Genomic DNA, 65,213 nt, shown 5'->3' with positions numbered 1-65,213 from the left:
CTGACTCTTCCTACCCCCTCAAAATGACAAGTTGGTATCCTTAGTACGTAAAGAGCTCTTACAAATCAATAAGAAAACAAATGCTCACCTGCTCCAACAGGGAGAGGGGAGCATACACAAAGGGCGTGATAGGCAATTTCCAAAGAAAGTCAACAACATGAAACTTACTAGAAATCAAGGAAGTGCTCATGAAGATAATGAAAAGATGGTATTTTTTCACCTATTAGATTGGCAAGATCAAAACAATGATATTACCCAGTGTTGGCAAGTATGTGGTAAAACAGGTACACACACCTGCTGGTGGGTGTGTCCATTAATACAGCCTTCCTGAAAGGCTGTTCAGCAATACGTGGCTAAACATCTGTGCATATGTTTCACTCAGCCGTTCCCCTTGAAGGATTTCTGCAAAGAGAATAATTTGCCATTTGGAAAGGAATATACATAGGAAAATGTTCCTCACTGCCCCGTCTTTCTATAATAGCGATACACTAGGAGCAAATAAAATCAGCCTCAATGTCTATCAGTAGCCGAGTGGCACTACCCCCTCCTATGCCTACTCCTATACTCCTTGCAACAATTGCTTAATGAGCACCTACCGTGTCCCAGGCATTGACCTAGAGCATGAGAATTACACAAGACAACAAGGTCTCTGCTCTCACAGATCCCCTGACACTGACCGAAAAGTTAGTTCATCCTTCCATGTTTCTGGACAGACTGTCTGCAACTTTACCAGGCTGAAACCTTTAAGAACATCCAAGCGTTCCTTTATTAACCAGCAATATGGGGGGCAGGGGGAGCAGGCTGATTCTCTTTTTTCAAGTTTATATACTAATGTGTATATTTTTAGAGTGAAAAAACACTAATATTCTGGGCAGAGTCTCTAAGGCAGAGTGGTGGGTGATTGTATTGTTTTCACTTTTTGTTTATCCACATTTTCTCATTGTTCTTGGATGATGGCTTTTTCCTTGTGAAGCTACCCATGAGAAGGTGGAAGGCAGTGTTTAAGAGCACAGGTGCAGTGAACCAACAAGTGTTCATTAATGAATAAATGAATGCAGAAACAAAATGTGGTATAGCCATGCAGTGGAATACTATTCAGCCTTGAAAATGACACCTGCTACAACATGGGTGGCCCCAGAGAGAGTCATTCTCAGTGAAATAAGCCAGTCACTAAAGGACAAGTGTTGTATGATTCCACTCAAAGCAGGTCCCTAGAGGAGACAAATTCATGGGGACATAAAGTAGAATGGTGGGTGCCAGGGACTGGGGGAGATGGGAAATGGGGAGTTGTCAGTTAATGGGAGCAGTATTTCACTTTTGCAAGATGAAGAAAAGAGTTCCGGAGATGGATGGGGGTGATGGTGGCAAAGCAATGTGAGTGTGCTTAATGCCAAAGAAATGGTTAAAAATAGCTAAGAAGGTAAATTTCACATTATGTGTATTTTACCACAATTAAAAAGAAAAAGAACACAAGCCCTGTGTTCATTTGCTGGATCTTTGAACCTTAAATAAATCGTTCCTTCTCAGAGCTTTTTTCTCCTGTTTTGTAAACTGGGCTTTAGGGCAGGGTTTTCAGCGAAAGACCAGAGAGTAAATAATTTCGGCCTCGTGGGCCATACAGTCCCTGTTGCGACATTTCTGCCATTACAGCAGGAAAGCAGCCACAGACGAAATGACAAGCAAACAAATGAGCGTAGCTGTGTTCCAAAAAAAACTTTCTTTGTAAAAACAAGCAGTGGGCCATAGTTTGCTGGCTCCTTGTAGAGCTTGGAAGGATGACACAAAGTAATTCCCGTGGCCCAAACACACAGGAAGTGCCAAAATACTGCTGGTTGTTAATGTTGTATTCAAAGGACATGCATACTAATTCCTTTCCCTAAGGATCTCCCACTTGGTTCCCAGATCCCCTCGAGGTGTTTAGACTCTCTTTTTGGACTCCAGGTAGGCTATGAACCCGTTTATCATTGTTGATGTTGATAAATTCCCCATCAGTGCTGGCTGCTGTCCCAGGTGCTGAGAGAATTCTCCCACCATATGCCCTAGGCTTCCCCATCAGAAGGCTTACAGCACCTGATTCATTCTGTCTCTCACTATCTCTACATATCTGCTGCTTTTAGGAAATATATTTAAAGTTTCTAGGGGTAAAGGGATATCAGATGAGCAAGTGACTCAAACAGTTCAGGAAAAAAATGTGTGCATGAGGGAGAGACAGAGAGAAGGCAGGAAGGATAAAGCCAGAGCATTAATCTTCACTGTTAACCTCTATGGGACAGGGTGTGGTGTATGGGAATTCTTTGCATGCTTTTGCAACATTTCTGTAAATCTTCAGTTATTCCAACATTTGATCAAAACAACATGTACAAACCTCAAAAACACTATGAGGTCACATAGCATATACGGAATGTCAAGAACAGGTAGATCCATACAGACAGAGTCAGGGGCTGGGGGTCAGGAGGAATGGGGAGTGGCTGCTAATAGGCAGGGGGCTTTGTTTTGGGGTGATGAGAACTTTTTGGAACTAGACAGAAGTAATGGTTGCACAACATTTTGAAGGTTCCAAATGCCACTGAGTTCTTCACTTTCAAATGGCTAGTTTTACATGAACTTTTTAAAAAACTTGATTAAAACCCTTTTGCAGCCCCCCCTGTCTTTCTGATCCTCACAGTGGCCCTGAGAACCCATACCTACCCTACGACCTCTCTGACTCGGTGCCTCCACACCAGCCCTCCTCGCCGCAGCCAAGGGAGCCTTGCTGTGGGAACACACCAGACGCGCTCCCTCCTCAGGACCTTTGCACTGGCCACTGCTGCTGCCTAGAAATCCTTCGCAGGATAGCCCCACACCTCACTCCCTCCAGGTCTTCGCTTAAATATCACCTTCTCCGGGAGGCCTTCCTCAGCCACACTAACTTTTCAGTAAAACTCCCAGACACCTGCCGGGCCCTCCATGGGCCCCTGCACTGCTTTGATCTCCTCCACCACATCATCGCCATCCTACATTCTACAGTTTATTTCATTTTGTTTTCTGCCAGAATGTGAATTTCCGGAGGCCCTTGGGGCTTGTGAGATCCCTGGTACTTAGAACAGTAGGTGCTTAGCAAACGTTTGGTGAATGAATGAATGTCCTGAATAAATGGTCATTGGAAGCTTGGAGCTGGGGACCCGAGGCAGCCCATCGCTGAGGCGTCAGAGCAGCCACGGTAACACCTGGCTGGCTGGCTGCAGGGCCGTCCCTTGTCACCACATGTCACCCTAGTCATTTAGTTGTTGGTTCATTGCTTTGCCTATTTGTCACCAAGCCGCTGAGCACTGCGCCCTGTTCTGGGACTTCTCGTGGCTTCTTGCACCAGCCTTACACAGGTCCTGAGACCTTTGCTCATTCTACAGACAATAAGAGTCTCTTGTTCCAACTCAGGATCCGAACTCAAGTCTGAGTCCTTTCCAGGCAGAGCCCCGGAGCCCAGCTCCAGCCTCGGAGCCAGGCTCCTCTGTCCCAAGAAAGGGCTGCCCACACCACCCCGCTCCCTCCCAGGGAACAAACAGCCCCGCCTCCCGCCTCCTCCCTCCTCTCGCCAGGCCGGTTCCCAGACCCACCCTGCGGCCGGCGCCGCCCCCACCCCTCCCGGGGTTGCGTGCCCCAGAGGAGCTCCAGGGGACACCTGCCCTGACCGCACAGCCCAGGGGTGCGGGGAGGGGACCTCGAGGCTGCCACGCCACCCGAACCACCTCCACTGTCACACTTGTGGAGCGCCTCCCTGAGCCAGCTGGGAGCTTCCTGAGGTTCAGGCTTGGGGCAAAACCACTCGCGTTGGAGTCTGGCCGCGCTCTCATTTGCCAACCAACATCAGTGGCCAGCCTTAGGGCTCTGTCTCCAGTCCCCCCTCCTCCAGCCAGCCACACCCCAACAGGCTGTAATCACCAGCCTCCCCCAGGTGTTATTCAGGTCGGAGCTCAGATGCCTCCTCCTCACAAAGGCCATCCCTGCACCTCACCTGAAGCGGTCACACCAGCCTGTACCCCCCGCCCCCACTGTCACTCCATCACTTCCCCTTTATTTCCTCCATTGTATTTACCACAACCTGGAAGTCTCATTCATCCAAGTGCCTGCTTGTTTATCTTCTGCCTCCCCACCACACCCACCAGGATGGCAGTGACACAAGGGCAGGAGTTTCATCAGTCCAGCACTTAGAACATGCTTGTCACACAGTAGGTTGTTCAGTATTTGCAAGTACCTGACTTCAGGAGTTTGCATATGTCACTCCCCATGCTTAGAATGTCATTCCCTGATGCACCTTCCTTGGCAAACTCCTATTCATCCTTCAGAACCCTATCCAGTTATCACTTAATCAGGGAAGGCTACTTTGACTGCCTCACACAGCCACCAAAAAGCTGGAATAAGGGCCCCTTCGGGGACACTCAATGCCCTCTGCCACCTCCATTAGTGCATATGTCACTGTGAATCTTAACTGGGCTGCCAGCAGGGTCTACTTCCCAATTAGACTCTTACTGAGGGCAAAGGGTGAGGCACAAATTGGATCTGGGAGCCATTTACGGAATGAATAAAATAATTTAATTTAAAAGTAAATATGTCTCCCTGAGACCCAGATCCCACCTTATCTATATCCTCAAAGACCTGCCGTACCTTCCTCCCTTCTTGCCCTGGGAATTGAACAGCAAATCCTACAGTCGGTGGATGGGGTGTCGGGGGGTGGGGTATGCATTAGGAGAGGGGGACTGGGGAGAGATTGGGGTGGTTTCAGACCAGCACATGGGGGATCCTATCTTACCAAGCCTGGGTGTACAGTTCTATTTGGTTCCCGGGACCCCCCAACACGAGAATAAATAGTCTGGTTGTCAATGACAAAGCCATGCCATTTTGGAGACAGGAGCAAAGTCAGAACCTAACACCCACTCCCTGAAAGTCACAGTCAGACAGAGTAGGAGGCCGTGGGCTGGAAAGGGTGTCCACGTGGGACGGACTGAGCCAGGTGTGCACGTGGGAGCCTCCCCTGGAATCTGGAGCTGGATGGTTTAGAGGGAGGGAGGGGCCTCCTCCTTTGTGGCCAGGGAAGGAGGAAAGAGGCGCCTGGCCCAGACCTAGGGCGGAGGCTCCAGTTTCGGCCTCACCAGCTGAGCCAGACCGCGGAGCCTGAGGGCGGGCCTGGGGCACCGGCACAGAGCCCCACCCTCCTCCCTCAGACCCGGGACCCAGGCCCCCGGCCCCGCCCTCAGACCAGGAGTCCAGCCGCCAGCCCCCCTCCCTCAGGCCCCGGCTCCTGCCTCCCACCTTCATGAGTAAGGTCTTCTCCACCTGCACATGAAGGGCCTGGGTCAGCCAGATCTGCATTTGTGTCACGGCCCAGGGCCACGGCGACCTTCAGCTAATGGCCTCCCCGCTCTGAGCCTCTGCCTCCTCCTCTGTCAATAGGGTAGCAATTTCGGCCATAACTGCCTCACAGAGGATAAGGGGTTTATTCCTTCCCTGAGACCCCAACCCAGATAGGGCCAAGCTCAGAAAGCATTTGTGGCATGGACGTGACAGGGACAGAGTGACAGAAGCTGGTGGAGACAGAGACGCACAGGACCCCCAGCCTCCTCCTGCGGCACGGTCGAGAACCACCCACCCAGCACACAGCGTGCTCACCACACTGGCCTGTCCGCCTTTCTGCAGCTCAGGGAGCTCCATGCCTGGAACACTCAGCCCTCATCCTCTAGGTCCCCTTGGGCTGCCAAATTTGCCCGTCAGATTTAGCTCCGGCAGCCCCTCCTCCTCCAGGAAGCCTGCCTGGGTTCCCACCTGAACTTTGTGTCCTCCACTGGAATAAGGTGGCAGGGAAGCCCCACCTCCCCATTGCTGCTGATGCTGCCCTAGTGCTTCCTCTTTACCAGGTCCTGTGCTAAGACCCTCTGAGACCTCATTTACCCCTCCCAACACTGTGACCCCCATCTTACAGACGGGGTGCTGAGGCACAGAGACAAGTCTTTTCCCTCATGATGTTTACATGCTAACGGGGGAGACATAAGATAAACAAATGAACAGGCAATCCAGTGCATTAGAAGATGCTAAATGCTGTGGAGAAAATTAAATAGGTCCATGGGAGAGACTAGGAAGCAGTGGAGGGTAAGAGGAGCTGCAACTTTAAATGCAGTTGCCAGCCAGGCCTCTGAGAAGGTAACATTCGAAAAAAGACCCAAAGAGAGGAAGGGACAACAGGTGAGGACATCTGCGGGAAGAGCATTCCATGCAGAGGGAACAGCAAGTGCAGAGGTCCTGAGGCAGAACGCGGCTGCACACTCAAGCAGCAGCAAGGAGTCCAGTGTGCAGAAGGAGAGGGACGGAGAGAGAGAGGAGAGCGGGTTAGGGGATGTCCCTTAGGGCCTTGCAGACCTCAGCTTTTATCTGGACTAACAGGAGCCATGGAAGAATCTTGAGCAGAGGAGAGACACAGCTGACAGGTTTCTGTGGAGTCCCTGCCCGAGGCTGGACAGAGGAGGGGGGGAGCAGGGAGCACTCGGGGAGCTGCTGGAGGTCCGGGTGGGTGGTGATGATGGCTGGAGCCAGGTGAGGCTCTCTGGCAAGGGAAAGGCTGGGTGGGCATGCCCACCCCTCCTCCTGCTGGCTGAGGGCTGAGCTTTGGCGTCTGACATCTTCGTCCACCTCTGATAAGTGCCACCCTGGGCAAGTCACTTAAGCCTCATGGGCTGCAGAATCCTCACCGTGAAATGGAGACCCCCCAACACTCACTCACCAGGTTTGGGGGAGAAACGCTGAGTATAACTTGGTTGGCAAGGACCCTGGCACAGTGGAAGCTCTCTGAAGGACATTTCCTGCTGGTGCCTGTGATGCGCTTGGAGCTGTGCTGGCACAGAGTGGGGTCTCCCCACATCAGCAGGGTTTACTGTGGGAAATTCCCAAGGGGAGAGACGGGGAGGGCTGGGGCCGGGCAGGAGCCACGGGCAGGAGCTGTGCATGAGGCAGGGACAGACACTGGCCCTGGAGCTAGAAGGAGCCCTAGGTTCAAACCCCACCCTTCCCCACCACCTACCCCTCACTTGGACCACAGACAAGTGAACAAGTGGATGTCCACCCGGAGACGGTAGGAGAATTGGAAGCAGGTGTGTGAGACAGAGCTTTTGATTCTGATGTGTGAACAAGTGTGACAACAAGTTACAGTTTTTGTTATTGCTCCAGTGTTGTTACGACGGAGCCTATGTGGTTCTGGCTCGGAGGCTGCCCAGCACCCAGGCTGGTCTTCCTGCCAGCCCCACCCAGGGCCGCTCCAGCCGGGCTGTGCCAGGTGAGTGCTCAGGTATGCGGAGGCGGCGCCAGCCCTGGGAGGGGGCAGGTGGGAGGGGCCGCCCCCTGGAAGAAGGGGAGCCAGAGAGTGGGCCTGCTGGTGCGTGCGGACGGAGCCTGACGACAGGTGAGGAGGGGGCCTAGTGAGGAGGGCCGCAGGTGGGAACGCTGGGCTGGGGGAGGAGCAACAGGGGCCCCGCTCCTGGGTCCAGACACAGGAACGGCTGGGGCCCGAAACTCCTGATTCCTGCCCAGGTAAACGGCTACGAGATCTGACAGCTAAAGGCAGAGGACAGGGTCACGGACTGAGGGGTCAGACTGGGCAGTTCTGAGAGGACTTGGGGTCAAAACCCTTTGGCTGTTAGGGGCCGGAGGTGTGAGCCAGGACTCCTGGGCCACTGAGAAGATAAGGCTGGGAGACAGGATCCCTAAGTAGAGGAAGAAAATCGGGTACACATAGATTAGAGATTGGAATGCATGGATTCCTGAGGGTCTTGGGGGCTAGTGTTTTAGGTCTGAGGGAGGAGGGCTGGGGGCCTGGACTCCTGGGCCCCAGGGAGGAGGGGCTGGGGGCTGGACTCCTGGTCTGAGGGAGGAGGGCTGGGGGCTGGACTCCAGGTCTGAGGGAGGAGTCCAGGGCCAGTATCATAGGTCCCTCAGGCCAGGTCAGGAGCTCACCTCTTTGCCGGCTCCCAGGGCACCTCCAGGTGAAAGGAGCTCCCCATTCTCTGCACCATGAGCACCACCACAGGGTAAGCACCCCCCACCCACTAAGCCCCACCCCCTCAACTGCACGGCCATTTGGCATGTCCAGCGGCCAGGCCTGAACACTCAGAAAGATGCCTGAGCTGCCTCCTTCTCTCCCCAGCCTGTGGTTGGAGCTCTGGCTCCAGAGCAGACGGACCTGGGTGCAAATCAAGCCACTAACACTCAGCCTGGCTGAGGGCTGTCACCTCTCTGAGCCTCTGTGACAGATTTGAAAGCTGATGGGATAGTGTCCGTATAAGATTTAGCAGAGAATCTGACCACCAACAGGTGCTCAACTCTTGGGAACTGCTATTGCTCTTGTCTTACTATTGAATATTGACCCTTTGTGAAAAAATCAAGGCTCTTTACAGCAGAGGTTCGGGCGTCCTGGAGTGAGCGGGGAGACAGACGCATGGGAACAGCTGCAACAGTGGGTCTGCGGCGGAGGTAGTCAAACGGTTGGGAGCTGGGGCAGCAGGAGCAGGCCGAGGGGCAGAGGTCGGACCGAGTTTTCAGCCCGCATCCCTGACCCCTCCTGAGCTCAGAGTTCCTGTTATTACTGAATAAGACCCAAGAATTCTTCTTGGAGAAGGTGAGCTTGATGAGGAGGTCAGGGGCAGGAGGAGAGAGAGGACCTGGCTGGGCAGAGCCTGGCCCGCAGGGCTGGGAGGGGAAGAAGAAAACTCTCCCTCTGCTGCAAATACTAACGCTAGTGTAGAATTCCTGCTTATTGAGCAACTACTGTGTGCTAAACACTTCGCATCATCACAAGAACGATAGTAACAGTGGTTGAGGCTGTGAAACTTCTCACTGCATTATCTCATTGAACTCGCCCAGTACCCTACCAGACGAGGGCTATAGGGTAACTGACCCCTACCTTACAAAAAGGGAAACTGAAGCAGGCTAGAGTAAGTCTCCTACCCAGGGTCTTATGACAAGGAAGCAGCTGATAGGGCATTCGAATCCAGGACTGTGTGACAGTGAAGACCACACTCCCCACCCCACCCCGAAAGTACCACCACCGTACCTGTCATATTAGAGTCTATCGCTACCGTGCCCGCCCCGCCTTCCACTGCCCTCACCATGTGGTGCTGCTGCCTTGCTTGGCATTAAAAACCCCGCGATCTGCCTCCAATTCCTACCGCCCCTCTTATCCCTCTTTTCCTCCTGTAGCCCAGAAGCTGCCCCCAAACCGAGTGCCAAGTCTATCTATGGTGAGTTTGGAGACAAGGAAACTGGGTCTGTGTGTGACAAGAACAGGACCCCCAGTCTGAGGGAGGAGGGCTGGGACCTGGACCCCTGGATCCATTCTCCTCCCCCCCACCCATCCCACAGAGCAGAGGAAGCGTTACTCCACCGTGGTGATGGCCGACGTTTCCCAGTATCTTGTCAATGTGAGTTGGGGTCTGCATTGCTAAGGGGAGTGTCGGGAAGGAAAGGTGAGCCCCAGGGAGATGGCACTGTTGAGAGCCACTGGCCTGCAAGCAGGAGGGGCCCGCAGACAGTTTGCTCACCTGCAGAATGGGCTTCCTCCACCTCGACTCAGACGCGGGTGTTCAGTGCAAGGACCCAGGTCCACTTACATCCGCCGACTTCTCCAGACCGGCTCTTGTGCTGGGCAGTCGGGCCACAGGGACAATTCAGTTGCAATCCTGGCTGCGTAGGGATCAGACAAGGTCCAGAGGTGCCAACAAAGTAGGCCAGGTGCTTTAATGGGGGCAGAGGCACTTAGCAGGGACTAGATAGGATGCAGACGGTTCCCTGCCTTCAAGGTGCCTCCGGTCTCACTAGGAAGACAGACCCAGGTGCTAGTAACTCTGTTGAAAGAGCAAAAAGGGCACTGGGAGGAGGCGTCAGTAAGTGGAGCAGGAGGTCCTGGAGGGCTTTCCGGAGGAGACGTGGTTAGTGTCAGGCTGGAAGGCTGACTCCAGGGGATTCTGAGCCCGCCTGCGGTCATCCTGGTACTCATTTCTCCGTGGTGCGTGCCAGCACCTGGTGACGTTCTGCCTGGGTGAGGAGGATGGCGTGCACACGGTGGAGGATGCCTCGCGGAAGCTGGCCGTCATGGACAGCCAGGGCCGGGTCTGGGCCCAGGAGATGCTGCTGCGCGTGTCTCCCGACCACGTCACGCTGCTCGACCCGGTCTCCAAGGTGCGAGGGGCACGCGGATGCAAGGAGCTGGCTGAGGCATAGGGACGTGTGGGACCTGAGTGCGAATCCTGACTCCTGCTGTCCTTCCTCTGGGAACTTTGGGAAGGCACTGTACCCCCGTTTTGAGCCTTAATAGACCCATCTGTTAAATGGGGGTGTCATTCTGAGCCCTTATGAGTTCCTAACCTTGCGAGGTGGCCCTGCGCAGTAGCCGTACCTGCTGGCACTGCTGTAGCCATTTAGGAGTATCGTCGGCTTCGGGCCTCAGTTTACCCGCCGTCCATCCCACAGGAGGAGCTGGAGTCGTACCCGCTGGGCGCCATCGTGCGCTGTGACGCGGTGATGCCGCCCGGCCGGAGCCGCTCGCTGCTGCTGCTCGTGTGCCAGGAGCCGGAGCGCACGCAGCCTGACGTGCACTTCTTCCAGGGCCTGCGCCTCGGGGTGAGCGCGCCGGGGTAGGGCCCACGCCCAGGCCTCTGCTGGGACCGCGGGTGTTCCTGGAGCCGGGCTGGACCTGCGCGGAGTCTGGAGCCGGGCCGGGAAGGGAGCGGGGCCCCGGAATGGGCGCGACCTTGAAAGGAGGCGGGGGCGGGGCCAGCGGAGGGGGCGGGCCTGGAAAGCAACTGTGGAGAGGGGTGGGGTTTGAGGACAGTTTGGACAGAGTCGGGTCAGAAAGTGAAGGCGGAATGGAGGCGGAAGGGCCCGGCAGTGTGTGAACAGAACGTGGGAAAGGGTCTGCGGGGCAGCCAGAACAGGACTAGGGCGAACGCGGTGGAGGGGCGGCGAGGAAACGCGGGAACAGGGCCTCCGGGGTTGGGGGCGTGGCCAGGGTGATGCCGGTTTAGGGCGAGGATGTGAGTCCACGGCGTGTCCGTGTGCGGGCACAGTGCCCACGTGAACGGGCCCGAGACGTGGCCTGGCGTCGTGCCAGGGAATCGATCGGGAGCGTGGCCTGACGGCGTGATTGGCAGGCGGAGCTGATCCGGGAGGACATCCAGGGGGCCCTGCACAACTACCGCTCCGGCCGCGGGGAGCGCAGGGCGGCGGCGCTCAGGTAAGGAGGGCAGCGGGGCAAAAGAGAGGATGGGTGGGGGCTCTGGGCCTCAAGTCTCCCCATCCGAGAAATGGCTGAAGCCACTAGCCTAGAACACGAGTTTTGAATGGAGTCAAGCATAGCCTGTTTCAAATCTTGCCAGTACCTCCCAGACAAGCGCGCTCCCTCTCCCAAGACTGCTTTTCCCGGTTCTGGCCCTCGATTTCTCCTCCCGCTGGCTTCGGTTCCTCTCTAGAGAGGTGCTCTCCCCCCCATGTCTTGGATTTCTTCCTTCCACCCTGAGCCTGACTCCTCTGAACCATAGTGTGAAATTCTGAACCTCGAATTTCATCCTTCCCAGACCCAAGTTGTCCCTTATCGATCCGCAGGGCCACGCAGGAGGAGCTGCTGCGCCGCCCCTCGCCGACCGCCGAGACTCCGCCCCTGCAGCGCCGCCCGTCGGTCCGCGCTGTCATTAGCACCTCTGCGCCGGCCGCGGGCCGCGCGCGACCCCAGGTGGAGCCCATCCCCGAGGCGGAAGAGGCGCGGCGGCCCGGCCTGGCGCACAGCTCTACCGGAGCTGACCCGGCCTCCCCGGACCTGGGCCCCCGCGGCCCAGACTTGGCTGGTCTGCAGGCAGAGCGGGATGTGGTAAACGAGTAGGGGGGGCCAGGGCGTGGGGGCGGGATCAGCTATGGGGTCCTACATCGGAGATGTTTCTCGGGGGTGGTCACGCTTCTTGGGGTGTGGGGGGAATCGGGGTCAGACATCGGAGGCGTGGCCTGGAAGGGTGTCCTGGCGCTCCTGCCTTGAGGGCTTCATCTGGGGTGCTGAGTGTCCGGAACTCAGGGGTCCCACACGTCCCTTCTTTGCTCCCCAGGACATCCTGAACCACGTGTTTGACGACGTGGAAGGCTTCGTATCGAGGCTGCAGAAGTCTGCGGAGGCGGCCCGAGTCCTGGAGCACCGGGAGCGTGGCCGCAGGAACCGGCGCCGGGCGGCGGGGGGTGAGGGCGCGCCGGAGCGGGTTCTGGGCAGCCACGGTCACTCCCCAATGCGCGCCCTCTCCCTAGCACCTCCCCTCGCACCCCCTACCAGGCCTGACTCCCCGTCGCGATCCCACTGGGGGCTTGCCTCTCTGACCCTGCCCGACCTATCCCCGCTCCATCTCCGCACCCGCCTCCCCCACCCACAGAGGGCCTCCTGACGCTGCGGGCGAAGCCGCCCTCCGAGGACGAGTACATCGACGTGCTTCAGAAAATCAAGTACGCCTTCAGCCTGCTGGTGAGGACGCTTCCAGGCAGGGGCACCAGGGCAGGGGGCGCGAGCCTGACCCGTGCCCGCACTAATGCCAGCACCGTCCGCAGGCCCGGCTGCGCAGCAACATCGCCAACCCCTCCTCCCCAGAGCTGCTGCACTTCCTGTTCGGACCTCTGCAGATGGTGAGACACCCCCCCCCACGCCCCGATCCCGGGTCCCCCTGCAGGAGGAGGAATCGAGGTTCGACTTGTAGAGGGAGGGTCTGATGGCGCCTCCACTTCTCCTCTGGCAGATTGTGGACACGTCAGGCGGCCCCCAGTTCGCGAGCAGCGTGCGGCGCCCGCACCTGACATCCGAAGCCGTGGCGCTGCTGCGGGACAACGTCACCCCACGTGAAAACACGCTCTGGACCACGCTGGGGGACTGGTGGACCCGCCCGGGGTGAGGGGCGAGCAGGGAGGCAGGGCGTGGGGTAACAGGCAGAAGGGGCTGGGAGGCGGGGCGTGGTGACTGAGGAGCTGGGCCGGCGGCAGGGCACAAATTAGTGGGCAGGGCTGGGAGGCAGGGCGGGGCATTTTGCGCGGGGTGGTCTAAGGCAAGGCACGGTGATTGGAGGGCGGTGGGGGGCGGGGCATGGCGATTGAGGGGCGGGACGGAAGGGCAGGGGGCGTGGCGAGTTCGAGGTGCCGGTGGAAGGCAGGGGCTTGGTGGTTGGAGGGCGAGGCTGGGAGCGAAGGTTAATTGCGGGATTCAGCTAGAGTGTGTGGCCAAATAAATTTGAAGGGCGATGGGGCCTAGCACATAAGCCAGTAAGTAGCACAGATGCCGGAGTCCGATTGGAGGAAAGGCCAGAAGTTAGTGTGAAGGAGGGGCCTAAAACTGAACCAAAACTCGAGCTGGAACAAAAGGCCGGATTTGAGGGACTTGGACGGGGCTATCCCGAAAGGCGGGGCTTAGCAAGGGCTCGGCCTGTCGGCTGGAAAGGGGGAGGAGCCCGTGCGCTCAGAGGCTGAGAGCTGCAAGGGGGTAGGCGCAGAGCCAGAGGCGGAACTCAGGGAGAGCGGCGGGTTGTGCAGCTAGAACCGGAGCTAGGACTCGGGGGAGATTCCGAGGCTGGGGCGGAGCAATAGAGTGGAACCTGTGTATTTACAAATACAGGTGGTTGTCGTGGGTGGAGCTTAGAGACGGGGCAGGGATTGGCAGAATGGGGTGAGGTTGCAGTCGCTGGGATAGAGTGATGCCTAGAGGAAGGGAAGTTAATGACAGGGCTAAGTCCGGAGCCCGCTCAGGATCCCTGAGCCCTCTGCCCACCCCTGGCCTCAGGCTGGAGCTGCCCCCGGAGGAAGGACCCCCATACAGCCCCGAGTTCTACAGCGGCTGGGAGCCGCCGGCCACTGACCCGCAGGGCCGTGCCTGGGAGGACCCAGTAGAGAAACAGCTACAGCACGAGCGGCGGCGCCGGCAGGTGAGGCTAAGGCTTCCAGGGGAGCAACAAGCTCCCCGTCGCGACACAGCGGGCCGGGGCCTGGAAGTCTGGCCCCGCCTGACAGCTGCTCTCGTCTCCTGCAGCAAAGCGCCCCCCAAGTCGCTGTCAATGGGTGAGTGTCGGCCCCAGGGCGCAGCAGGTGGGGTCGAGGAGGGTGTGTCTTGGGAGTTCCCAATGCTGATCCACCCCCCTTTTTTCTGTCTTTTCCCTTCTGTCTTCCGGCTCTTCGCAGGTGGGTGAGGTGGTGAGGAGGTGGGGTGGGGGCTGGGAGAGGGGGGAAGAACCAGGGAGGGAGGGAGCAGGGCCCCATCTTCTGGGTCCGAGGGAGGAGGGAGCTGGGAGTGGGTAATTGAGAGGTTGGACCCTAGGTCCCCAAAGGGCTAGAATAAGGCAGTTTGGTTGCCCAGAGCCTGGGACGCTCCCTGCCTGGGTCCCTAAGAGGACAGAATCCTGTGTCTTGGAAGGAAGAGGTTGGGGAATTGGACATCGGGGTTCTGAGAAGAGCTCGGCTCTGGTGCTTGAGACCTTGGGGGCCCAGAGAAGCAGGCTTGGGACTTCAGGGGCCAAGAAGCGAGTTTCTGGGAAGGATAGGAAGTGGCAGTATCTCTGGGCCCTTGAGAGAGGTGAAGGCTTGCGGGCTGGACCCTCGCTTTCCCAAGGCTCTAAAACAATTGTTTTAGTCCCTTATGGGCATCAGACTGGGACCGTTTAAGAGCTAAAAGGTCGAGGAAATTAAGGCTTGAGAAATGGACTCCTGGATCTCTGAGGGAGGAAAGAACTGAGGAGTCAAGTTCAGTTCCAACAAACAATGGAGGTGCGGACTTTTGCGTCCTGGGGGATGAAAGGATTATTACGGCAGGACTCCAGGGTCCCTGGTCAAGTCGGAGGGCAGGTGGGAGGGAAGCCACGTGGGAACAGAGAAAAACAGAGCAGCAAGGCTGGAGGAGCAGAAGGGGGTCTGGGTGAGGGCCCGGGCAGAGGATCTCAGCAGGGACGGCATGCTGGGAGCTGCTGGCCCCACACAGGGGGTGCCGCGGCCCTGAAGACCCCCCCTCTCCCTTGCAAAGGTAGGCCTGATCCTGGCTGAGGTCCCTCTTACTCGGGGTCAGAGCCAAAATCCCACTCCCCTTCCCACCAGCTGCCTGGTCTCGCAGACACCCTCCCCCCTGCCTGCTTCTAACTCTTGGGTCTGACACCCAGATTTTAACTCACTTTGTCTGTGCCTCACGTTCTTTGCAGAAAAAAATGGGCCTAGTAATAATCCCTTCCTGGAAGAGTGAGAAGTCTGTGAGGCTGTACAGGCTAGCAGCTAGGAGCTCAGGTTCTCATCCGGCTGCATGCATGGTGGAGCCGCGTGACGCGGGACTCTGGGGCCAGCCTGCCTGGGTCCCAGCCCCTCATGGCTCTTCCTTGCCCTGTGACCTTTTCATCACCCTGTCACTTTACATCACTGTTCCTCTGCTTCCTCCCCTGTAAGATGGAGATAATAGAATCAGGAGTTAGGTGAGGAAGGGACTGGGGGGCCAAATTATGATTCTTTCAAGGGTTGTCTCCAGAATCAAATCAGCTAATATATGTAACTTTGACTTTGGAACATGTAGTAAGTGCTATATAAGTATTTTTATTATTAATATGGGTTAGCATTGTGCATGAGCTCAGTATGTAGTAGATGCTCACTAAATAGCAGCTGTCTATAGCTGTGTAATCTGGGACAAGTGATTTTATCTCTCTGAGCCTGAACGTTCTCATATATAAAATGGAGGTAATGCCAATACCCATGTTATGTGTCAGGTGCATAAAGAACAATACACATTCAAGCTGTTATTCCAATTTCAAATCTCCATTAACAGTATTAATCTGGATCCCTGCCTGAACCCCTGCTTGGCTCTAACCCCAGCTCACACCAACACCCCGTCACCCAGAGCAGTGGAACTGGCTGCCTCCTTATCCTCAACTCTACCCCTTCTCCTCAGTCACCAAAACCAGGAGCCAGAAGCTGAGCCTCAGCCGGAGCCGGAGGGGAAGTGGGTCCTATGTAATTATGACTTTCAGGCCCGAAACAGCAGCGAGCTATCGGTCAAGCAGCAGGATGTGTTGGAGGTCAGAGGGGTCGGGGGCTGTGGGGCTGGAGTGGACCCAGCCTCAGCTGCAGACTCAGGCTCTGAACCCTCCCTTCTTACCTCCCCCAGGTCCTGGATGACAGGCGCAAATGGTGGAAGGTGCGGGACCAGATTGGGCAGGAGGGATACATACCCTTTAATATCCTAACACCTCACCCAGGGCCCCAGCGGAGCCGCAGCCAAAGCCCTGCCCAGAGTCTGGTGAGCCAGGGCGGACTCCTGGGTCTTGAAAGAAATTCTGGAGGCAAGATCCTGGGTCCTGGGAGTCGAAGGCATGGGGATCAGTTGTCAAGGGCAAGGACACTAGCAGAGGAGGTGGCTGGGGATTCAAAAATTTAACCTCCAAGAGGAGGAAGAGGAGCCCGTCTCTGGGGCCTTTCTGACGCAGGCGGCCCTCTCCTTCCCCTCTAGAACAGCACTGCCCCTCCCCGACCCGCGCCGGCCCCTGCCTCGGCCCAGCCCCACTGGGACAGCTGCAGTAGTCTTAACAGCTTGGACCCTAGCCAGAAAGGTGAGTGGTGGGGTACCCTCTCCGGGGAGCCGTCCGTGTCCTCACTCTCCAGGCAGGGAAACCGAGGCTCGGGAAGACAAATGGACTCCTGACCCATCATGAGGACGCTGGAGCTCCCCCAACCCCAGCCCCCACTCTGGCACAGGACCCTTCGTCCTGAGTCCGGTTTCCCGCCTGCAGAGAAATTCTCCCAGATGCTCAGTGTCAACGAGGAGATGCAGGCGCGCCTGGCCCAGGGCCGCTCGGGCCCCAGTCGCGCAGCCCCGGGGCCTCGCGCCCCGGAGCCGCAGCTCAGCCCGCGCTCGGACGCCTCAGAGGTCCGCGCCTGGCTGCAGGCCAAGGGCTTTAGCTCCGGGTGAGTGGCTGCTGCCGGTTCCAGGCCTGAGCTAGGAACGCTAGAAACGGAGCATTCTGATTGGGCCAGAGGGGGGGCGTGGTGGACCGCGGGAAAACGGGATTGGCCCAAAGCTAGAGTCCCGCTGCTTGCAACAATGGATGGCAGACTGCGGTTGTCCTGTTTTCTCAAGCTCCGATTGGAGTGTTTAGAGAAGTTCCGCCTCCCTCCGGCAGTTGTGTGCGGCCTGTAGCCCCGCCTTTCCCCATGGCGAGTTGTGATTGGCGGGTGGGGAGCTGGAGCCATGATTGGCCGGCAGATCTGACAGCGTCCCCATTGGCTCAGGACTCTGGATGCGCTGGGCATGCTGACCGGCGCGCAGCTCTTCTCGCTGCAGAAGGAGGAGCTGCGGGCGGTGAGCCCTGAGCAGGGGACGCGCGTCTACAGTCAGGTCGCCGTGCAGCGTGCGCTGCTGGAGGTGAGCCGGGATGCTTGTCCCCGGCCCGCATAGCGAGGGGCCAAGGGCTCGGACGCCAGTCGTCATGTCCACCGTCCCCCCAGGACAAAGAGAAAGTGTCGGAACTGGAGGCGGTGATGGAGAAACAGAAGAAAAAAGTGGAAGGCAAGATGGAGACGGAGGTCATTTGATCCTTCCCGGCCCTCAGCTGAAAGGTTTGAGGCAACCCTTTGGGAGAACAGACTCTGCAGACTGCCCCCCGCAATGCAAGTAGCCCCGTGGAAGGATCGTCGACCTGGGCTTCCTAGTCCCTGCTGGAGTCTCCCCACGGAGCACCCGTAGCCAGGGGCGGGAGGGGAGCGGGGCGAGGAGACAATTTAAGGAAAGCGCTTGTGCGTGCCCAGGGAGAGAGCACACTCGGGAACCCTGGGCTTTGTGATATGCTGCCAAGTCCATAAACAGCCTCCTTTTAGCAGCTGGTGTCTACTGATTTCGCTTCTCTACCCGGCAACCGGGGGCCCAGAAACCTGCCCCTTACCCCAGGTACAGCCTTGTAGGAGGAAAGGAACCCAGCTATCCGCACCGTCTTTGGTTTCTTTCTGAGTCCTCCTCTTCCTCCCCTGGGCCCCATCCCAGGCTTTCTCCTGACCCCCTAGAGCTCCGAGTTGGTTCTCCAGTTTGCTCCAGAGCGATCTTATGAACACCTAATAGACCAGCCCATCACTTACTCAAAATTCTCCCTGGCACCCCATGGCCCTCTTAGCTCCACAGTCTGGCATTCAAGACCCTGAGTGGTTTGGTCCCTACCCACCTCCCCAACCTCCTCAATGCCCCCACACATTCTGGTCCTGCCCTTCTCCAAACACTCCCAAGCCCCTTCAACCACAGGGCTTTTGCACTTGCTGGTTTCTCCTCCCTTTGGCACCTGCATCCTGGGGGGCAGTCTGCAGCGCTTTTTTGCCTGTGTACTCAGCCTTTCTGGCCTAGCTCAGATAGCAAGTTCCGGGAAGCCTGGCCTCATACCCCAGGTTACTCTTCCAGCACCCACTTCTACCTGAGCCACCACATGACACTCCACAATCAGATGGGAACAGACACAACCGTGGGCAGGCAGGAGCTGACTCTCAGTACCCACTTTGCACCCCTCGGGTCTTGGTTTCCTTCTGCAGCCAGGGCACATCAGCTCTCTAAGACTCCTTTCCACCTCTCTGTCCCCTGCTCACACATTTCCACAGCCTATCAGGTAAAATCCAAGCCCCAGCTCAGCAGCCAAGGGCCCATGGCTGGCCAGGCTCACCAGCTTCTCCAGCACAGCGTTCTGCTTCCCTCTTCCTGCCACCAGGCCTCTGCTTGCTGTTCCCACTACCTGGAACACTCTTGGCCCCAAATATCTTATCAACCAACCTTTTGCCAGGTGTCCCAGCCCTAGTTTCTAACAGAGGAACCAGAGATGCAAGCAGTTCCCCAAACCTGCTTGTTCCAAACAGTTTTCAACAAACCCCCAACAGCTGCCCTCATACAGGCTGCAAATTGGACTGCCTACAGGAGCCAGACAGCTGGCCCACACCAGCAAGCCAGGCCTGAGCCCCATTCCTATCACAGTCCAACCAACAGGCAGCCATACCCTCCAGTGTTCCCAGAATCTGCCCGTTTCTCCCTCTCTCTAGCACTATGACCCAGGTCCAAGCCACTATCACCTCTTGCTGGGATAATGGCAGGAGCCCCTCACTGGGCTCCCTGTTTCTGTCACACGCTGCTATTCCTCCAAACTAATCTCAAGGCAACAGCCAGAGAGACCTGTTAATCTAGGTCCCACCTCATAGCTCAAGTCCTTACCAGGGCCACAGTCCTACATGGCTAGCCAACGGTTACTTCTCCAGCTTTATCCCTACTACCTCCCTCTAGCCACACTGGCTTCTTGTGCCTCAGCAGGTCAGGCACCCTTCTATCCAGGGCCTTTGCACATGCTGTCTCACCATCCAAAAGACTCCTCCCTCAAATACCTACATGGCTTATTTCATGATGCCTTCAAGTACCTGCCTGTGCCAGCTTTCAGTGAGGCTGCCTCTGACCACCCTTTACAGAATACACACGTGCACACTGGCCTGCCCACCCCCTTCCTCTTTTTTTCCATAGCACCACCTGAAATACACCTATGTTATCATTGGATGTCTCATGCCTCTCTTCCTAAAATGTACCAGATCATCAGCTATTTCGTTCACTCCTGTATCACCAACAGGTAGACAGGGCCTGGCAAATACAATATGACCAGGAATGAATGAATGAATGAGTGCCCTATCTGAGATGACTCCCTGCTATCTCCAGCCAGCTGTTCCCATGCCAGATGCAAGAGCTCAGAATATCAGAGTTTCCTATTTTTCAGAGAAGTAGAAATTCCAGACTTATATGTGAATTGCCCCAAATTTTAAATGCTGGGAATGGACCTGAATTTGTTTCAGAAGCACAGGTGGCCAAAGCCGAGCTCCTCAGTCCAATACAGCCCCCCAAGGGCTCACCCAGCCAACTTCCCACCGCACCTCAAGCTACCTTGTGACCATGCCAGCCCTGGTTTGGGGCGTTTGCTTCAAATGGCCACTCTTCCTGAAGCCCATTGCAACCCAGTGAGCACAGCTCCCCAGCCCTCGGCACCCCTCCACCCTCCTTGCACCTCCCAGGCCCTGGCTTTGGTCACTGGCATGCACAGCCTAGAGGCGGCACCCCGGGCCACAGTCACCAAGTGGCGACGTCACGACTTTTATTTGTGGTGCCTGTGCTTTGTCTCGAAAATACCTTCTCCCCCTGCCCCGGACAGTGGGCGGGGAGGGGGCAGCAAAAAATAGAAGACATCCCTCCCTATTGCACATGGACCCTATATACAGGCCCCCCTGACCCAGGCCGGCGGGGCTCTTGGCACATTCTCGGATCCCTGTTTGGGAGCGGGAGGGGTGACTGGGGTGGCATCACACGTGAGGGGGAACCTCCGGGCGGCCACTCTGGTCCTGGCTTCTGGTCCTGGCACTTCCTGGTCCTCCCTCAGCAACATCCCCCTACCTGGCTCAGCCTCCCGCCACCTCCTGGCCTCAGATGGTCCCCCTGGGCTCCTGGGAACCCCGTACTCCCCTCCCAGTCTGGAGGTCCCAAGGGGAGATTATGGCTTCTCAGAGGCTCCCCGCGGAGCCCTGTCACTCGTGGTCACGCAGGGGAAGGGGTGCGCGTGGCAGAAGCAGCTGTATAAATACGGACGTGGGGAAGGGCCTCCGGAGTCACTTAGACAGCTTGCTGATGACGCGGATCAGGGCTGCATTCTCGTCCTTGAGCCGCTGGTTGTCAGCCCGGAGGTCAGACAGGGCCTGCGAGACGGGATGGGTCAGCTGGGCTTCCGGGGCAGGCTGAACCCACTCCCCACCTTTACCCCCTGCCCACAGCGCCCTCTACTGCTCACCTTTAGCTCCTCCTCCAGCTCGGCGGCCTTTCGCTCCAGGGCCCTGCGCTCCTGGGATAAATGGGGGGAAGTGAGGGCAAGGGACTGGGATCCTGGAGGGCCAGAGGTTTAGGAGAGCCGACGAGGGTGGGGAGAGGTCAGAGGCGAGGTGAGATCAGTGGGGCCCTCTTCATCTAGACCCACGTGGGCCTTTAAGGCTGGGAACACATCCGTCCCCACCGCAGCTGCCTTTACTCACAAATCTCTCCAGCTCCAGAAGGGCCGGCCTCTCTGCGAAGCGTTCCTGCCTCTGATGAGCGCAGAGAAAGCACAAGGATCAGATAAACACCCAAACCGCAATGGCCAAGAAAGGGAAACCAGCATGTAATGGGGGAGGGCAGTCCAGGCTCCTGTGGGCCCCCCCACCCTGAGGGCTGCTTACCATCACTAGACCCACCCCTCATTGCACAAGCCCCGTTCCCGAAGGCCCTCTGGTCCCTGCCCACCCCTCCGGGGGCCCAGCCCGGCTTGTGGCCCCTCCCCCGCTGCTCAGCCCCACCTCCCAGGACCCTGGTCCCGCCCCCGCCGCAGCCCTGAGCCCGCGCTGCACCTGCGTGGCGCGCTCCAGCTCCACCTTGAGCTGCGCCAGCCGCAGCGTGGTCTCGGTCAGAGCCTCTCGAAGTCTCTCGTTCTCACTGCGCAGCTCCGCATACAGCTGGGGGCACCGGGAGGGGCGGAGTCAGGCTGGCCTCCCGGACCAGGCAGGGCCCTGAGAGCGACTCCAGGGGCGCGGGGTATGGGGCGGGATTGCGAACCTTCCTGAAGCCTCCGTCTGGCTCTCCTGATTCTGGCTCGGGGTCCCCCAGCCTGCGGGATGAGGGGCCGACCTCGGGAGTGCTGGGGTGGAGGCGGAGTAGGGCGTCAGGGGGCACACCCCGCAACCCTCAGACCAGCCCAAACCCTTCCCTGCCCACCCCATACCTGGACGCTGGGCTGCGGTCGGCCGGCTCCGCCTCCTCCCCCTGCGGGCGGAGGTGGGGTTCAGTCGGAGGCGTAGGGGTTACCCACCCACCGCCCCAGCTCGCCCCGCCTGGGCCCCGCCCCTCACCTCTGCTGGCCCCCTCCTCTCCTTGCCGACTTTGCGGTGCTCCCTGGAGGCCTGTGGTCCCTGACCCTGCCCGTCAGGCGCCTCTGCTGGGGTAGGGGCAGGAATAAGCCCGGGCACCTGTAGAGGGACCCCGCGCTCTGCGGTGCTAGGGTCTCGGGCCTGACCCCCAGCAAGACAGACTGCAGGAGGAGGAATCGGGTGGGCCAGGAGGCCGACCTCCCAGAGCCCAGACCTCACCTCTCTGGGCAGGGCCATCAGAGGCCTCCACCCCAGGGACTCGGGGCCTCCGGGAAGGGTCCTGTGGGAGAGGGACAGGGGTCAGAGGGCAAGGGCACCTTGTACCACCCACAGCCCGGTCACCTGACCCCTCTCACCGGGCTCTGCAGGCAAGGCTTCTCTGGCACTGGGAGCTCCCCTGCAGCCTTTTCTGCTTCCTTCAGGTCTGTCAGAGTCACACCCTGGCAGGGAAGGGGACAGTCAGGGGCCCTGGGGCTCTAGGGCCCAGCCCTTCAGGGCTTAAGTCCGGCCCCCAGCCCCCAGCCCTCCTCCCTTAGAGCCAAGAGTCCAGGCCCCCAGCCCACCCCCACACCTGCGTGGACCTCCGAGACTGGCGCATGAGGCGAGAGCGGGCTTTCCGCTGGGACTCAGACTCCTCATCCCGCACAGGCATCTGGTAAGACCTGGGAGTGAAGGGCCCCAGGCCTCAGGAGGGGTTCCTTCGGGCCCTGTTCCCATCCCACGGATGATGGCCTCTTAGGGGAGGTACATTCTCCCGAAAGACTTCAACTCCTAGAAGACCCTGGGACAGACTCCCCCTTGGGAGCCCTTGCCCCAAGCCCCGGGGCCTCCTGGGAAATGTAGTTTTCTCCCAGCTGGGGCGACAAGCTTCTGCGGGGCCCTGGCCTCTTCACCTCCGGCGGTCCCGAGAGTCCGCTGGGGGTGCTGCAGAGGCTACAGGGACATTTGGCTTCGCTGGGGATTCAGGCTCCGGCATCCTGGAGGGAGGAGTGCAGTTATCCAAGGGAGGAGGCCTGCAGAGCTCACACCTGCGTGAATTCACTCATTCAGCAAACATTCTACTCAAGCTCCAGCTCTGGGGCAGGCGCTGGAGGTACAGCAGTGAGCAGAAGAAACAAATTTTCTCTGCCCCACTGAGTCCAATCTGAGCAGAAAAGACCCAAAATAAATGATCACTAAAAGATTAGTACATCATCTGTCAAGAATAAAGTGCTTTGGAGAAAAACAGAGCAGGGACGGCAGACAGACATGGCTGCAGTGAGGTGGTGCGGTGGGTCTCATGGTGGTGACATTTAAACACAGACCCGAGGGAGGGGGAACAAACTCCGCAGGGGTGAGGGGTGGGGCAGCTGCTAGAGAAGGCCCTGGCCCAGTGCCACTATCAGAAAGGGACTGGGCGGGGGGCCGAGCAGAGGCAGTGGGAGGCCGAATCAGTGCGGCCTTGGAAGCTTAACTGTGAGCTTTTACTTGATGCACCAAAAGGAAAACCAAGGCAAAGAGTGGGGCGAGGAGGCAGGAACCAGACCCCAGACAGCACATGGGCTTGCTCAGCACCATGCTGACAAGGCCGAAGCCAGACCTGCCTCCACCTCCAGAGGGGCCCAGGCCCTCCATACTCACAGGGCAGAGGACTCTGGCACCTTCTGGAAGTGGGTAGGGGTGATTCTGGCAAGACGGGGCTCCTTGGCCTACAGAGACAGAAGAGGAGGGGAGGAGGGATGCCCCTCCCTACACAGGTCCTGGCCCCTGCCCCCCGCTCAGCCCCTCACCTGAGCAGAGGTCCCTTCCAGCTGGGAGGAAGAGGCCGAGCGCTGTGGCCCGATTCCAGGGGCACCCTCAACCCGCCGCCTCTCCGTGGGACCCAGGGCACCAGAGCTCCCCGTCTTCCGGAGGCCAAAGCGCCTGGAGTAAGGGGCCTCTTCGGGGGGCTGGAGAAGAGAAAGACCAGAGCTATGGAGAAAGGGTTCTTCTCAGACACTGCAAGCGTTACCCTCAAAGGACCACAACAAACTACAATTCCCATTAGCCCCTAAGCAGGTGCAGCCAGAAAAGACAGCCCTTCTGGAAGATTTGGGAACTGTAGTCTTCACCTTCCCTTCCCTGAAAAGGGGTTTATAGGACTCAGAACACCCCACCACCCTCCAGGGCACCCAGACTCACTATGGGGCTCTGAGGGCTCAGGGATGAAGGGCAGGAGACTCCATTGAGGGTTCTGGAATCTGCAGGGGGTGGCTCTATGGTATAGGAAGACAGAGATGCAGTGGCCTGAGAACTAGACCCCCTTCCTCAGAACCCAGGCCCCCAGGTCCCCAGCCCCCCATCCCTCAGACTCAGACCCAGGCCCCCAGGCCCCCAGCCCCCTGTCCCTCAGACCCAGGCCCCTAGGCCCCCAGCCCCCTCCCTCAGACCCGGAGCCCAGGCCCTGGCTCCCCACCTGTGGGGCCTTCTTCTCCCTCATCCTCATCACGAATAGGGGGCCCCCCTGGACCCCCAGGCCGGCGCTCCTTAGACAGGTCCTGAAGAGAGATCTTCTCACGGCTGCTCAGACGACACACCGAGCTCCTGGGGGGAAGGGTGGGTGTCGGGGGCCAAGCCCTGGGGCGCTGCAGCCTGCCACCCTGCGGGCGCCTGCACCTACCTGCGGTGTTTGCTGCTGGAGGGCACCTGGGACTCCTGGCTCCTGCTCTGGGAGGCTTCCTTTTGGTTCCGCAGCTGCAAGGGGGGAGGGGGCTGGTAAGGAGGGTCCCACAGCCCCAGCACGGAGGGCCACCACGCACAGCGGAGCTGGTCTAGGTTTGAGGGTGTGATGGGGTGCAAGCTCAGCTCTGGGCAGCACGGGGCTCATGGAAGGCGGCTCCCTGCAGGCGGCTGCACGGCACCTGGAAGAGGCAGTGCCCTGGGTCTCCTGTCCTCATGGCTGCCTCGTTTCCCTGCCCTGGTCTTGTCCCCAGAGGGGTCTACTCCTGGGGCACCCTGCCTCAACACCCCCAGCCCTCAGCCCCAGACACTGTGGGCCGGGCTGCCCTCCCCATGGCGCTCTCAGGCCCGGCCCAGTGACAGGAGTGCTTCCCAGCCTGCTGTGCCCTCACGACGCCGAGCCTGTACACAGTGGCTCCCTGCCAGGAGCGCCGGCCGTCACTGTCCCTCCTGGCAGACCCCACGTGCTGGAGGACTAACCTCCTCCAGAAAGAATTCTTAGGTGCCCCCAAGCCAGGAGATGAGCACCCCAGCTGGTGCCCCTCCCTGAGAGCTGACCCCGCCTCACCCTCTCAAGGTCCCTCACGCTGCTCCTCAGCCAGGCCCACGAGGCCCTTAGGGCCTGCTGCACCCCTCCCCAGGCACCCACCCCTGAACCTCTGCGATGCTGTTCCCTCAACCCTGAGTATACACCTGGCTCTGGGGGGCTGTCCTGAGCCCACCAAGCCAGAACCACAACTTCTCCCCTCGATGTCACCGTGGCCACCCCTTAAACACAGGGATCTGTCTCCAGCCACCTGCCCATCCCCAGAAGCTCCTGGCAGAGAGCCTGGCCCCTAGGAGGCCTTGGGAGATGTTCCTTGGGACCTAATAGCACTGGCTGTACGCCAGGTGGGGCTCTAGAAGCCTTTGTTCAGTAACACGTATCTTCCTCATAGCTCAGCATATACTCGAGACAACAGCATGTGTGATCCTCACCAAGTCAGGGTGTGCAAGCTATCATCTCCATGTCACAGATGAGCAACTGAGGCCCAGAGAGGTTCAGCAGCTGGCCTGAGCTCACACAGCAAAGCCATGGCAGGGCCAGGGTTCAGAGAGCAAATCCACGCCGTGCACACCACCACTCCATGTTTTCCCAGCAACAAAGCCTGTCCTGGTGCTGGCTGGGGGCCTCCCAGGAGTAACGAGGCCAAACCCACACAGAACAGACTCCCCATCTGCACAGCAAGGCCCAGTGGGCCCCAGGCCCCACTTCTGCCAGCTAGGTCCCCAGGGCGGTGGGCACTGGGAGGTGAGGGCACCAGGAGGCCCCCCTCCCAGCCTGCTGATGGGGGTGAGGGAGACCCCGAGACTCACGTCCTCCTGCTTCCGGGCCAGCTCCTCCAACAGGCTCAGCACCTCCTCATCGGCCAAGTCACAGGGACGCTGCCCCTGGGTGGGGGAGGGGAGAAGGGCCACGTGAGGCAGCAGGTGTGGGGGCCCCCCCCCCGCCCCACCGGCCCTCAGTCCCCGAGCGTCTCACCGCATGGGTCAGTGAGTCCATGCCCCCACCGTGCTCGGCCAGCAGGCGGCAGGCATCCTCCACACCCCAGTGGGCCGCGGCATGCAGGGGTGTCCAGCCATCGCCATCCCGGAGCTCTGGGTCATAGCCAGCCTGCAGGAGCAGCCTGGGGGCCAGGGAGGCTCAGGGTCAAGGACCAAGCGAGGAATTTGGGGCCAAGGCTGATGTCAGCCGGCCGTGTCAGTACCACCTGAAGGTACTGAAACAATCCCGGGCCAGGTGGTAAAGAGCCACTGCCCTGAGCCTCTTCCCGCAAGCAACCCCCCTGCCACCAGCTTTGACCCTCCCCTGGCCCAGCAGGTGTCCCCTGGAACCCTGCTCCTTGTACCTGCGAGGGGTCAACTCTGTGAACTGTGGCCCCTGATTGTGGGACAGCCCCAGGGCAGGTGGAGGGAGGGACACCCACAGCCCCCAAGCCTATGAGGAGGAGACCCAGGAAGTGGCGGCCTGGGGCAGCACTGCTCTTGGACCCCGGCCGGCCTAGAGCTGTGGCTCTCGGGCGGTGCGAGGCTGCCCACCGGCAGACATCTGGCAGCGTCTGGAGCCGGTTCTGTTGTCACAGCAGGAGTGGGCGCTAGGAGCACATAGTGGGACGGTGCCAGGGACGCTGCTAAACACCCTACGGGCAGAGGCCGGCCCCCACCACACAGGAGGCTCGGGGCCAAAACACCACTGCTGCCGCGGGGGAGACACCCGGGAGGTAACCTCACCCAATTTGGGGAGGGCAGGGCTGGGGTCCAGGGCGACTGCAGTCAGCTGAGGGCAGGCTCGCCTGCTCTTAGAGAACCCGAGTTAGGTTCTGTGACAGGAGAAAGAGCTACAGCGAGGTGGGCACAGACAGATGCCGTCTTTAATTAAGCAAGTCCTTTGTGGCCCTGCTGACCTCGTCACCCCCCTTCCCGGGCCTGCTCTGCCCCAGCAGGGTGTTCCCCCAGGGCCCTGCCCCTGCTCTTCTGCCTGTGAGGTGATGTTCTCGGGACGCTGCAGCAGTCCACGGAACCCCAAGCCCCAGCAGTCACCCCCTCCTCACCAGGGGCTCCCTGACCACTCTCAGAGGCCCTCCCCGTCCACACTCACCTTCTCCCACAGACCCATGGATATCCTACTAGGCCAAGGGTTCACTGCGGATGACACTGACCCCTAGGGGACATCTGGCAACATCCACAGATGTGTCTGGTGGCCATAACCACGGTGGGGGCGCTGCTGGTGTCTACTGGTCAGCCTCCTACAGGATGGCCCCCCAAGAGCCATCCACCGTGTCACCAGTGTGGTGGCGGAGAACCCCGCTCAAAACACTACCAGCCCCCTTGGTCACCTGACTGTCTGGCTCCCTGATGAGGCTGAGCTGCATGCGGGCCCCGCCTGTCTGTCTTGTTGCTGTGCCCCCAGCACCCAGAAGACTGCCTGGCATACAGCAGGAGCTAAGTGTTAAGTGAATGGCGTCAAATCAATGTACACGCTCCTCCTCCAGCCACCTTCAGTGAGGAATGGCGCAGTGAGAGATCTGGCTGCAACCCAGACCCATCCTAAAGGGCAGCAGTGGGATTACAGTCAGTGCAAAGCATTTCCGCTCAGTGGCAGAGAACGAAGCTGCCCGCAGACACCGGCGCTCCTCCCTTTAACAGCTGCCCCCGATTTGAGGCTGGGCACATGTCACCTGGAGAGGGTCTCCTGGTTCCCCCGACGGTGAGGCTGGCCAGTGGGATGTCAGCACTAAGCATGTGTGCTGCATCTGGGCAGTGCATTTAAAAGGCAGGGCTGCTCGCACTCTATGCCCTTCCCTCCTTCCTGCTGCTGAGATGCAGACAGATGTAGGAGCAGCGACAAGGCAGCCACCTGAGCCCCAGGGGAGGAAGCCACGAGCAGGTGCAAACTGGGCGCCTCACTGGCCCACCTACAGTTCCCTGACCCCTGCCACAGGGATGGCTCTGGGAGGGCAGGCGCCCTGGCAGCCCTGTGAGTATCAGACCCAGGTCTGCTGAGAACTGGGGAGGAGGCGGCACTCTACTTCCACAGCAAGTGCAGCAGCTGGGACGTGGGCCAGAAGCTGTTAGGGGGCATCTTAAGTGCCTCGCTGGAAAACCTGCCTCAAAGGTCCACACAGAGGTGAGCGTCCTAACTCCATCAGGATGGAGAGATGAAGTGTAATATCACAAAGAGAGAAATAGGGATCAGAGGAAGAACCGGACCTGACTGCCCAACAGAAGGCAGCAAGGCGGCCAAATAAGGAAAAGGCCAAGGTGAGGAGGACGGAAAGGGAGTGTGTAGTGGACCATCTAAAACACGTGCACCGCAAAGCCTGGACTTGGAATGTGTGACATCAAGACTGACAGAACCGCAGGAGACTGGACAGATCCACAGTTGGAGTGGACGTCTGACCATACCTTGTACTGTAATTGACAGAAGCAGCAGATGGAAAAAAAGCCACTAAGGATACAGAAGATTTAAATAGCATGACTACCAAGTTGATCTAATAAGCTATACAGAACACTGTACTTGGCACGATTACCTCCGAGCTTACATACACGGGGGCATGCAGCAAATCTCAACAAACACCAGAAACCTGGCATCATGGAGAACTCATTGTCTGACCACAGTGCAAGTAAGCCAGGAATGAGGAATGAAACAATGACTAGAAAATCCCACATACTTGGAAATTAAGGACACACTTCTACATAATCCAAGGGTTGAAGAAAGACTACAAATCGAAAAACGTTTAAACCGAATGACAATAAAAAGCCTACCCATCAAGACTTGTGGATGCAGCGAACACTGTATTTAGAGGAAAACACACAGCCTTAGGTACATAAATCAGACAAGGATAAGAACAGACACAATCCACAGGAAGGTGTGCGACAGGGAGGAGGAACAGACTGGCCCAGCGCAAGGGGCAGGGAAGGTGGGGGGTCTAGGCCGGCCAGCTCACCTCATCACTTCGATGTAGCCCTTAGCAGCAGCCACGTGCAGGGCAGAGGCCCCCGTGCGGGGGTGCCGGGCCTCGGGCATGGCGCCCCCGTTCAGCCAGCACCTTGTGTCGTGAAGCAGCAATTCCTCCTCGGCCCGTTTGGCTGCCTCTACATCCACACCTGGGAGGACGAGAGGGGTGACGGGTGGGACTCACACCCCAAGGTCCAAGCAGCACAGGGCTGCACCCTGGCCTAGGCCTCTCTACCTGCGTGCTCCTCTGGGGCTCAGGGGACCCGGACTGGCTCAGTGACTTCCCAGCCGCACCCCCATGTGGCCCTGGGCTCCACTAAGGGTCTCAGGTCAGTTGCTGGGAGCTGGGGGAATGCAAATTATAGGATCTTTCCCCTTCCAACCAAGGCATCACCTTTATCATTATTTTTTAAGTGTGACACCTGTTTGTTGAGCAAATCAAGCCTTTGGCCTGATCTTCCAATGGCCACCAATTCAGCCTTAGCCCAGCATCCTCATGCCTTTGTCAACAATTATCACTTTTATCACACATGAGTGGGATAAACCGAGAAAAAGCCACCATGTGTCCAGGTCACTGGGACAACAGCTTCTTGCCTCCCGGGGCCGAGTCCTGACCGTGGCTGTGCTGCCACCTAGGACAAGCCGGCGAGGGGCGAGCATGCCTCCTCACTGGTCACTCATCGTATCCCAGTGGTGTCATGCAAAGCTGCCCTGCATTTACGGAAACGAAGGGCAAGTTATGACTTCAAGGTGATTCTGGATCAAAACAGGCAGCCTTATTGTGACTGGAATATTATCTGTTAACTGTCGCTGAGAATCTGTATTCTGTTTGTTAAAACTTAGTGAGACGAGTTCAAATGGTTCTTTTCTAGGGAATGTTCAACGTTTCTCCTGGAAAGTTTACGGCTGCCCGTTATTTATCAGTTGTAAGATTTCTCTCATCAACCGACAGTGCTGCGTGGAGCTCAGCTGTCCCGTCCAATAGCCATCAGCCACACACAGCCACAGCGCACGTGAACCACAGCGAGTCCCAACCGAGAGGAGGCATGAAAATACACACCAGATTTCCAAGTATGAAAAAAAACAAGTATGCAGCAGCTCGTTTTTTCTAGGTTGACAATGAACATTATAATGTTTTGCATGTACCGAGTTAACTATATTACTAAAATTAATTTCACTTGTTTCTTTTTACTTCTTGAAAGCACCTGATTTTCGCTTACCCTTAGGGCTCACACTGGCTTTCCTCGGGACAGCACTGGCTAAGCCCCCATGTGCCACCTCAGCATAAAGAACATGAAAATACAACACAGGTAATGAAGGCCCTGCACGTCCCTCACCCAGCTTACCCAGTTTCCTGCTGCCCCGAGGTAGCCACCATCACAGCTCTGATTTAATGAACATGGATCTCATGATACTGCTACTAAGACAGTGTAAACTTCCGCCCTAAGGCTACACGTGGACCCGAGTGCCACCCCCACCACGGACCAAAGCCGTCCATGCCTGACACCTCAGTGGCACCTGGGCCTGGGCCTGGGCTCCATGGCACCACCTCTGGGCCCTTCCCGAAGGCCCAGGCGGAGCTGGAGAGGCCTCAAGGTGCCGGGGCTTTGGGCCCTGCCCTCTCCCCCACTCCCACAGCAGGCATCGCCCACATTCTATCTTGTTACAGGCACGTGGGCCCATCTGAGGGCAGGGAAGGGGCAGGGCTTGCTGACCTTTACTCAGCAACGATGGTCAGTGAGCATTCCTCCGCACATTTACGTGCGTCCTCCTGAACGCGTGTTTGGCTACGAGTCACCTGTTTGTTGACAGGGCTCTCGACTGGGGTCTGGCAGCCACCGCCTGTTGGCTGCAGACCACCCATTTGGGTTTTTTACTTTTTTTGTTGTGGGTGTAGTAAAATAAAGAGAACAAAAAATTTACCAATTTCGCTATTTTGAAGCGTACAGTTCAGCGGCATTTAAGACATCCACAATGGGCAACCACTAACCCTACCCATCTTGTTTTCCTCACCCCAGACAGAAACCACACACCCGTCATGCAGCTCACCCCCTGCCTCTCCGCCTGCCCCCGAGCCCACCTCCCATTGCTATGGCTTCGCCCATTCTGGAAGGCCACCTGTTTGTAAATAACGTTTGAGGGGAACACCACCACGCCCACTCCTTTCCAATCTGCCCGCTTGTCTCCCCAACACCAGCAGGATGCTGGCAACACGGCAGTGGGCCCCACAGAACCTCAAATGTTTACTGAGACAGCTTCCTTTTAGAGAAAGTTTGCCAACCCCCTAGATCACCTATAGATTATTGATTGTCCGTTTCCCAGCCCCCCAGGACTATTGTGCTGGCAGGGGCTCTCTCGGGGGGCCTAGATACGGGCCCGCTGGGGCTCGGGGAGCTCAGTCTTCAGCTGTAACCCGTGTCCAGCTGTGTCCCAACGTGGGTGTGACTGCCAAGGCTCCCACCAGCCAGCACCAGGAGTGGGACTCCCAGCTTTGCCAGCATGGGGACAGCCCACGGCCCCAGAGAGGAGCTCCCCTCTCCCGTCTGTCCTGGGTGCTTGGATTCCACGTTACATCGCTTCGAGTGTTTCAGAAACACTCCAAGTTTCCTTCCTGCCCAGTTCCGGTGTCCCTGTGGGACACACTACAGTCCTTCCGTGTCAAGCGGCCGGAGGGTCTTATCCACATTGGACATGGGGCTGGGACTGCACCTGAGGCTGCCCCGCGGCTGGGCTGGGGAACAGCACCTGCAGAACAGTCGCGTGGCCTTGCCAGTAGTCGGCACCCAGTCTCCCCTCTTATAGCATCTGCACTCTCCTCACCCCCTTCACCCACAAAGCTCCCATGGGACCGAGCCCTCAGCCTGTCCCCATGGGTGGCCACAGCACTAGGCCTGACCATCCCCCCTGCTACAGTGACTGGGCTCAAAGGCTGGCTCGTGACTAAGGTGGCCCAAGAAGCATGTGGCTGGGACTGCTGAGGATGTCTGCCTCCAGCTGAGAGGGAATCGCCTGCACTGTTGGGAGCTTGCCTGGGAATGAAGTCAACACAGGGTTCAGCAGAGAGACAGAAGGTGTTTTTCACTTTGTGTCCCTGGGTCAAACTCTGCCTGAAGCCCACATAACTCCTGGACTTCAGTTATACTGCCCATAACTTTTCTTTTTTTTTAAATTATGGTAAAATACACATAAAAGTTACATCCTGTTTTTAAGTGTGCAGTTCAGCACTGTTAAGTACATTCACCCTGCTGTGCAGCCACCATGACCATCCATCTCTGGAACTCTTCATCTTACAAAACTGAAACTCTCCCCGTTGACCCCTAACTCCCCACCCCCACCTCCCTCAGGCCCTGGCAGCAACCATTCTACTTTGTCTCTCTGCGTTTGACTAACCTAGGGACCACATATAAATGGAATCAGTGTTTGTATTTTTTGTGCCTAACTTATTTCACTCAGCGTAACGTCCTTAAGGTTCATCCATGTTGCAGCAGGTGTCAGACTTTCCTTTCTTTTTTAAGGTAGAATAACATTCCATTGTGTGCACATACCACATATATTCATTCACCTGTCGACAGACATGGGTCTTCCAGCTTTCTGCTACTGGGAAGAGTGCTGCTATGAACTTGGAACATTAACAGTCACTGGCCAAAGCTGGGCTGCAATGCGTCGTGCCTAAGTGAGCCCCTGAGCTGAGAGGACCAGAGACCTTCTGGCTGGATGAGAGGTGTGGCCCAGTAGCCGTCTGAACGGGTTCAGTCCTCAGCTAACAGCAGACCCAGCAGAGGGAAACAGTGAAGAGCGCGACTACGCTCGAGAAGAAGTGGGGGCCCAGGGCTCAGCAGCGTCTACACTGCTGACAGTGCCGCCCTGCCTGGCATCTCCAGGCTCAGGCACCTCCGTGGCCCGTGCTGTTTCTCTCCCGGCCCTGCTACGAGCGGCTACCGGGTTACAGCACAGCCGGCACTTGTCTGGACACCTGGCACCCTTGGGGTGCTCCACTTTTCAGGTGTGTGCCCCTCGCGGGGCGGAAGCCGCTGCCTTACTTGCCGCTGAAGGGCAGCCTACAAACTGGGTTCTGCGATCACACCACGGGGAGGCACCCCACCAACGCGTCCGCAGGCAAGCCAGTGTCCTGAGCTGGTGGAAAAGGTCTTTCAGGTGGGGCCACAGGCCTCCGACCTGAAGCCAACGCCCAACCTCCTCCTCACCCCACAGAAGGGGAACCCCGGCCCCTTTGGGAAGCTGACATGAGCCGTGCGCAATGCCCGCGGAACACACGGATCCCTCGGTGACCCCTCTCAGGCCCCTGGTGTCCGAGGAATCCAGGCGGACCTGCCACGGCAGCTGCAAACAGCCCTGAGGACTGCTTTTTAGTAACAAAGGGAGGAAGATGCCTGCACGGTACAGCCACCTGGCTGACACTCCCCAGCCAAGTTTGAGGCTAACGGGGCAGACAGACAGCACCCGTCTCCCCGAGGGACGCACTGAGAAGTTCCTGCCAGGAGGTGAACGGAGTCTCACTGAGAAGACACACCCAGGGCCACGCTGAGCAGGGCTCCATGTAAAACAGGCTGGAGGGAGGAGGGTAAGGGCTGGTCCCGAGGGCAGGACCAAGGCGACGCGAGGACCCAGCGTGGGGCAGCAGCCGGGCAGGTCCCGGACCAGAGGAGAGGCTACGCCGCACCGTGGGTGGGCTTGGCTTCGAGGTCGATGTCCCGATGCTGACAGGACAGTAACAATGTCACACCCACAGATGCGGGACAGTGTCCTTGCCCGAGGAGATATGTCTGCAAACAGTCTCCAACTGGTTCAGGGAAGCCCAGCGAGGGAGGGAAAGAAGAAGAAGGGAGGCAAGAAAAGGAAGCGGGGGAGGGAGAAGGTGTATTTACGTAAGGGGGAGGGGAGGAGGGGCGCCCAGGGCACACAAGCGGCCCAGACTTTAAACCTGAGGGATCTGCTCTGCAGGATTCCATTTAGAGCCAATGTCTAGAACTGGTAACTCCAGACACAGAAAGCCGACAGCGGTTTCCTAGGGCCGAGGTGCCGGGGTGAGGGCCTGGGGTGCAGCGTTTCCTCGGTGGTGATCGGAACCATCTAAGAGCGATGTGTCGGGGGTGGGTGCACACTGACCCACAGGACCCCACGCTTTCAAAGGGCGAGCCCCGGGGACGGCCCTGCGGCTCCATCAAGCCGCTAATGCCACCAGTGCCCCGCACCACTGTGCCAGCCTGCCTCTAAGCCTGACCCCTTCCAAAGCAACCAGGCGGAGGAGAGGCGGCAGAAGCCCCCAGGCCTGCCAACGCAGGGCGCCACCCCAGGCGCCCACTTCTTCGCGTGCGGCCAGCGCCCCTGCGCCTGCCTGCCTCTCAGAGCACCCAGTCAGCCGGCAGGACTCTGCCCGTCCCCGGCTCCCCGTGCCTGCTGCCTCCCGGAGCCTGGCCAGCACACCCCAGGCACGGTGCTGGCGCCACTCTCGCTCACCAAGTAAGCCAGTCCCCACACAGCTGGATGCCAACGCAGAGTCAGACTCCAGGAGCCACACTGGGGACCCAAGGCTGCGGGGGCCCCAGGGCATCGCACACCCCAAGACCTGGGGAAGCTGTTCATCGCCACCCAACCGACATGCCCCGGGTCCTCTGTCAGTCTGGTACAGCCTCCCCCGCACACCCCACAAACAACTGGGCCTAGAAAGCTATTTGGGGGCAGGGGAGGTGGCCACAAGCCCTCTGAGAACCTGCTAGAAGGAACACATGCTCTCCCGAGAAAAGCGAACATGGCCAGACAGCTTTGTGGGCCTGACCACCTGGTAAGGACCCCTGGGCTCAGTCCCGGGGAGGCCTGCACACCTCTGCCCGCTCAGGGGGGCACTCCCAGAGGCCATGCGCTCAGAGCCCTGCAATCCCACCCGACAGGCCTGGGACAAGCGCCCTCACCTCCACGCCCAGGTAACCACAGGAGGTGGGCACTGAGCTCTTACTCTGTGCCCAGTGGTATAGCACGAACGCGCCACAGGCCGCTCACATCCCCAGGAGCCGCGGGATAGGTGCTGACACCCCCAGCTCACAGGCAATGAGACAGACCCAGAGTGCCAGCAGCCTAGGAAATGGGGGGCCTCTGAGCCCCAGCAGTCTGACCCCCAGGCTCCGGGGCTGGGGGTGACAGGGAGGAGCAGCATCAGAGGCCCACCTCGGCGGGCGATCTCCGCCTTCAGCAGCCCCTCCATGGTGTCCGACTCGGCCAGATCCAGGGGCAGGTCCCCATCACTGTTGACAGCGGCGATGTTGGCCCCATGGCTCAGAAGGTACCTGGGGGCAGGGGGAGGTCAGGGCTGAGGGGTCCAAGCCCCCGCCCCCTGTGGGGTCCTGCCCACCTTCCCCGCCTCACCTGGCAATGTCCAGGTAGCCACAGGAGGCGGCCACGTGCAGAGGCGTCCAGCCCTCATTGTCCGCCTGGTTCACTGTGGCCCCCTGCTCCAGCAGGAAGCGCACCACCTCCAGGTTCTCATCGATGCAGGCCTGGGAGGAAGGGGTCAGGCTGTCAGGCCTCACCTCCCGCCGAAGAGGCAGACCTCCCAGTGGGGACCCGCCAGGCACCAGCCCTGCCCCTGTGGGCCCCTTCAGCCGACCGGCTGTTTAGGACACCCCGGCTGCCCAGCCCCACAGAGACCAGGAGAGGACTCCCAGCACTCTGCAAGGAGGAGGCAGAGAGAAGGGGCTTCTCTTCAGCCTCGAAATCCTACATGCTGCTGTCAGGCAGGATGCACCCCACTACCAACAGGAGGGCCTCCAGTGGTGAACCAGAGGCCCACCCTCCTCCTCCAGACCCAGCTGACGCTCTCCAGGAATTGACCATGGTCCTGCCCAGCACCCTGAGGGGCAATGAAGGCTGTGCAGAGCCTGGCAAAGCCAGCAGGGACCTGAGCAGGACTCGTACCGCGAAGAGACAGCCGTGTCAGCACGCACTGGGAGCCTGGGGCCCGCGCAGACACAGCTGCCGGGCGCTAAGGGCCCGCTGTGCACAGAGCACAGGGCCGAGGGGCTCCAAGGGCCGCCTTCCCCAATCCACCTGCAGTCAGGGCTCTGCTTTATGGGGGAAGAACCAACCTGGGGGAGACAAAGCCCCTACTGAGTGGGCACAGCAAGTGGGGGCCAAAGGACAGGCAGGCCAAGACACATGCAAACCCCAGGCGGGCGCCCTGGGCCAGGAGCAGGGTCTGGGCATGGGAGGGGCTGGACTCCCAGCCCTCGGTGCACTAACACCCCAGCTCCTCACCTCTCCCAAGCTGCCCATCTGGGGGAGGCGGAGGGAGCCACAAGGGCCAGGAGCATGAAGTCATGGAAACTCGGGCCGCAAAGGGGGGCCGCACGGGCCCTGGGAACTGGATGAACTCCGCGTGTATTTCCACCGGTTGCCATGGCAGTGGGGGAGGGGGGCGCGGAGGAGATGGGCCTTTCCCTTTCAAGGACCTGGCCGCACAGGCATCCGTGAGAAAGGCGCCCGAGGCCTGGGCACCAGGGATCCAAGAATCCGGGCCCCAGCGCCTCCTCCCTCGCAGCCAGGAGCCCAGGCCCCCCACCCTTTCAGGCCTGAGAATCCTGCCTCCCAGCCCCTCCCACTCCACTATCAGTAATTCACAAGGCAATCTGGGGGAGGAGGACCCCCATGAGGGGCTGACAAACCCGCCTGGGGCAAACACTGAATTCTGAGACCTCCTAGTGCCAGAGCTGGGTCAGGAGGCTGATGCCTAGGGACCCCCTCAAGAGAGGATTCAGAATGGGAATCAGCCCCAGGACTCACCCAGGTGGGGTGACCAGCTGTCCTGGTTTGCCTGGGACAGAGGCTTCCTGGGACCTGCAGTGCTAAAAGCAGGCCAGCCTCAGGTGAACCGCCAGTCAGTCGGCTACCCCACCCCCACGCCTTCCGTGAAGCCCTGGAAAGAGTTTATCAAGTGCTTGCCCGTAGTGGGACTGAGATCCCACGGGAAAACGCAGCCTGGCAGGGGTCCAGGCCAAGGGGGATGCTGGAGGAGGAGGAGGTCTGGCCTGAGCAGACCAGGAAGCCCTTAAGGAAGGTCCAGGGGCATGGACACTGGCAGAGGAAGGGGTACACTGAAGCCTGAGGCCCCTCTCCTGGCCTCGCCAAGGACTCAGAACCTTCAAGGCTCAAGGGAAGCAGGACTGTCCTCTGGATGGAAGACAGTGTCCCCTATAGCACTGGGGACTCTGCAGGTGACCTGCCAGAGAGGGGATGGCTAGAGGCCCCATTTTACAGCTAAGGAAACTGAGGCAAAGAAAAAAGGACACTAGCTAGGTCACAAAGCTGAGGAGTTCAGAACTTAGGGCTAATTCTGTTTTTCCTGAACCACTCCTTCCTGGGAACCTGACAAGTGGGCGCTTCAAGCTTTCCTGCCCAGAGCCTCCCCTGGCTCCACGGATAACCAAACTCTAGGGGTCTGGCAGGAAGGAGAGGGCTAAGGATGGAGAGATATCAGGAAACCTGGAGGGAGACGGCCTCAGGGGTGGGGAGGGGATGGAGGCCCTTCAGTGGCCAGTTCTGTTCCTGGTGGTCCCACTGTGTGTGTGTTGAGTTGGAGGGGGGAGTGAAGAAAAGCACCCAGAAGCAGAGAAACCCGGAGCACAGGGTGCCAACGGTTCTGGGACACAGGAACACTGCAGGCAGCAAGCAGCAGGCAGCAAGCCTTGGAAAGGCACAGGGGCCAGGTTGTGGAGGGGGAGGACCAAGGGTTCTAGAGGCTTTAGGAAGGCGGCACGACAGGGGACTAGGAGAGATGGCACAGTGTACGAGACGACGAAGCTGCCCAAATGAGAGGAGTAAGAAACGACCCAAATCCACGGAGGAGGAGGCCTCCTGCAGGGAAAGCGGGATGACCAGAGGACAGAGAAGTGGCCCAAGGCCAGGAAGAGGGGGGGTGCCCTGAAGTTCCCCCACAAAAGGGTGATGATGCAAAAACAGCCCAGGAAGAGGAGAGGAAAAGAGGAGATGCTGAGAGAAGGCAAAACATCCCTGAGAGAAGGCCTACAATGGGCGGTGAGAGGTGGCACAGGACCCAGAAAGAGAGTAAAGAGGGAACCAGCCGGATTAGGAGGGCATGGGAGGAGGTCGGGGAGAGGACCCCTAAAGAGAGGACCCAGACAAGGAAACAAGGCTGAACGATGCCTAGAAGAAAGTTGCTCATAGAAGAGGAGCTTTAGACAGCAACAGATGGCTGTCTGAGTAAGGCTGAGAAGTGGGGAGAGGGAACCTGCCAGCAGGGGCACGGGAGGACCGGGGCCTAGCCAAAGAGGTCGCCGGGGCCGGAGGCCAGGGGAGGAAGCAGCCAGGCCCGGGAGGAAAGTGGTCCCTGCCTGGAAAGGGGAAACTGTGTTTGTTGGGGGCGGGGGTCACAAGTGTGTGTGGCACGGCCTCAGGAAAAGGTGGCGGCATTACACGGCAGAGTAGAGGTGGCACCAGGGCAGGTGGCACAGAGACTAGTAAAGGGCACTTAGGGTCGGGAGAGGGCAGCGTGAAGTGACAGTGACCAGGACCAGTGAGAAGAACCGGACTGAGGCCCTCAGCAACGGCTCGAGTCCAGGGAGGGGGCAGCCTAAGCGGCTCAGGACTGGTGGGGATGTGCAGGGGGGCTCGGAGAGGGGTCAGCACCGGACGGCAAGCACGGTGCAGACAGAGCCCCGACGGTGACTCAGGGCTGCGGGGAGGATGCTCGCGGTGGCGCAGACCAGGGCGGGTCGGTCCCAGGGACGCTGACCTGGTGCAGGGCGCTGATGCCGTCGGCGTTGGTGGAGTCGAGCACCGCACGGGCGGGCGGCGGAGCAGCGGGGTCGGGGTCGGCGCCGGGGCCAGGTTCCGCTGCTCGCAGCATCAGGCGCGCCTCGTCCAGGTCGCCGCCCGCGCAAGCCGCCAAAAACTCGGCGGCGCGCTCGAAGCGCACGGTGCGGGCGCGCCGCTCCCCCGGGCCCGGCTCGGCGCCCGCCCGCGCCCCCCACTGCCGCAGCTGCTCCCGCCGCCGCTCACGCGCCGCCGCCGCGGCCGTCCCCGGGCTCGTCCCCGAGCCGTCCTCGCCCGACATCGCGCCGCCCGCCGCCCGGGAGGTAGCGAGCGAGCGAGGGCCGAGCACCGTACCACCGCTGCCGCCGCCGCCGCCCGCCCGGGCCACCGGGAACTGCCGCTGGCCCCAAGCCGCCGGAGGATCGCGGCCCCGCCCGGCGCGCGACGTCACCACGCCGCCCCGGAGTGCGCTGGGAAACGGAGTCCGAAGGAGGAAGTTGCTAATGGCAACCTTCGGCCCTCGATCTGCCCCGAGGCACGCTGGGAAGTCCGCAGCCCGGAGGCGGTGAACGACCTCTCCTGAGGGAGGGCATTTACCTGAGAACGCTGGGAAATGGAGTCTCTGGGATGGAGGCAGGCGCCACGGCATGGGGGGGAAATGTGGAGCCCCTCCGCACCGCCCCCATCTCCCGTCACAAGGGGAAACTGACTCGGCAGCCCGGCGGCCTGAAAGGTACAGCTCGAATTTTTCCACCATCATTCTTCTCGCCCTGTGGTTTATCTGTGTTGAGACTTTTTTTTCTGTTCCTTCCAACTAGAAATAAGCTCCAGGAGGACAGGTGTTTTTGTCTTTTGTGTGCTCTCTTGGTACCGAGCGCCTAAAAGGAGCTTAATAGTACGCGATCGAGAACAGATTTAGAGTAAATCGATTAATGGATTCCCTAGGTCGTGGGAAACACCATGGCATCATGGGAAATCGAGTCCGCAACCCGGAAATCACTCGAGACGATTCCCGTTCCCGCCTCCTTGGGTGACCGCCCAGCGCATGCTGGGAGATAAAAATCCCCCGTACAAAGGACATGGCACTCGGCCAAACAGCCCCCGGGCACGCTGGGAAACGTAGTCCACAGGACCACGCCCCCAGAAACTCCTAGGCAGAGCCCCAACGCACCCCAAGAAATCAATCTCAAAGGCAAGTCTGTGGGTAAAATTGTAACACTTCCAGAACATCTCGCCTGGCTTTAGTACATCTGCGTATCAATAGGCGTTCAGAGGTGGAAAGTACGGCTTTAGTGCATTTGCATCATTCCTCATGGGTGGAGAGACGTTCATCTCCATATCAATGCATAATTACCTGGGTCAGGAGGACTTTTCTGTACCTGAGAGGTGACGGGGAGGGCCGGTTTTCTGCTGCTGGAGCAGGAGAGATGGTCCGGACTGCAGTTTTGTAATAAACGGGTTTTAAACTTTATTTCTCCCTTTGACTGATTTCGGTTTTTACTTCTGGATTGTTCCCACCTTTTGACTCTTGTGGAAAATGCTGTCAACAGTTGCGCACGAGATCATGTGGACGTACGTTTTCAGTTCTAGTCTAGGAGTGGCACTGCTGGATCTTACAGTAACTTTGTATTTGCCTTTTTCAGGAACCGGCGGGAGATTTTCCAAAGTGGCTGCCCCATTTCACATCACCCCCAGCTGTGTGTGAGGGCGCACCTCGACAGAGCATGGCAATGATTGTTGAAGATTCTCCAGCAAGAGCGAGTTGGTGATGTCAGTTAACCCATGAGAGGCTAGCTGTGTGTTAATAGTAATAAAATCAAAGAACTCGGTGCATGCCTGCAGGGGGAGCATTTATTTCAAGTCACTGTTGGGACAAACAGTCCAGTGGCTCCCAGTGGGCCATGGCTCCAGGCCCTCACTTCCAGCGGCCTCCGACGCGGCCCTTCCCTGCCCCCTTCCGGCTGTGGGAGAAGGGGGTGTCAGGAAGAAGAGGTTTTCTCGGCCTCTGGGATGTCCTCCTACCCCAGCCCCTGCCCTTGGTCCTCAATTCAGTAAGTCCACCCCCAAAATAAACCCTCCATCCCCACCAGAAAAGACAGGAAATGCACTCTCATAGGGAGCTGGGATTTGTGGGTGAATTCGGGCTGTTCCTGTGGTGCTGATAAATGTTTGCAAGTACAGGGGCTGGAGGAAGGGAGGGATGAGGTACTGAGAGCAGGTAACATGCCAGAGGGCAAAGGCTGGGGCAAAAGAGACAGAAAATGGGAGAGAGACAGAGCAGGACAGAGAGAGAACGGATGAGTCGAGAGCAGAGAGAGGGAGGGAAGGAGGCTGGGGAGACAGCACCGGGAGAGAGTTACAGCTGGGTTTCCCCGCCTTGGCACTGTGACATCTGAGGTCCACCCCTTCCTGGGGGTGGGCGCCAGCACCCTCGCCTCTACACCCTAGGTGCCAACCACACCCCCAGGTGTGACAACCAAACCTGTCCCAGTCATTGCCCACTGTCTGGGGGGTGGGGGGGAAGTCACCCCGCCTGCCCTGAGAATCGTTGACTTAGAGGGACATGGAAACAGGACAGACAGACGGCAGGCAGAAAGAGAGTGAGGAGGTCCTGAGAACGAGGGGCAAAGACAGAGAACCGGGCAGGGGTCAAGAGGGGATGAGGGGCCGAAACCCGCAGAGTGGGGGGCGGTGAGCAGGAAGGAGAGACCCCAAGAGCCAGAGGGAGGGGCACGGGGGGGGTCACACTTACAACTTCTGGGCGTGGCTGATACGGTTGTACAGCACATTGATCTGTGGAGGTGAGAGGATGATGCTCGGAAAGCTGGGGGGCAGGCCCCCCCACCGCCCTCCTCCAGCCCCAGCCCAGCCGGGGCCTCCCGCTGAGATGGGCCTCACCTCGTATTTCTGCTGTTTCAGCTTCTCCATCAGGTCAAACTTCTCGGACTCCAGCTGGTGGATCCAATCGGACAGCTCCTGGGCCTTGTCCCTGGCAGGGCAGAAGGGCTGTCAAGGCCGGGCCGGGCGGGCCCTGGGCCGAGGCTGAGGGGACTGTCCAAAGACACACGGCTCATCTCTGAGTCTGGCGGTATTGGTGCCACTTGGTTAATACCTGAGGCCAAACTATTCAAAGTGAACTGAGGCAAATGGTTTTTCAATCTCTGCCCGCTGTCTCTCCGTCCTATTTTCCTGAGGGAGAATGAGGTCCTGCGTAAGGACCCAGGCTCCGAGTCAGGGAGCGCTGGTGCACATCCCAGTTCTGTCATTCTCTGGGGTGCGACTATAGCCAAGTAACTTCTAGGATCCTGTTTCCCTCTCCAAAAAGTCTAAAAGTGAAACGGTGAAAGAGAATGGCTGGCTGCCTGCTCAATGTCGTTTCCTTCCCTAAAAACGGAACTTTTTACAATTCTGTGAAAAACTCATCTCCGCAGCCTGCCGCAAAGGCAGGGGTTGCCAATCCATGAAAGTAGGTCACTGGGTGAGTCTTCCAGGAAAGCCTTGGGGACTTTTCCCTTGCAACCTCCTTCTGCTGCTTGGATGTGATGGCTGGATCCCCAGCAGCCATACTGGCCAGTGGCCATATTTTCAGGATGGAAATATTGGGCTGAAAGTGGTGGAGCAAAAACATGGGAGTCTGAATCTCTAATGATTTGTGGAGTTGCCATACCAGAGGTGGCCTGCCTACTTTCAGATTTCTTCGACGTGACAAAATAAACCTCTGTATTTTAGTCTGCTATAGTCAGATCTCTTTACTAGAGGCTACATGTATTATTAACTGATAGACAATCTATAGCACTGAGCAGTTGTAGAATAACAATGCATGCAAAGTGCCTGGCACATAGCAAACATTCAATAAAGCTCATTGTTACTATTCATTTGATGATTACTAGCATTATTATTTATTTATTTATTGTTTTTATTTTTTTATTATTTCATTTTATTTATTATTATCAGCATTCCTTGTTTTCTTCTGCTAGCTAATGGCTTTCAAATGCTAGACTGCCCGGGTTAACCGTGTCTCTCTGGGTGGTGGAAGTCTCTGACTTTATGAGCCAGGTCCCGGGCCAGACAATGCCAAGACAGACAAGGCCCCTTAAGGAAAAGCCCTCTGGTGGCTTCCAGTGAGATGCTGGCTGACCTGGGAATGGGAGGCGAGGTGGGAGACAGTCCCATGGGGCAGAGACTCCACTGGGACTGTCTCCCAGCATGTTTGGCTTTGATTCAGACAAGAGCTGGGGCCCGCCTGAGTTCCCAGGGGATATCAATACATCGATATAAGCTCTTAAATTTTGGTTAGCCATGTTGTCTGGCTTTCCACCGCATTACATCCCAGATTGTATGGGTCATGATACCCACAAAACCGGGTCCTGTATCAGTGACACAGTCTCAGAGGAGACAACAGGAGCCCAGAGACAGGAGGCACCTGCCGCGAGTCACAGGGCCAGGGCTCGGACCTGGACTTCCGCCCTTCCGGATCCGAAGGACGGTCCCTCTGTCTCCCCGTCCCCCCGCCGTCCCGGGCCCCCACCCCACCTACCGTAGCTGCTCCTCTCCCATGTGGTCGATGTTCAGGGGCTTTTTCCGCTCGGACAGGATGCGCACTTTAGTTTCGCGCCCCGTCTGGCGCTTACCCCGCTTCTGCTCGGCCTGAGGTAGGAGGGGGCATCGTGAACTGGGGGACAGATCCTCTGGACGGCTCCCCGTGTTAGGACCAGGGGTGTGTGCTCCCAGGGGCCCAGGGCCCCTCCTCCCCGGGACCCGGGCCTCCGGCCCCCTCGCCCAGCCCCGTCCTCCATGGGGAGGGAAGTCCACGACCTCTGTTGCCTCCTCCTGGGAACTCAGACCTCAGGCCCCAGCAGGCTGTACTCACCTTGACCAGGTAACCCCCAAAATGGGCCCCCATGTTGGACAGAACCTTCTTCTTTTTCGCATCGTCCTCAGCTCGCTTCTTGGCCTCTTCCTCTTCCTTCCTCATCTTCTCCTCCTGAGGAGAGAAAGGGGTCAATCCCAAGGTCTCCCCTGCCCACTGGGTGGGGAGGAGGCCTGAGATGGAGGTGGGGGAGGGGCCTCGGTTCTGTGTTGAGGGAAGGGGGTGTCAGTCAGGACCAAAGCATGGGAGACAGAGTATCAGAACAGGGGAAGGTGGGAAGGTCCCCTCCTGGCCCTCCCAGGCCTGCCTGCCTGACAGGCTGCAAGTCTTTGCCCCTCTCTGGGCTTTAACACCCTCCCCCCAAAAGCTAAAATGGGAGAGGGATGTGCTTGCTTTTTCTGCTCACCTCCCACCAACCTGAAATGGCCAACTGTGAACTTCGCTGTGTGACCTCAGGGCACTCACCCTCTCTGCTCCGTAGTCTCATGAGACAAGAATGACTGTCCTCAGAAGGTCAAGGAGAGTAACTGGGGCTAAGAGTGTGGGGCATGGGCCACTGAAGATGCTGATGGCCTTGAGCCTGAGGTAGGGATTCTAGAATGTCTAGCAAAGGCCTCACCATGTCCCAGAAAGTCTGCATTGCGTGTTTCTGAAATAAGGCTTTTCCAAACTGAACAAGACCCCTCCCGACTGATGAGGTGAGCATGACAGCTTCGGCATGTCCAGCATTTCCCACCTGAGCTAGTTTCCTATTGCTGCTGTAAGGTGCGAACTCAGCGGCTTAAAGCTATGCAGGGTCATTATCTTACAGACCTGCAGGCCAGAAGTCTGACACGGGCCTTACTGGTCAAAATCTAAGTGTGACAGGGCTGGTTCCCCCTGGAGGCTCAAGGGAAGAATTCACCCCTTTGCCTTTTCTAGCATCTAGGGGCTGCCTGCATCGCTTGGCTTTTGGCCCCTTCTACTATCTTCAAAGCCAGCAGAGTAGCATCATCCGATCCAGGGTCAGCTCCCACCTCAAGATCCTTAACTCAATCACACGTGCACAGTCCCTCTGCCATGTAAGGGGACAGATTCATAGACCCTGGGAATTAGGATATGAACATCTTTGGGAGACCAGCGCCTTGCCTATCACACCACTCTAACTATTCTTTAAAAGTGGTTCAAGTGGACCATTCCTTGATGTCAAGGTGGGTCACGTTTCCAAGGCCTACGTCAATGGACACATTCTAACCAGTCTCCCCAGTTAGCCAGGGATTTTCTCCACGGGGGACGGGCAAATGATCTGAACACATCCTAGGGTCACACAGGACACAAAGAAAAGGGGATCTTAAGCCAGGCTGCTGGCAGCCATTGCTATGCCTGCCTGAGAATGGGGTGTCCAGTGGGGTGGCCATTCTGGTTTGCCTGGGATTGATGGGATGCAGGATTATCAGGGCTCAGACCAGGAAGGTCCCAGACAAACTGGGATTGCACGGGTCACCCCTGTGTCCACAGACAGACAGGCTGAGGGGTAACAGGAAGAGCTGGGTCTTCACGTTTCTGAGCGATGATTCGGGTGCCTGAAGCAAGCCCTGCCCTAGACCTGGTAGTTACACCAGCCAACAAAATCCTCTTTCTGATGAATCCAGCTGGAGTTGGGGATTCTAGCCCTCCAGCAGGGAGGTCCTTGAATAACACAGCGTGGACTTTCTTGGGATCACAGAGGGGGTCACAAAGGGGAACGCAAGTATCCAGCTCAAGAAGCCGTAGGTGGGCTGCCCGGGGAGGGGAGGGGGGCACCCACCGCCAGCTTCGCCTGCCGCTCCCGCTCCTTCTCCGTCCGGAAGCGCTGTTGTTCGGCCCTCTCGGCCCGGCGCCGCTCCTGGGGGTGAGAGAAGAACGGAGGGATGCCGGGACCACCACGCGCCCCGGAGGCCCTCCCCAGAGGAGGCCGACAGCGGAGGGGGCGCGTCCGCGCGTGGCCACCGACTCGGGGGGACTCCCCAAAGCTGCGGCCTTGGGGTCTGTGCTGGACGGGCACGACTCTCCGTGTCTCCCAAGACCCACAGGATAAAACGGGGTGCGGGAAGAACTCGGGGGACCCCCGCCTCCCCAGACTCACAATACGCTCTTTCAACCCAATGAGCTCCTCTTCCTCCTTCTTCCGCTGCTCGAAATGCACGTCGATGAGCGTCTGCAGCTCCAGCAGGTCTTTCTCCATGCGTTTCCGGTGGATGTCCTGGGGGGCACAGGGCGGGATCCCCGTCGTTCGCAGGGGCCAAGCTCTCCGCGCCCAGGGAACGTCCGGAGGGGGAGCCCTTGGCAGCAAGAACCCGCGGGCCTGAGCTCCCCGGGACGGGATGGGATTCCAGCGTGGACACAGCAAAGCGCCGCGTTCTGACGCTGGCGGCCAGTGAGGACGGAGTTCCCGGTGGGAGCGGCGCGGGCGCCTTTCCCAGGGGCCCGGGGGCCGCGGAGGGCTGGCAGCCCTGCCCGGGGACCGGGACGGGGACGGGAAGCCTGTCACTCACATCGAAGTCCACTCGCTCCCCTTCTGGGATCTTGGGAGGGATCAGTGGAGGTACCACGGGGCGGCTGGGTGACAGAAAAGGCAGGCTGTGAGCGGTGGGATGTCCCCGATTGACTCCAGGGCTGCGCCCACCGACAGGGCCACCAGCCACACGCGGTTCTGGGCGCCTGAACCGGGGCTGGTCCGAGTGGAGACGGGCTGTCCCTAAACACACGCGCGGGATTTCGAAGCCTGGGTTCACACAAAAGTACGTAAAATATTCCACTAATAATGTTGTATGATGGTTCTATGTTGAAATGATGACCTTTCGGATATAACAGGTCGAGTGAAATGTGCTATTAAGGTTAATTTTACCTGTTTTGTTATACTTTTTAAAATGCAGCTAGTACCAAAAAAAATGTAAAGCTCACTTGTGTGGCTTGCATTGTATTTGTCTGAGGGGGTGCGGCTCTGTCAGCCCTCTGCCCTCCCCTTGATTTCCTGCCCTGGCACTCCAGCTTTTCTCTCCTACTTGGTGTTTCTTGATTTGCTTTCCACCTCTCTGGCTGTCCCATCTCTGTCTCTCTTCCCCAGAGAGCCCTTCAAAGAGTTCTGTCGTTCTATTCACTCATAGGACACTCGTGACCCATGTCACTCACTCCTGTGACTTCGGTCACCATCAATCACTGAGGATGTGCTAACTCCCTTTCCAGCCCGGACACTTTCCTAATCGTAGACTCAAGGTAACAGACGCCTCCTGCACATTTTCTGCCTCCCTGACAGCACGCCCCACCTGAGCCCATTGGCTTCTCCAAGATGGAGGTGGCAGATGCTCCACCCACGTGGGTCCCCAGACCAGACCCCTGGCAGCTGTCCCCACCGCCTCTGTCCCCTCCTTCCAACAGCTCACTAGTGCCCAGGTCCTGCCCGCTTTGCGTGGGACTCTGTCGGCTCCCTCCTTTCCACGCCCCTGGCCCAGCTCAGGCCGTGTGCTGTGCCCTCTCCCTGAGCTTCCATGCCAGCCTCACCCCTGGCCTCCTGCCCTCTTTCTATTCATCTTCCTTCGTGACTTCAGAGGAGCATTTCTAACACCCACAGCTAACTCTTAAGACAAAGTCCAGGCAACCCAGCCTGGCATACAAAGCCCCTCTCCATCTGGCCCCCCCAGCCAACCCCGCCAATACCTTGTCCCTCACAAGACATGAACCACGTGTCATGGCTCCCCGGCCACATCATGTGCCTTCGAGCTCCTGGGCTTTGCACCTGCTGTTCCCTCTGCCTGCAATGCCCTTCCCCTGATGGGCTCCTCCTGCGGGCTTCCTTCCTCCAACAAGTCTTCCCTGACCTTGAAGCACAGCTGTCCTGACCCCCTGTGCCCTCTCACCCAGATCGGATCCTGTGCCTTCTGCTCAAAACCCTTCCGTGGCTCCCCACGACCCGGCCCCACAGCCCCGCCCTGTCTTGCTCACCGCCGTACACCAGTCGCAGTGAAGTTCACACCACTGCCCATACTGACCCAGACCATTTTTGCTTCTAGGTTTTTTTCTCAGACTCGATTCCTGCCTCCAGGCATCTCCAAGCTCTGGCCCCAGTGTCACCTCCTCCAGGACCCTCCCCTCCACGAGCACTCTCAGGGCCCTGCTGTCTGCCTAGTACAGGATCCTCATCATCACAGTGACCCGCACCTGTGTCTGGGCCCTGAAAGACCAGCCTAGACCCAGCCCCTCAGGCACCCCACGGTTCTCTCCTCTACAGTATCCCTAAGTATCCCTAATCCGGGCTCCAGCTAGCCAGCCCCTCCTCCCTCTCCCCGCCCGGAAGCCTTCCTTGGGTACCCAGGGCAAGCACAGGGCCTTCCTCTGCCCTGTCATCACTGTATCTGGGTCTGCTTCACCAACAGAGGAGACAGGGTTTGGCTCGCTGAGCACAGTGGCAAGTTCTCTGCAAGAGTTTGCTGAAAGGAGGACTCACGGACGGTCCTTCCCTCTGCTTCAGGTTCCCTGCCCTCTTTCTTTGCCTTTCTTGCACCTTATTTCTGGGGGCATATTTAGGAGGACATGGTTGGGACCGCCCAGCCCCCAGGATCTCACCTTGGTTTGGGGCGCTCCTCTTCTGATGGGGGGATACAAAGAGATAATTAGCAAGAGTTCATAGGGGTGGGCCTGACACATCCCGAGGGGGAACCCCCCCAAGCCTCAGCCCCCCACGAGCCCAGATGCCTCCTCCTGCTGCTCCGGGAAAGGGGTATGGAGGGAGAGAAGAGGAGAAGGGAAATCAGGATGGACGTAGGAGACAGAGGATCACACGCGTCAGATATACATTCAGGACTGGTATGGGGATCCCCTTCCCACTTCTCTGGGAGCCCAGGGGTCCAAACCCCCAGAACGCTCTCCTTCTACATACCCAGAGCTCCTGCCCGCTTCCATCCAGACCAGCAGTGCAGGGCCCCAAACCCTCTCCTCATCCAGGAGACCCAGGCCTCCCAGGACCGTGTCCCTGGCCCCACCCCCTTGGGGACACAGGAATCCAGACCCCCAGTGCTAGCCCCTTCTGCAACCCAGGCCCCAACCTTTGAATGTATATGAAGGAGAAAAATAACAGACAGGGTAGGGGGCGAACATGGGGAGGGGTGCCTCTCCGCAAACATCCAACCCTTCTAAAGTTTTCCTCCAGGCTGGGGAAGAAGGCTTGGGTGTCGGTCCCTTTAAGAAGGAAGGGAATGGGTTAACGCCGCCGCGCGGCCATTTCCCTTCGTGGCCACCAGAGGGCGCGCAGGCTCTCGGGGCTTAAAGGGCCGGGACTGGGGCGGGTTAGGGGCGCGCAGGGAGTCCTGGCCCAGGACAGGGCCCGAGGATTCGGGGGTCCCTCGGCCCCCGAAATCGGTCTCGGGAAGCTAAGCAGCCGTGGTTACCTCGCTCTGCCACCGGCTCCGGCTCCTCGGGGGCTGGGCAGGAGGCAGGAGGAGAAGCGGGGCTTGGCGAGCGGGGTGGGGGCAGCGGCCACGCCGGGGGCGGGGCGGGGAGAGAGAGGAGGGTGCGGGGGGAGAGCGGAGAGGCGGTCAGCGGGACGGCAGCCGGGGCCCGGGGGCCGCCCTCCCCGCCCCCCGCCCGCCGCCCCCGCCCCGCCCCCGGCCGGCCCGCGGCCCGCTCCGGACGGCGGGGACCGGGCCTCACCTTCCTCCTCCTCGGCAGCCTCCTCTTCTGGAAGGGGGGAGAGGGCGTTAGAGCGGCGGGGGCTTCCGGAGGTGGGGGCGGCCGCGGCCCGGGACGACGCTCAGCCGGCTCGGACCCGGAGGGGCGTCGGCCGGGGCGCCTCCACCCGCTCCCCGGAAGGGCCCCAGGGTCCGCGGCGGGTCCGCGGCGCGTCCCCAAGCACCCGGGGCCGGCCCGGTCCCCACTCACCTTCGGGCTGCTCCCTGGGCACACGGGGGTGGGGGGAGGAAGGAGGGGAGAGTTAGACGCGTGGGAGGGGGGGTCTCCACTTCTCCAGGCCCCCGCGCCCCCGCCGGCATCACTCACTCCTCATACTCTTGCTCCTCCGCGTCTGACATCCTGCTGTGACCTAAGGACAGCGGAGAACACGCGGCGTGGGCTGGGGGCCCGAGGGAGGGGGCTGGGGGCCCGGGTTCCTGGGTCCGAGGTGGAAGGGCTGCGTGCTAGGGCTCCTGGATCCGAGGGAGGGGGCTGGGGGCCCGGACTCCTGGGTCCGAGGGAGGGGGCTGCGGGCCCGGACTCCTGGGTCCGAGGGAGGGGGCTGGGGGCCCGGACTCCTGGGTCCGAGGGAGGGGGCTGCGGGCCCGGACTCCTGGGTCCGAGGGAGGGGGCTGCGGGCCCGGACTCCTGGGTCCGAGGGAGGGGGCTGGGGGCCCGGACTCCTGGGTCCGAGGGAGGGGGCTGCGGGCCCGGACTCCTGGGTCCGAGGGAGGGGGCTGCGGGCCCGGACTCCTGGGTCCGAGGGAGGGGGCTGGGGGCCCGGACTCCTGGGTCCGAGGGAGGGGGCTGCGGGCCCGGACTCCTGGGTCCGAGGGAGGGGGCTGGGGGCCCGGACTCCTGGGTCCGAGGGAGGGGGCTGGGGGCCCGGGCTCCTGGGTCCGAGGGAGGAGGGCTGCGGGCCTGGACTCCTGTGTCCGAGGGAGGGGGCTGCGGGCCCGGACTCCTGGTCCGAGGGAGGGGGGCTGGGGGCTGGGCTCCTGGGTGCGAGGGGGAGGGCTGGGGCCTGGACTCCTGGGTCCGAGGGAGGGGGCTGGGGGCCTGGGCTCCTGGCTCTGAAGGAGGAGGGGCTGGGACAGGAGGACCGGCATCGGGAGGTGTGGCCTGGGCGCGGCCCCAGAGCTGCAGCCTCTGCCTGCCCCCGCCTCCCACAGCTGTCCTCTTTTGTCTTATGACATGTCCATGGGAACCTGATCTGAGCTGGGATTAGGAGAAGGTATTTGCGCAGGGACTGTGGCCTGAAGACAATGGCCGCCCCACCCCCAAAGGCTATTTCAGGGGGATGTCATAGATGGTGAAACAGGCCGTTTCCTAAGGGATGAAGGAGGGGGCTCCTGGGAGTCGGTCACACCGCCCCTCTCCCGCCCACCCACCCCTGCCCTCTGGCTGGTTGTCTTCCCACCTGTCTCCTCCTCCACCCCTCACCCGGAGCCGTGGAGGGGGCAGGGCGCATCAAGAGCAGCCGGGGCCACAGACCTCATCCTGACCCCTTAACACTTAAGACTCCCCAATCTCTGAGCTCCCCCATGTCCCAAGGTGCACAGGTTAAGAGCAGCCCAAGTTCCAACACCCACAGACCCTGGGACCACACCTTACAATGCCCCTGCTTTCTGGGGACAAGCAAGTCCTCGTATGTCCAGAGTTTGACTCCCCAGTTCTTGATACTCCAGATTCTGGGCTCAGACACCCTAAGATCTTAACCCCCTCAGTCTTGACATCTCCTAAATTCTGAAACTTCAAGATCATGAGACCTCGTAATCTGGATACCCAAACTTAAAAGACCCAACTCAGGATACCCCAAATCATAATACTACAAATTCTGACCCCTCCATTAAGACCCCAGATCCTGAGACCCCAATTCCTAAATCCTCGGATTCTGAGACACCACACTCTCTCTTGACTCCCAGACTTGATATCTAAGTCCAGATGACCCCCATTCTTGAGATTCCCTGACTCAAACCTCCCGGGTCTGAGGTGTTATGTTCTGGGACACTGAAACCCAGCACCTCCCACCAGTTCTCTAACCCCCACATCCTAATACGTAATACCATCCTAAGTACCCGTAAAGTCTGACCCTCCTGAACTCCCAGATCTTCATTGTTGTGCCCCGTCCACCCCCACAGCTCTTCTGCACACCCCTCACATCTCCAATCCCCTTGTCTTCCTCCCCCAAGGACACCATCCCTGGGGACTGGAGGGGCGGGGGGGGGGCGCTTACCTAAGGCTGGGTCTGCAGAGGCAGTAAACGGTGGGCAGAGCCTTGCCGGGCGGGCTGAAGCACCCTGGGTTTATAAGCGCAGGCCCAGCCCCGCCCCACAGGGAGGGAGGGCAGAGAATTCCTTTCCCCAAACCGGAGTCCCTGCTCAGAGGCTGCCCTGCCCCCACTCTGCTCCACCTTCAGGATCCCCGCACCTCCTGGGTGCCCGAGACCCCTCCTCCACCTCTGCCAGGAACCCAAAGCTGGGTCAGGCTGCTGGGAACCTCAGTGCGCCCCACATCCCTTACAACACTGGGCTTTGCAGTCCCTGGGCTGAGCACACAGTAGGTCTGGGAGACTGCTGATTGACAAGAGGGTACTGGGGACACGTTCTGTGGGTGTTGCTCCCTTTTTGTATCTCTGGGCTTCCATCTCTCAGACCCTATTCCTCTGTCTCTCCTTTGTCTCTGTGACTCTTCACCTCTGTATGTGTCCCTGCTTCTCAGTCTACCCCCCTGCCCATCTCTCTGTCTCCCCCTCCCCACCCCCAACCCCTTTGTCTGCCACCAGGATTCCATCCTGGTGACAACAGGCACTAAAGTGGGGAAGCAGGTGTGTGCAGGGGGAGGGGAAGGGTGGGGACCGGCTGCGCGACCTCACACACCCCCCACCCCCCACCCCGTTCCCTTTGACACTGATCCCTCTTCCCCCTTCCCAACCAAGCCATGACCTTGAGCTCTAGGGGAGACAGCCTTGGAGAGCCGGAGTCCTCAACCCTCTGTGTCATTCACTGCCTGCTGTCTCGTTTCAGATGTTTCTGCCTATTTCCCAGGGGTTCTCTTTGGGTCTCAGTGCCTCCCTCCGAATCGTCTGTTTTTGTCTCTGCGTCTCCACGGGTGCCCTTGTGTATCTGCCTCTAAGTGTCTGTCTATGGGTGTTTGTGATCCCATTTCTGTCTTTTTGGCCCTGTATCCATATCTCTATCCTTCTAGGTCTTTCCAGGGTCTCTCTCCATGTCTCTGTCTCTGTGTGTCTCTCCTTGGGCCTTGGCCTCGGCATCTCTGTGCAACGTCGCTGGAGCAGAGGAGCCAAGGATGCCCAGTAGTGGGACCCCAGCTCTGCTCCAGATGTGGGACTCTGGGGGCCCCACCTCAGTTGTCTCGTCTGTCTCACACCTAAGGCCCCAGGTAGTAGACACGCAGCCATGCCCAGCTCAGAAAGAAGCTTTATTCCTCAGGGCCAGGGCGGTGGACAGGCAGGCTCAGCCCTCAAACTTCTTCTTGCGACCCTCCATTCCGCTCAGTGCATCGATGTTCTTGCGCCAGTCTCCCACCTCCCGGTTTTCCTGGAGTTATGGGATCAGAGGTGAGAGTCTCCTCCTGCTCTGCAGTCTCTCAAATATTCTCCACCTGCCATTCAGCCGGCTGGGCAGCTCTGCTATGAATGCACGACCTCCGATCTGGTTCTGAAGCACTTCCTTTCTCTCTCACGCACTTCCGGTCTCCCGCAAGCGCTGCCTCTGGCCCTCTTGCACCTCTTCCTAGTACAGTCCCTGTCTTCCCCTTCGGGTCCTGCTCTCTCCTGCACTGCTTTTCTCTCATGCACGTCCTCATTCCTTGCTACTTCCTGTCACCCCAGATGCACTTCTTGTCTCCCTCTTGCATTTTCTGTGCTGCTCCCCGTACTTCCTGTTGAGGACCCCCTACCAGCGTCTTCTCCCCACGCCTCCAAGGGCCATCTGCTAAGGCCCTAGGGTTGTTGCCCCCAGACGCCGTCCTCGGCCGCCTTTCCTGGCTCTAGCCTCACTCACCTTCTCTGTGTCCTCCTTCTTCACCTGCTTGAGGTGGGCCCGCAGGTCCAAGGACTCCTTCGCCCTGGCCCCCAGCAGCGCCTGCATCATGGCATCCGCGGAGATCCGCACCCTCCGCAGGGTGGGCCGCTTGAATTTGCCTCGAAGGTCGAAGATCTTCTGGGTCAGATCTGCAATCTGGGGCGGCCATTAGCGGGAAGTGGAGACCCCTCCCTCTGCTTCCCCGTCGCCCCACCCTTGCACCCTACGCCTCCCTCCTGTCCCTCCCCAGGTCTCATCGAGGCTCTCCGTCACTCAGACTCCCACCGCCTTCAGGACAAAGTCCAAGCTCCTAGGCCTGGGACGGGATCTGCTCCAGCCTCGCCCCTGAAGGCCACCACCGCCTCCTGGGCAGGCTGCACGCATCTCAGTTCCCTGGCACATGGGTTCAGTTACCAACACTTGGTGCTCCAGCCACATATTCCACAGATATTTTTTCTGATTTCTCACCTCCTGCTTTTCCTCTGCTTTGAACTGCTTTCCCTGACCCCAGGGTACTTATCCGTCTGCCCCCTCCCTGCCAGACCCACAGAGTGGTCCTGCATCTCCTGTCCCTGCAGCCACAGGCACTGCAAGAGGTCAGGCTGAGACCACAGCCCCAGCCATTGCATCCTTCCCTAAGAGGCCCAGACTGCCCAGCGCCTCCCACCTCCGTGATGTTCTTGGTGACTTTCGCCTCCACGTCGTATCTCTCCTCATCCACTTTGTCCACGCGGGCATGCAGCTGTCGGCACAAGTCCTAGTGGAGGAACGCAGTGTGTGTGTTGGGGAGAAAGCTGGGGACCCTGACTCCTGGATCTATGGGAAGAGGAGCTCGCAGCCTAGATAAGCCGGGTTCTGGGGAACTTGGAACAGAGGATGCTAGGAGCCAGGAGTCCCGACAATCTGACAGAATTTGGGCTGGAGGAACCAACCTCTAGGTTTTGTGACTGAGCAGCTGCAGCCACATTTCTGAATTCCCGAGGATAAGGCTTAGGAGTTTGGATCCCAAGGTTCTGAGTATTTGAGGACAGTAGGGCCTCTGAGTCCCAAGGATGCAAGACAGGACACTAGGAACCACTGACCCGCGGCTGGGCGGGAGTCCGGGATTAGAGCCGGTACCTGCAGCTCCGCGAAGCCCAGCCCGGCCAGCTCCAGAGGCTGGCAGCGCGTGCTCAGAGCTCGCCCCTTTTCCCCACGCCGCTCCTCCGCCTCCCGCTCCAGCTCCTGCTTCGCAATCTGCAGCATCAGGGTCTGTGGAGGGAAGGAGGGACCGCAGCCCACACGGGTAGCGAGATGAAGACCGAGCAGCGCAGGGAAGCCGCCTCCGCCGGGCTCCGCCCTCTAGTCACAGAAACCCGCCCCGTCAAGGTTGGTGTCCATTACTCCAAGGCCCTACCCCTCTAGACTACGGGAATCCCTGCCAAAGCCCCGCCCACTCACGGACTGAGGCCCCGCCCCAACTTTAAAGCTCCGCCCCGATGACATCATGGCGCCCTCTCCAGGCTCATCCGCACCTTCAGCTGCAGTTTTCTCGAGGCGGAGATCTTAGACTTTTTCTGCCGGGGTGAGATGGAGCAGGGAAGGATCAGAGAGGGTTCCGAAGGTGGGTGGTGGGAGGGGCTTCATAGCCCGCCCCCTCAAACCAGGTTCAATACGGGCCCACCTCCAACTCCCGCCCCTAGTCTACAGGAAGCCACGCCCGCTATCCCATCCACCAATCCGACCTCCGACTCCGGCTAGGCACCGCCCATCATCCACTAAGCATTCGTAGTTCCCAAGGGCAACGGAACTCCGCCCACCGGCCATTCTCCGATCGAGCCGGCCCTCTGCGAAACTCCGCCCCTAATTCCCCTCATCCGCCAGGACTCCGTTTACAAAGCCCCGCCCCAATCTGAGGTTCTGGCCACGCCCCCGAAGGCCCTGCCCCGCCCTCACCTTGGCGTGCGGCTCCGTGGCGTAGGCGCGATAGTTGGAGGAGCGGCGTCGGATCGGCGGGGGCGCGGGGGCCGGGCTCCCCGCCTGGGGTTAGGGGGACAGAGCCAAGTCAGCACCGGGACCCCGGCGCCTCTGCGTGCCGCCTCCCAGGGCGCAGTCTCTGCCCAGGCCCTCCCTGCAGCGCCCTCCCAGCCACGCGGGCCTGGCCCACGCCCGCTCTCACCGCGTCGTCGCTCCTAGAGGGACAGAAACCAGGAGAGGGGGGTTACGTGTGCCTGCGTCTGTCCAGTCGGTCAGAAGGGACCCCAGAGTCCCCTCTGACCGAGAGGCCGGCCGGACAGCTACCCCTTCCTCAGGTCCTAGGGCCTGATTCTCATCCTCTTACCTCTTTCCGACACCCGGGAGTCCTGCCCCACCGCCCTTCTCAGGCCAGGTGTCCAGCCTCGCAGCTCTCACCCCCTCAGGGCTGCAAGGATCGCCCCACCTCCCACTGTCTCGGGCCTCTGGAGTCCGGGTACCCGCGGTGCACTCACTTGTCGGTCATGCTGACCCTCAGGCCTGGAGCTACAGGAGGCGGAGAAGGGGCGAGAGACTCTGCGAGGGTCCGTGAGGGGGCGTCCCTGGTGACCTTGAAGGTCCCTGGGACTTCAAGACTTCAGTCTCTTCCAAGCTACTCAAGCCCCACTGAGGACACTGAGATAAAGGGTGAGGACCGAGACTAAATATACTGCTGTTCCCTCCTCCCCCTGCCCAGAATGCGAGATAACAGGGCGCGTGAGGGGTGGGGTGGGCCATGCTCCAGCTGGATCGCCCCTCCACCCTGCCTGCCAGGAATCTGACCCCTGGCTCCCTCCGACCTAGGAGTCCAGGCCTCCAGCCCCCGCCTCAGACCCAGAAGCAGCCCATCTCCACCCCCACCCGCATCCCCGCTTCGTCCCTGGAGGGTCTGGGCCCCATCCCCTCACTAAGTCCCGGTTTCCGTGAGGGCTACAGCTCTATCATTTTTGCCTTCTTACGGTCAGTTTCAATACCCCAAACCTCTTGGCCACTCAGTAAATTGTGGTGACATTTAGGATCCAGGTGTGGGATGCCCAGGCTCTCAAACAACAGCAGAGAGAAATCCACCCCTAGTCCACTTGAAAAACCAGACATTGGGTCCCGGTTCTCCTTTCTTGGCCACCTGGCCCCTCCCCTCTTCCACCCCAGGAGATACGAAAGACACACGAACACACGGAGAAGGGGACCCAGCTCTTTACTTGGGCCGCGTAGGTGCTGACCACCCCAGAGGAGCAGACTCCCCCAACCACCAGTTAGGAATGGGACATCTGGGGACAAGGGGGTCATGCAGAGGGCCTGAGGCCCGGGACAGGACCTCTAGGCTGCGTGTAGTCTCAGGACTGGGATGGCGAACTCTGGGGAGAACAATCTAGAATTCCAGGAATAGAGAATCTCAGAAATGGAATCAAAGTCTAGCAACAACCCTGGGGCTGAGTGAGTATGATGAGTATGACAGCGTGTAATTCTGGAGGCGGGTGCTGATTCCAGGACCTGACTTTAGAAGTCAGAGCTGGGGAGCGCGGGCCCTGGGGGTCTGACTGCCTGTGGGAGGAGCCAGAACTTCTGACTGTGAAGCTTGTGACTCTGACGGCAGCTTGACCGGCTCAGAGGTTGGGGCCGGGCCTTGGGGAGGCTGGGTCAGGTCCTCATGGGGCCGATTCCTGGCTTCAAGGGGCGGGGCCGGAGCCTCAGGGGGCGGAGTCCCGGACTCCCCCGCAGGGTCAGTGAGGCGGTGAGCATCCTCGGACTTGCAGAAGCGTGCCAAGGTCTCCGAGGGCCTGGCCTGGGTGTGGGGGGCGAAACCAGCCTTCTGAGCTAGCTCCGCAACCCGAGCAGAGAAGCCCTGCAGCTGCTCAGGCCGCAGGTCCACCAGGTACCTGAACCGGGAAGCGGCGTGTTAGGGGACCTGGTTTTCAGCCCCCAGCCTGTAAGTTCCCTGCCCTGCCCTTCCACCGGCTCACTGGGCAAGTTCCACAATCAGGCGTCCTCCGGGGGCCACGCACTCCCCGAGCTCAGGGCTGAGAAGATGAACCATCCTGCGGAGAGAAAAGGGGAGGCCTGAGCTCAGATTTTCAGGTCCTGGGGAGTTGGGACTGGGGCCCTGGACTCCCGCGTCTGAGGGTGGTAGGGCTGGGAGAGGGAAGTCTGGGACCCTTCGAGGTCCTCGTACCCGCAGGCCGCGTAGAGAAGCTGGAACCGCCCCTTGTAGCAGCTCTTGTGGTTGAGAGTCTGGGCCGAACCGAGGGGCAGGAAGTAGATAGTGAAGGATTCCAGGCCCAGGGCTGCTGGGGAAGACTGGCAGAGTTAGGCAGACACACAGGGCTTGCAATAACACTCTTTGTCCGTCTTGAGGCCCTTACATATCCTTCGCTTTGGATGGATTTTTGGAATATTTTGAGAAGGTGGGCCCAGAGGCAGGACAGGCAACAGAGACTCAAGAGAGGGAAAGAGAATGGGCGGCCCATGGCCACACAAGGCATCCACACACCTGGGGAGGGGCAGCCTGGGGGGTGGTTGGATGGGGGCAGGCCCAGATTTGGGGAGAGGTCTCTCCAAAGGTAAGCTGGGACCCAAGCACTTCTTAGAATGTTCTCGGCTTCTCTGCAGGGAGGATAGAATTTTACTATTGGAATTCATAATGCTAAGAATGGCGTCAGGATTTAGGAGAGGGAGAGAAATACGAAGAGAGAAAAAGAGAAGTAATTTCAGGAAGGGGAGGTCACTTGTCCAGGCATTCGAAACTGTATTAGGACACGCTCGGACTTGAAATACCTGGAGCCTGAGCCGGGGATGGGAGGAGCCTGGGTCCCACTCTCGCCCGGAGTATGTGTCCGCGTTTATCACCTGAACCCGGCTTCCCCCAACCAAGGCGAGAGCTGAGTCCCTCGCTTACCGGGCTCCGGGCTTCCGTCCCTGCTGCTTTGCACCTGCTCGGGGTCTCCCTGGGCGGCTCTCGGGCGCCCCCAGGCGGCCGTCTCCCGGAACATCTCCGTCACGTTGTGCTGGGTGATCTCGCCCGCGGTCTGGGGGAGGGTCGTGGCCAGACTCTGGGCCTCTCCGCGCCGGCAGGAAGGGGCTTAGAGAACCACCCCTGCCCCAGCCCTCCCCCCAAACTAGCTGGACGGCGAGCTTGGATTTCCAGACTGGGTTAGTTAGTAGGGAGGGGCGGGGCCTGTTACTTGGATGGAAAGGCCACACCGAAAAGGTGCGGGGCACGGGGTGCGGGGGAGGGCTCCTCCCGCCTCCAGCCCCAACTCCAGCCACACACCTTGACCGGCTGTCCGCTGCTGGTCCTCAGGAGGCTCTCGTCGTCCGCTTCGATACCGAAGGCCACGAAGGGCCCCGTAGCGATGTCCCCCCAATACCCACGCGCAGCCACGCGCTCCCCGCGCTGGGGAAGCAGAAAAGCGGGTGAAGGCTATGTTGGGGACCCCTGCTCTGAGTCCCCGGAAAGAAGAGTGGCCAGGGAAGGTAGTGGACACGCACATGGCTCAGGAGGCGCCCGGACGCCAAGGTCCGGTTGGGCACGTGGTAGGCGCTGGAGTCTCTGAGTTCAAAGGCAACGCCGGTGTCCCTCCAACGCCGGAATTCGCAGGTGTGGATGACTCGGGCCTGGGGTGGGGGGAGGAAGGAGAGACCCGTCAGCGAATCTGGCATATGGGCCACCAGCCCCTCCTCTGTCGCACCCAGGGCCGGGGCTCCAGCGCCTTCACCCCACGGTCGTGCAGCTTCATGTGCAGGTCCCAGTCACTGACGCCGCGCCGGGCGTCGTAGCGGGAGCCCAGATAGTGGCGCAGCCGCGAGTCCCAGAGGCGGCTCATGGGGAAGGCCTGGGGCCCCTTCTCCCCGCCAGCCCAGAAGCGGAATATGGCCTCCAGGGTGTCGCGCTCGCGGAACTGCGGGGCCAGGCATGCGTGGGGAGAGAGGAGGAAGAGGAGGCTGCAGGGAGACCAGCTTCTACTCGACCCTCCCTTCCATCCCAGATGAAGAAACTGAGGCTCCGAGTAGAAGCCACCCGCTAGGCCAAATCCCACAGTGGGAGCTGGGGAGCCAGGGTTCGAACTCCCGAGCCCCCAGCCCACTCCACCAGCGCAAACCCTTCTGGACTGCCCGTTTCCATTCTTCCCGCGGCCATCCAGATTCAGGGCAGTGACGGCACCTTGAGGGCGCCCAGGCTGAGCCAGGGCAGCTGCTCCACCAGTCTGTCGGGCTCCGGGACCAGGCGCGCCAGGCGGTCGGCCTGAGTGCGCACGAAGGCGGCCACCGGGGGGCGCAGCAGCGCGTTCCCCCACACCTCCAGGAAGGTCTCGCTCTTCTCTGCAGGGGTGGCGCGAGAGAATGGGCGGGGGAGGGGGGTGCATAGGGGTGAGCGCAAAAGTGAGACCTGCGGATGACGCACACCCCCTTTAAAGTAATCCTATTTCACGGTCCTATGAGCATAACGGACCCGGCAAACTCCCCTCCCATCCCAGTAACGAGACGAGAATAACAAGAATAACACACACCTAACCTAGATGTCCTCGCCTCTTCCTTCCCACAGGTAACCCCAGTCCTGAATTTCATGTTTACGTTTATATATATATATATATAGAGAGAGAGAGAGAGAGAGAGAGGGAGGGAGGGAGGGAGGGAGAGGTAGATGGAGAATTATGTGTGTTAAAATGTATTAGTGATAAGTTGTTTCATTTTAGTTGTTCAAGAACCTTGTAATAGACAACTAGATACCCTTGGTTAGATAGGTTAGATTCATTCTACTTGTTTAAGCCCTTTACAAGGTACTGTGAAATCTATGCCGTGTATTCTGAATGCCCTGGGCCATTAATGACAGCTACCATCCATAATCATGAGAAGAAAAATCGCTAAGATGTACTAAATCCATACCATAAGCCAGAAGCTATGATTTTTTTTCCCCCACAAGAACTTTAGGATCCCCATTTTACAACTGTAGAAACTTAGTCCCAGAAAGGAGTAGGTACTAGCCTAAGGTCACACAGCAAGCAGAGTTCAGAATTTGAACACAGACTTGCCTCAGTCCAGACTTTGCTCTAAGCACTCAGCTGAAGTTGTTACTGGGAAATGACCACTTTCTACCTCCCACCCAAGTCCTTCTCCCCCTCCTCCTTTGTCTCACCTCCAAGGCTGCCTTCCCAAGGCCGACTCCTGGGATTCACACCTCTAACTGGGAAGGCTCAGGCCTGGGGGAGGCCATGGGCAGGACTGAGCTCAGGCAACCCTCCCCACCTCTGGGGGACTCACTACCTCTCAGGGAGCCCCTTGATCTCTTTTGGCCCTCTCCTGCAGTAGGAGGTGTTAAATGACCCCACTGTGTCATCATGCACTGTGCTGAGAGTTTTATGTAGGTTTTCTCCTGGAATTCTCTCAACAGCTCTAGGAGGAAGTATATTTGACCCTATTTTAACAGGTGAAAAAACTTGAGGCTCCATTGCTGCCAAACAGGTGGGCCAGTGAGGAACTAGAGAACATGACCAAAATGTTTAACGGCACCACTGAGATGTCAGAATCCCTGCAGGGAGAGAGGAGGGGCTGGGGACCAGCATGCGTGGGTCCTTACAACTGACCTTGCAGCCCCATCTTCTCAGGGTCCTCCAGCGCGAGACTGAAGATCAGCATGTGTCGGGCCACAGCTTCCAGGTTATTCTCCAGCACATAGAACTGGAAGGATGGACGGGAGAGAATGATTCTGAGATCTGTGTCCCTGGCTCCTAGGAGACCAGGGGATGGGGGACCTCAGCCCCCTCCTTCCACAGGACCCAGGAGTCCCGTACGCTAGCCTCCCCCCTTCAAACACAGGAGTCTGGGCGTTCAGAACTTTCCTCCCCACCTCTACCCAGGAGACTGGTCCTTAGCTCTTCCTTCCACTTGAGTCCAGGAATCCCCAGCCCCAGCTCCCAAGAGGCTGGGTCCCCAGCTTCCACTTCCCTCAGACCTAGAAATCCAGGTCCTCAGCCTCCCCCCTTCAAGGACTCAAGAATCTGGGCTTCCATCTTCATCTTCCTCCGTCTGAGACCCCAGAATCCCAGCTCACGTGGAACCTCCTTCGCGGCCAGAGCGCTGCCCGAGCCAGGGTCCGCAGCAGGTGCCGCCCATCCACGGAGCCCAGCAGCAGCACGTGCAACTCGGGGGTCCCGTGCTCTGTGTGGCCCGGTGAGTCTGGATCCACAGGAGGACCTGGCAGGATGACAGCGGCTGCGGTAGGTGGCCTGGAGAGCGCCCCCTGCAACCGCCCCCAGCACGGTGGACTACAGCTCCCAGCAGGACTCGATCCCTGGTCAAGATTCCCAGGCGAGCAGAGCCGCTAACGTTCCGTGACTCGTGGTCAGCAGGGGAGCCATCTGGGACCCGTGGGTGGGGTGGGGGGCGCCCCGCCGTTGGAGCCTCAGAGAACCGCAGCCACCGAGTCAGACGTGGTCCCGGCTGGGGGACTCACTCTCAGCCTGCAGGTCCAGCGCTGGGGACAGGCCCCACCAGGACACGGAGCCGAAGCCCGCGCCCGAGCCTGCGGGTGTGGTCATCGCCCTGCGGGACAGACATCCTGCGAATCCCAGTCTCCGCGTCACCCCTCCATTCCCTCTGACCGCCCGACTACTCGCCCCTTCCGAGACACTCCCTCACCTTAATCCTGGCAAAAACCCCGGGCCGCACCCTCCCTCCCGACTGGGTCTGCGCGGAGCTCGCTTGCCGAGTCCGACTGCTCCCTGTGGCCCCGCCCTCTTCGACCAATCAGCCAATGGGAGTATGCGGGCTGGTATCGCCGAGATCAATTGGCCGACGAGAGAGAGCAGGACTTCCCCTAGATGAACTTTTTGCCAATGGGAGCGCGGAGGGGAGACTACCTAGCACGAAAGGAGAGCGTGCGGACGCGGTTGTCATGACGACGGCGCTAGCGGAGAAGGGGCGGGGCCTAAAAAGGCTGGGGCGGAGCCTGGGCGGTTCACATTTCTGAAATGGGGACGGTTCCAGTTTACTTCAACGGAAAAGAATTGCGATTCATCCAAATTAAAGTGAGGTGGCCTAGACCTTAAACTACAGACCTCTGTGACCCCTTTCCCCCTTACACGCTGGCTCTGCCACTCAGGGCTTCTCATCCTGTGGTAGCAGCGAAATACCCGGGCCAGCTAGCACGGGCTCCTGGTGGTTTAATTTTCAGGAATTTTGTTACCTGGTTATATACATAGTCATTATTAGAGATAAAAATTTTATTAAAGTAAGTACTGAAGATTAAATTCCAATGAAATACATTACATTAAAATAAAGGCAATACATACTCAAAACTCATCATTTTCTATTTTACTATTATTGATGGTCTTAAGGTTATTTATATCCTGTGGACCTGAGTGAAAAAATACTATTTTAAGGCAATAGTTAAAAAAATCAAATTGTTAAACTATGACCACGGATTGTCTACTTTTGTAAATAAAGCTTTATTAGAACCAGGGCCAGCATTAGGATGAGGCAGTGGCCCAAGTGCAAGGTCAGATTCTGTCTTTAAAATGTTTGTATTTCACCCATTGTGGATTTCTTTTTTCAATTAATTTTGATTCTTTAAAATATTGCATTAAAATACTGTTTATCTGAGTGGGGCTTTTGGTTTGGTTTTGGCTTTGGCTTTGCTTTAAACTTGGGGTCTCTCATCCTGACCCTGGGAAATATGATGGTGTGCTAGCAAGCATCTCTTCTCAGATCCACATTCAGGAAATTCACATTGATGGCTTGAAATCAGCCACAGTGAGAGTATTGGCACGATGGAAATGAGCAGACTACACAGCAGTGCTTCAGAAAGTTGGCAATAGCACACCCTGGGGAGCACACCGATCCCCTTTACGTCCAGGTCTGGATTCTTTGTGTTGTTCCAGCTCATCCTTCCAACCCTAACCGGGGGTCTTCCTCTGAGTTCTGCTCCTGCCTCCCCAGCTGATTGCCCACAGCAGGCCACTGTGGCTCCCACTACTTTATATTTGGAGGACCAGGTGGGAGGATGCTCAAGGATGTGGCTTTAGGTGTGACACATTCCTAGGCTTACATCTTGCACTGTCGTTTGCTGGCTGACGGGCCTCAGCCAGGTGACGGCCTGTCTTGGAGTTTTACAAGATCAGGGACTTGAGTGAGACACATTTCCAGATCAGCCCCAGCACCCAGAACAGGGCACAGACCCAAGGAACCTCGGCTTTCTGCCTCTTCTCCTCACCCAGCTACATGACCTTAGACAAGTCAGTCATCTTTTCTGTGCCTCACTCTGCTCTGTAAAATGAGAATGGTGATGTGCAGCTGGCAGGGGGGTGCAGGATTGAAACGAGGTCCATCTGCCTCCTAAGAATAGTTCTGGGCACTGGGAAGACAGTGCCTGCTGAGGAACTGCAGCAGAGATCTCAACAGTCCCTGCAGAATGCACTGGCCTCCCTGCTCTTTTGAGAACACACCACACCTCAGGGCCTTTGCAACTTGGGGTTCCTTCTGTCTGGAATTCTCTTCCCCTCATCTTTGGTATTTTTTATTGGGGCAAAATACACACAGCATAAAGTTTAGTGACATTTAGTACATTCACATTGTTCTGCAACCATCACCACTATCTAGTTCCAGAACTTTCTCATCACTCTATAAGGAAACCCTGTTCCCATCAATCACTCATCTAGCTTATCTCCCCTTCCCTTGCCCCTCGAAACTGCAAATCCACTCTTTCTCTATGGATTTGCCTGTTCTGGATACTTCATATACACGAGAATCATCCAATATATGGCCATTTATGTTTGGCTTCTTTCACTTACAATCATGTTTCTCAAGATTCATCTGTGCTGTACTATGAATCAGTATAAACATTCCTTTTCATGACTGAATTTTTTGCAACCCTTGCTCCTTCTTGTCATTCAAATCACAGTCCAAATATTACCTCTTCAGGAAAGCTAACCCTGCCCACTATTTCTAAATTTTCTCAGCCCTCACTGGCTTCCTTCCCAGTGTGGATTGTGATTTGCAATGGTCTTATACGTCCCATGTGTCTGCTTTCTGGTTGAAACTCAGAACCAATGTCATCATCTAACTCAGAATAGATTCCATCCTAGGATTTAGAGACAGAGTTCCTGGCTGTATGATCCTGATCATGTCATGTCAATTCTCTGAAGCACAATTCCTTCATTTGTCAACTGGAAATAATAATCATGTCAATTACATGGGGTAGTTGTGAGGATTATTATGGGCCATGGTAGCAGTAATAGTAATAATATATAGGCTGTCTTCATAAAGATGCCCCCTCACTCAATCTCACACATGGGAAATTACTGCATCCCTTAGGAAAAATATTTTAAATCTCATGGACATCACAACCATGTGACTGATCTGATTTCCCTTTTCCCATTGGCTACCAGGGGCAAATTTTACTCTGCCCCTTTCCTGAATATGTGAGGGTACTTTTTGCCTCATTTTCCACATTACCTGATGCCCAAGAGCTCTTTTGCCAGTTTTCATGGACCATAGCCTACCACCTGAAATCCTGTGTTGGATGAGATGAGGGAGAAGCCAATGAAACAATCGTCTTTCCTAGATACATACTCAGAAGCAGAATTTGTTGAAAGAAGAGTGAGGTGGAGTTGGAACCATTGGCTTTCCCTGAATAACTCTGTCCTTTCTCCCAGTCTCTGGAAATTTCATTACCAGACACTGCCTATCTATTTTGCTTCCTTGATGAGAA

General features: G+C 58.6%; 5 protein-coding genes and 1 long non-coding RNA gene across 20 annotated transcripts; 2 read left to right on the top strand and 4 right to left on the bottom strand.

Annotated features, from left to right (window-relative positions):
• The first annotated feature begins 7,299 nt into the window (after positions 1 to 7,299).
• On the top strand, positions 7,300 to 17,870 carry EPS8L1 (EPS8 like 1). 10 transcript variants are annotated; one of them, XR_008995522.1, is made up of 21 exons: positions 7,302 to 7,423; positions 7,662 to 7,746; positions 7,993 to 8,048; positions 9,217 to 9,257; positions 9,379 to 9,437; positions 10,033 to 10,194; positions 10,486 to 10,635; positions 11,166 to 11,248; positions 11,617 to 11,878; positions 12,108 to 12,234; positions 12,423 to 12,511; positions 12,595 to 12,669; positions 12,780 to 12,928; positions 13,811 to 13,952; positions 14,057 to 14,085; positions 15,824 to 16,073; positions 16,163 to 16,294; positions 16,505 to 16,604; positions 16,785 to 16,959; positions 17,336 to 17,416; positions 17,500 to 17,734. XR_008995522.1 is itself a non-coding variant. In XM_057496596.1 (21 exons), the coding sequence occupies exons 3-21, from the start codon at positions 8,032 to 8,034 to the stop codon at positions 17,584 to 17,586; spliced, it is 2,262 nt and encodes a 753-aa protein (XP_057352579.1). In that variant the 5' UTR covers positions 7,305 to 7,423; positions 7,662 to 7,746; positions 7,993 to 8,031; the 3' UTR covers positions 17,587 to 17,870. The 10 variants fall into 10 exon arrangements, 7 of the variants coding, with proteins under 7 accessions (XP_057352584.1, XP_057352585.1, XP_057352582.1 ...); XM_057496596.1 differs by having other exon boundaries at positions 7,305 to 7,423; positions 17,284 to 17,416; positions 17,500 to 17,870; XM_057496598.1 differs by having other exon boundaries at positions 7,306 to 7,423; positions 15,947 to 16,073; positions 17,284 to 17,416; positions 17,500 to 17,870.
• Positions 17,871 to 20,120: 2,250 nt separating this feature from the next.
• On the bottom strand, positions 20,121 to 39,369 carry PPP1R12C (protein phosphatase 1 regulatory subunit 12C). Of its 4 annotated transcripts, none has more exons than XM_036909250.2 (22): positions 38,901 to 39,369; positions 35,519 to 35,649; positions 35,321 to 35,439; positions 29,127 to 29,286; positions 26,162 to 26,306; positions 25,996 to 26,070; positions 24,581 to 24,654; positions 24,377 to 24,504; positions 24,103 to 24,176; positions 23,712 to 23,870; positions 23,563 to 23,630; positions 22,836 to 22,970; positions 22,514 to 22,604; positions 22,299 to 22,382; positions 22,162 to 22,222; positions 21,925 to 22,010; positions 21,798 to 21,838; positions 21,632 to 21,683; positions 21,427 to 21,531; positions 21,076 to 21,126; positions 20,838 to 20,888; positions 20,121 to 20,745 (listed from the first exon to the last, which is right to left on the bottom strand). In XM_036909250.2, exons 1-22 carry the CDS (start codon positions 39,219 to 39,221, stop codon positions 20,659 to 20,661), a joined length of 2,298 nt encoding a protein of 765 aa, XP_036765145.2. In that variant the 5' UTR covers positions 39,222 to 39,369; the 3' UTR covers positions 20,121 to 20,658. The 4 variants fall into 4 exon arrangements, with proteins under 4 accessions (XP_036765145.2, XP_036765144.2, XP_036765142.2 ...); XM_036909249.2 differs by having other exon boundaries at positions 21,632 to 21,713; positions 21,925 to 22,007; positions 38,901 to 39,355; XM_036909247.2 differs by having other exon boundaries at positions 21,632 to 21,713; positions 38,901 to 39,354.
• A 104-nt stretch (positions 39,370 to 39,473) lies between these two features.
• LOC118924450 (uncharacterized) lies at positions 39,474 to 40,749 on the top strand. The gene is made up of 2 exons (XR_005029609.2): positions 39,474 to 39,653; positions 40,564 to 40,749. It is a non-coding gene; the product is annotated as an uncharacterized LOC118924450 (long non-coding RNA).
• A 4-nt stretch (positions 40,750 to 40,753) lies between these two features.
• On the bottom strand, positions 40,754 to 49,708 carry TNNT1 (troponin T1, slow skeletal type). 2 transcript variants are annotated; one of them, XM_036909256.2, is made up of 12 exons: positions 49,683 to 49,708; positions 49,455 to 49,481; positions 49,193 to 49,225; positions 48,372 to 48,393; positions 46,304 to 46,367; positions 45,895 to 46,011; positions 45,577 to 45,654; positions 43,791 to 43,904; positions 43,458 to 43,567; positions 41,819 to 41,909; positions 41,673 to 41,713; positions 40,754 to 40,881 (listed from the first exon to the last, which is right to left on the bottom strand). In XM_036909256.2, the coding sequence occupies exons 6-12, from the start codon at positions 45,991 to 45,993 to the stop codon at positions 40,836 to 40,838; spliced, it is 579 nt and encodes a 192-aa protein (XP_036765151.2). In that variant the 5' UTR covers positions 45,994 to 46,011; positions 46,304 to 46,367; positions 48,372 to 48,393; positions 49,193 to 49,225; positions 49,455 to 49,481; positions 49,683 to 49,708; the 3' UTR covers positions 40,754 to 40,835. The 2 variants fall into 2 exon arrangements, with proteins under 2 accessions (XP_036765151.2, XP_036765153.2); XM_036909258.2 differs by lacking the exons at positions 49,193 to 49,225; positions 49,683 to 49,708.
• Positions 49,709 to 52,894: 3,186 nt separating this feature from the next.
• On the bottom strand, positions 52,895 to 56,125 carry TNNI3 (troponin I3, cardiac type). Its single transcript, XM_036909259.2, has 8 exons — positions 55,987 to 56,125; positions 55,677 to 55,689; positions 55,454 to 55,537; positions 55,033 to 55,074; positions 54,638 to 54,769; positions 54,186 to 54,275; positions 53,498 to 53,674; positions 52,895 to 53,032 (listed from the first exon to the last, which is right to left on the bottom strand). Exons 1-8 carry the CDS (start codon positions 55,995 to 55,997, stop codon positions 52,949 to 52,951), a joined length of 633 nt encoding a protein of 210 aa, XP_036765154.1. The 5' UTR covers positions 55,998 to 56,125; the 3' UTR covers positions 52,895 to 52,948.
• A 541-nt stretch (positions 56,126 to 56,666) lies between these two features.
• On the bottom strand, positions 56,667 to 62,264 carry DNAAF3 (dynein axonemal assembly factor 3). 2 transcript variants are annotated; one of them, XM_036909254.2, is made up of 12 exons: positions 62,144 to 62,264; positions 61,959 to 62,047; positions 61,557 to 61,699; positions 61,090 to 61,183; positions 59,670 to 59,827; positions 59,224 to 59,406; positions 58,997 to 59,122; positions 58,779 to 58,901; positions 58,404 to 58,533; positions 57,681 to 57,795; positions 57,472 to 57,546; positions 56,667 to 57,387 (listed from the first exon to the last, which is right to left on the bottom strand). In XM_036909254.2, exons 2-12 carry the CDS (start codon positions 62,041 to 62,043, stop codon positions 57,015 to 57,017), a joined length of 1,605 nt encoding a protein of 534 aa, XP_036765149.2. In that variant the 5' UTR covers positions 62,044 to 62,047; positions 62,144 to 62,264; the 3' UTR covers positions 56,667 to 57,014. The 2 variants fall into 2 exon arrangements, with proteins under 2 accessions (XP_036765149.2, XP_036765150.2); XM_036909255.2 differs by having other exon boundaries at positions 57,681 to 57,792.
• Positions 62,265 to 65,213: the final 2,949 nt, after the last annotated feature.

Source organism: Manis pentadactyla, assembly GCF_030020395.1.
Source record: "Manis pentadactyla isolate mManPen7 chromosome 15 unlocalized genomic scaffold, mManPen7.hap1 SUPER_15_unloc_1, whole genome shotgun sequence".
NCBI classification, from domain to species: Eukaryota; Metazoa; Chordata; class Mammalia; order Pholidota; family Manidae; genus Manis; species Manis pentadactyla.
The sequence above is the reverse complement of the archived record's forward strand: the minus strand, read 5'-3'. Positions and strand labels throughout refer to the sequence as shown.

Coding starts and splice junctions, on each gene's coding strand:
- DNAAF3 (XM_036909254.2), bottom strand. CDS start 62,043: ATGACCACACCCGCAGGCTCGGGCGCGGGCTTCGGCTCCGTGTCCTGG. Junction 59,123..59,223: donor TGAAGCTGCACGACCGTGGG/GTGAAGGCGCTG, acceptor CCCCCACCCCAG/GCCCGAGTCATCCACACCTG. Junction 58,902..58,996: donor CCGGGCGCCTCCTGAGCCAT/GTGCGTGTCCAC, acceptor CTGCTTCCCCAG/CGCGGGGAGCGCGTGGCTGC.
- TNNI3 (XM_036909259.2), bottom strand. Junction 53,675..54,185: donor TCACCAAGAACATCACGGAG/GTGGGAGGCGCT, acceptor TGGCCGCCCCAG/ATTGCAGATCTGACCCAGAA. Junction 53,033..53,497: donor AGAAGGAGGACACAGAGAAG/GTGAGTGAGGCT, acceptor CCATAACTCCAG/GAAAACCGGGAGGTGGGAGA.
- EPS8L1 (XM_057496596.1), top strand. Junction 11,249..11,616: donor CGCAGGGCGGCGGCGCTCAG/GTAAGGAGGGCA, acceptor ATCGATCCGCAG/GGCCACGCAGGAGGAGCTGC. Junction 14,086..15,823: donor CCCCAAGTCGCTGTCAATGG/GTGAGTGTCGGC, acceptor CTCCATTAACAG/TATTAATCTGGATCCCTGCC.
- PPP1R12C (XM_036909247.2), bottom strand. CDS start 39,221: ATGTCGGGCGAGGACGGCTCGGGGACGAGCCCGGGGACGGCCGCGGCG. Junction 26,307..29,126: donor GGCTACATCGAAGTGATGAG/GTGAGCTGGCCG, acceptor CCTGGCCCCCAG/GCTGCTCCTGCAGGCTGGCT. Junction 22,605..22,835: donor GACTCTCGGGACCGCCGGAG/GTGAAGAGGCCA, acceptor CTTCACTCCCAG/GTCTTACCAGATGCCTGTGC.
- TNNT1 (XM_036909256.2), bottom strand. CDS start 45,993: ATGGAGAAAGACCTGCTGGAGCTGCAGACGCTCATCGACGTGCATTTC. Junction 41,714..41,818: donor TGAAACAGCAGAAATACGAG/GTGAGGCCCATC, acceptor TCACCTCCACAG/ATCAATGTGCTGTACAACCG. Junction 40,882..41,672: donor ATCAGCCACGCCCAGAAGTT/GTAAGTGTGACC, acceptor CTTCTCCCACAG/CCGGAAGGGGGCAGGGAAGG.